The sequence below is a fragment of the Chlorocebus sabaeus genome, chromosome X (genome assembly GCF_047675955.1).
Source record: "Chlorocebus sabaeus isolate Y175 chromosome X, mChlSab1.0.hap1, whole genome shotgun sequence".
Classification (NCBI taxonomy): Eukaryota; Metazoa; Chordata; class Mammalia; order Primates; family Cercopithecidae; genus Chlorocebus; species Chlorocebus sabaeus.
This window is the reverse complement of record NC_132933.1, coordinates 80,980,808-81,052,431: the sequence shown is the minus strand read 5'-3', so window position 1 is coordinate 81,052,431 and position 71,624 is coordinate 80,980,808. Positions and strand designations below refer to the sequence as shown.

Here is a 71,624-nt window from a genome sequence, read left to right as displayed (position 1 = left end):
TTGACAGGTATAAGGTGATCAAGCCAGGTAACTACTATCCAGGTCATGAAACTGTACATTGCACCTTTAGAGAATTGCGGTCTGAGTGTCTTTCTCTGAAGGAAGCCAAATACGCATGCTACGTACTGTGTGATTCCACTTATATGACATTCTGGAAAAGGCAAAATTCTAGGAACAGAAAACAGATTGGTAGTTGCCAGGGTCTGAGGGTTAAGACCAGGAGTTCACTACCAGAGGGCGTGGGGGAACTTGGGGGGGATGGCGATGCTCTGTATCTATATATATTGTGCTGGTGTTTTTACAGCCATATGCATTTGCAAGATCTCATAGACCTCTAAGTAAGTTATAGCCCAACAGTCCCGACTTTTTAGGAAAAACATAATATCAGCAATACATCTCGAATGGATAATGATATTTAGTCAATACTTTTGTGACTACAAAGAGCGTGTTTCTCTCACTGAATCTGTTAATGTGGAGAATTGTACCACTGTATTTTCTGAAGGGAAATTAAATTTGTATTTCTGGGATGAAGCCGATATTAGTCATGCCATATTAGGTATTTTCCTTTTCATATCCTGTAGGCTTTTGTGTGCTAAGATTCTGGTTCTGATTTTTACTTCTATGTCATGAGCCTGTGATTGATCTGCAATATTTCCCTAGGTGTCCTTGCAGGATTTGGTATCGAGGTTATGCCAAGCTCATACAGTGAGTGGAGGATTGTTCCTCCTTTTTTTTTTTTTTTTTTTTTTTTTTTTTTTTTTTTTTGAGACGTAGTCTCGTTCTGTTGCCCAGGCTGGAGTGCTGCAGTGGCATGATCTTGGCTCACTGCAAGCTCTGCCTCCCAGGTTCACACCATTCTCCTGCCTCAGCCTCCCAAGTAGCTGTGACTAAAGGCGCCTGCCACCACATCCAGCTAATTTTTTTTTTTTTTTTTTTTTTTTTTTTTGTATTTTTAGTAGAGACGGGATTTCACCTTGTTAGCCAGGATGGTCTCGATCTCCCAACCTCGTGATCCACTCGCCTCAGCCTCCCAAAGTGCTGGGATTACAGGCGTGAGCCACTGCGCCTGGCCCCTCCCTTTCAATTCTGCAGGAGTTTGTGTCAAATGGAAGATATGTATTCCTAGGATGTTTGTCAGGATGTGGTGCGGAATCCTGGAGTTTTTTAGTGGAAAGCCTGTGACTACTGATATCTTTCTGTAACGATTCTGGAACGGTTCAGGTTGGCTGTGCCTTCTTGTGTCAGTCTTGGCGGGTTTTGTTTCCTAGCGACTAGTTACCTTTTGCTTTGTTTTCAAACTGACTGGAATAAAATGGTCCAAAATATCCCCCTTCATCCCAGATTGCATTTGTTAAAATTAGGGAGCCATGGGAGAGTTGCACAGAAAGCTCAAGGAGCACCCATACATGTATTCTTCGACTGGATCCTCTAGTTGTTACCATTTTCTCACATTTGCTTCATCCCTCCCTCCATCTTGCACTCCCGTCTTTCTCTGAGCGTGTGCGCGTGCTTCTATTTTTCAATGTTTTGTGGAATCGTTTGAGACCCATTGAATCAGTTAGATCCATTTGATTTTAGCATTTATATTCATGAGAGTTGGTGGTCGGTCATTTCTTGCTTGCTTGCTTCTTTTATACAGTCTTTGGCTGGTTTTGTTATCATGGTAATCCTGGGCTCATAAAATGTGTTGACAAGTAGTCTTTACTGTTGTATTTTTGGGAAGAGATATTGTAGAATTGGTATTAATTCTTCTTTGAATGTTTGGTGGAATTTGCCAGTGAAATCATTTGGGCTGGAATATCTTTTTTGGAAGGTATTTTACTATGAATCCATTTCTTTTTAATACATAAATCTTTTGTAGAGATAGGGTCTCACTATGTTGCCCAGGCTGGTCTCAGTCTTCTGGGTTCAGGTGATCCTGCCAGCTTGGTCTCCCAAAGTTCAATGTATTTATAAGACCATTCAAATTATTTTATATTGGGTGGGTCTTGATAATTCGTCTCTTTAAAAGAATTAGTCAATTTCATGTAAGTTCCTGAATTGAGTTTTTTTGTGGTATTAGGTTGGTGCAGAAGTTTTTGCTATTAAGAGTAATGGCAAAAACCGCAATTACTTTTGCACCAATTTAATACCATCTCTCCCTCTTTTGGGCCATTGTTAGTATGTGTCTTAGTCTGTTTTGGTTGCTGTAACAGATTATCTGAGACTGAATAATTTAAAAATAAAAGAGGTTGACTTAGCTCATTATCCAGCAAGCTGGGAAGTAGGAGGAGCATGGCACCAGTAACTGCTCAGCTTCTGGTGACAGTCACCTCCTAGGCCAAAACATAGTGGAAAAGGCCAAAGGGGAAGCAGACACATGCAAAGAGGGAAAACCCGAGGAGCATGCTGGTTTAATAACAAACCTACCTCATGGGCACTAATCCAGTCTCACCAGAGCCAGTACTCACTCACTACCTCGAGAATGGCAGCAGCTGTTCATGAGGGATCTATCTCCATGACCCAAACACATCCCACAAGGCCCCACCTCCCAACACCACCACACTGGGGATCCAATTTCCACATGAGATTTGACGGGGACAGACCAATCATATCCAAACCAATCATATCCAAACCATAGCAGTATATTTCTAAATTTCCAGGATCTGGAAAGATCCCAATAAGATGAATTTTTTTATAATATTCATTTTCCTGTGCACTTAATGTGTAATAAAGAATTTGCCTGGATTTTGTCCCTGAGTGCTAGGAGATAACCTCCAATCCCTTGCAATATCCTGTGTGATGGGCGTGTCTTTGTCATTCCTGGTAGGCCCCATGGACTACACTTCATGGTTTATGCTAATGAGGTGAATCATGGGAGGCCCCTAGATAGTTTATGCAATGAGATGACTCTGAATAGAGGCTGGCCATACTAGAAAGACCAACCACATGACTAGAGGGTTGGGTCATTGAACTACGCGATATCAGCCCAGTCACCAGAGAGATGGAGGGAGACTGTAGATTGAGTTAAACCAGATGACCAACTAACAGATGGCCAACACAGAGGTTTTATCTGAATTGTCTAGTCTGCCATTACCAGGAGGAGAAGACATTGGGTTTATTCTAATCTCAGTGATCACTCCTCAATCTTATTTACTGGTTCCTCATCTTCTCTCAAAATTATCTCTTTGGGGATGGGGAGATGTTGCAGATGTTCTCTATTTTGATTTGGATGGCGGTTACATGGGTGTATAACCATGTTAAAATTGTACACTTAAGTTTCTGTGGTTTGCTGTATGTATGTTATATCTCAATTATTAAAAGACATCATGTAAAAGTGGAAATACATGGTACAAGCTGGAAGAAGATGTTTATCCTGCATACAATTGACAAACGATTGATTATCAAGAATATATTTTGAGAACTCCTAGAAATCAGTAAGAAAGACAAACAACCCAGTATGATAATAGACAAAAATCATGAACAGGAATTCCTTAGAAGAAGGAACTTATGTGGCCAATAAACACATGAAGATATGCTCAGCTCATCAGTAGTCGGGGAAATGCTAAATATGACTACAAAATAAATCTTATACCCATTTGATTGGCAAAGATTAAGAAACCTGGCAACATCAAAGGTTACAGAGGATGCAGAGCAGTGGGATCTCATATACTTTGCAACATGTTGGGAATATAAATGAACACAACCAGTTTGGAAAACCATGTGACATCAATATATAAAGTAGATCATTGACAACTCAGCGACTCCTATCAATGTCCACTGGACAAGAATTTCACAGCAGCACTGGCCACAGTAGCAAAAACCTGAGAGCTACGCAAATGATCACAAACAAGAGAATGTGTAGATCAACTATGGTATATGCACACCATGATATACTATGTAGCAAGGCAAATGGGTGAACTGCACGTTTATGCTCAACAACAGATCAATGTTGGTATAAGTATGTAAAAATGCAGTTACCACAAGACTACATGCAGTATGACAACCTTTTCATAAAATTCAAAATCAAGCAAAACCGAAGAGTATAATTGCCAGGCACAGCGGCTCACGCCTATAATCCCAGCACTTTGGGAGGCAGATGTGGGTGGAGTGGTTGAGTCCAGGAATAGGAGACCAGCCCGCGCAACATGGCTAAACTCCTCTCTACAAATAATTAGCCAGGCATCACGGCACGCGTTTGTGCTCCCAGGTACTTGGGAGGCTGAGGTGGGAGAATCACCTGAGCTGGGAAGGTTGAGGCTGCAGCGAGCCAAAATCATAAGAGAGAGAGAGTGTGTGTGTGTGTGTATGTGTGTGTGTGTGTGTGCGTGTGTACTTATTTGCAATAAAAATCAAAGAAATACCAAGTATCCAATTCAGGTTAGGGTTGCTTCCAGTGGGAGTGAAGAGGGTCAGGAGGATGCAGTGAGGGGGAGCTCAGAGGTGGATGTAGGTTACTGGTAATAGTCTAGTTTTTGGACTGAGTAATAGGTAAATGGGGGAACACTGCATTATAAAATAAACAAACAAATAGGGCCTGACATCAATCATGAGTAGCATGTTATGAAACCAGGAGTATTATTAACTCAATTCTATATAGCCTAAGTCTCCTCCAAAAATCAAATGCTGCATTGGATTACTTAGACCCGGGTCTGAAATATTTGTTCTTCCCTCCTTCCAGTCTACACAGATGCTCCCCCAGCTCTTTGGTCAGGCCAGGAAGCATTCGAGTGTGATCTCTCTCTCTTTGTATATATTTGAGCAGGAGGCACTAGGGCAGGGCTGCATGTCTTGCATCTGGCAGATGTTTAACCCAGATGTTAGCTGGGACAGAAAGAATCCCCCAGGACCCTGGAATAAACTGGGTCCCAATGATCAATACAAGTTCTACTCAGTGAATGTAGATTACAGCAAACTGAAAAAAAAATGTCCAGACTTCTAAATTAAATGTTTCCCTACAAAACAATTTAGAATGAAGGTCTTCCAGAGGCCCTTTGCACAATTTTCCCCTAAACTAGGAGATATTTCTCCTCTAAGTGCACTAAAATCATGTTAGTGTATCGTGTTGGGTTTTAACACTGATTAGTAAATATGTTTACCCATTTATTATGAAGAACATGACAAAGGATACAGACGAACAGCCAGATGAGAGAGATGCATAGGGCACAGTATGTGGGAAGGGGCATGGAGCTTCCATGACCTCTCCAGGTGCACCTCCCTCCAGTAACTTCCACGTGTTCAGCTATCCGGAAGTTCTCTTCTCTCCAAATTCTTACAAATAGAGAGCCCCCGGGCTCAGTCCTTGGTCTGATTCTTTCCTTTTACTATACTCTTGTCATAGCTGATAGAAGATCCTGGTTTTAATACCACCTGTATCAGAAACAAGACAAACATGCCCCCTTTCACCACTTCAATGCAACATAGTACTGGAAATTTTAGCCAAAAAATTTGGGCAAGAGAAAACAATTAAAAGCACACAAATCAGAGAATAAAAAGTTTCTGGGCACGGCAGCTCATACCTGTTATCCTAACATTTGGGAGGCTGAGGACGGTGAATCGCATGAGGCCAGGAGTTCGAGACCAGCCTGGGCAACATGGCGAAACCCTGCCTCTACCAAAAATACAAAAGTTAGCCGGGTGTGGTGGCATGCGACAACTGGGCGTAGTCCCAGTTACCTGGGGGGCTGAGGCATGAGAATCGCTTGAACCCAGGAAGTCGAGGCTTCAGTGAGCCAAGATCCCATCACTGCGCTCCAGCCTGGGTGACAAAGAGAGAACCTATCCCAAAATGCAAAAGAAAAAAAAACAAGAATTTAAATTATCTCTGTCTGCGGACGACAACGACATGATTTTATATATCTAAAATCTTAAAATATTTTACAAAAAACCTTAAAATTCAAATAATTTTAAGGAAAGTTGCAAAATACAAAGTCAACATACACAAATCAGTGGCATTTCCATACGCTAATAACAAGCTATCTGAAAAAGAAATCAAGAAAACAATCCCATTCACAGTAGCTCTCAAAAATAATGTAAACTACTTAGGAATAAATTCAACCAAGGAGTTGAAAGATCTGTACACTGGAAACTATAAAACACTGATGAAAGAAGTTGAGGAAGCCACAGATAAATGGAAAGCTATCCAACGATTATGGATTGGAAGAATCAATATTGTTAAAATGTCCATACTACTCAAAGCAATCAACAGACTCACTGCAATCCCTATCAAAATTCCGATGCTATTTTTACACACATAGAAAAAGCAATCCTGAAATTTGCAGAGAACCACAAAAGACTCCAGTTACCCAAAGCAATCTTGAGCAAAAAGAACAAAGCTGGAGGAATCACAACCTGATCTCAAAATATAATATAAGCTAGAGTAATCAAAACAGCATGGTACTGGCATTAAAACAGACAACTGGAACAATACAATAGACTAGAAAAAATCCATGCACTTAGGGCTAAGTGATTTTCAACAAAGATGCTAAGAACACACAATGTGGAAAGGATTGTCTCTTCAATAAATGGTCTTGGGAAAACGGAGTATCCACATGCAGAAGAATAAAATGGGACCCTTGTCTCATATACAAAATCAAGGCAAAATGGACTCCGGATTTAATCGTAAGATCTGAAGCTGTAAAACTGCCAGAAGAAAACATAGGGAGAAACATCCATGGCATTGACCTGGGCAATAATTTTTCCTCTATGACCCCAAAAGCATGAGCAACCAAAGAAAGAATAGAGAAATGGAATTACGTCAAACTGAAAAGCTTCTCCACAACAAAGGAAACGATCAACAGAGTGAAGAGGCAACCTACAGAGTGGGAGAAAATATTCACAAACTATACATCTGATAGGGAGTTAATATCCAAAATACATAAGAAACTCAACTCAATAACAAGAATACAAATCACCTGAAAATAAAATATGCAAAGGATCTGAATAGACATTTCTCCAAAGAAGACATACAAATGGCCAACAGTTGTATGAAAATGCTCAACATCACTTATCATCAGGGAAATGTCACAATGAGCTATCACTTCACACCTGGTAAAATGGCTATTATCAGAAAGATAAAAGAGAACAAGCGTTGACGAGGATGTGAAGAAAAGGGAACCCTCATACACTGTGGTGGGAATGGAAATTAGTACAGCCACTGTGCAAAACAGTATGGAGACTTCTCAAAACACTAAAAAGAGAACTATCCAGCAATCCCACTACCGGGTATTTATCCAAAAGAGAGGAAATTGGTATACCAAAGGGATACCTACACCCGCATACTTATTGCAGCACTCAACACAGTAGCCAAGATACGAAATCAACCTAAGTGACCATCAGTGGATGAATGGATAAAGAAAATGTGGCATATATATACACAGGGAATATGATTCAGCCACAAAAAGAATGCAATCCTTTCATTTGCAGCAACGTGGATGGACCCGGTGGTCATTATGTTAGGTGAAATAAGCCAGGCACAGAAAGACAAATACCGTACGTTCTCACTCATATGTGGGAGGTAAAAAAGTTGATCTCATAGAGGTAGAGAATAGAGCGATAGATCGGAGAGGCTGGGAAGGATGTGTGGATTGGAGGACGAGGGGTTGGGAAGAAGAGAGGTTGGTTAATAGGTACAAACATATGGTTAAAAGGAAGGAATAAGTTCTAGGCCGGGTATGGTGGCTGATGACTGTAATCCCAGCACTTTGAGAGGTCGAGGCGGGTAGATCGCATGAGCTCAGGAGTTCCAGACCAGCCTGGACAGTGTAGTGAAACCCAGTCTCTACAAAAAAAAGAAAAAAAGAAAAAAACAAAAAAACAATTAGCCAGGTACGGTGGGACGTACCAGTCATCCCAGCTACTCGGGAGGCTGAGGTGGAAGGACCGCTTAAGCCCAGGAGGTTGAGGCTGCAGTGACTTGTGATTGCACCGCTGCACTCCAGCCTGGGACAACAGAGTGAGACCCAGTCTCAAAAAATACAAAGACAGAATAAACTCTAATGTTCAACAGCAGAGTTGGATGACTACAGTTAACAGCAATGTATTGTATATTTCAAAATAGCCAGAAGAGAGGACTTGAAATGTTCCCAGTACATAGGAATGAAAAGTATTCCAGGTGATGGTTACCTCAGATATCCTGAATTGATCATTATACATTCTATGCACGTGACAGAATATCACAGGTACACCATAAATATGTGCAAATATGTATCCATTAAAAATTTAAAAATATAAATAGTACTATCATTTGATTCGGTAATCTCACTACTGGATATGTGGCCAAAGGAAATGAAATCAGTATGTTGAAAATGTCTGCACTCGCATATTCATTGCAGCACTGTTCACAAGAGCCAAGATGTGAAATCAACCCAAGAGCCCATCAGATGGATGAATGGATAAAGCACATGTGTATATGTACACACAGTAGAATAGTATTGAGACTTAAAAAAAAAAAAAAGAAATCCTGTCATTTGTGGCAACATGAGTGAATCTGTAATATATTATGTCGAGTGAAATAAGCCAGGCACAGCAAGACACATACTGTATGATCTCACTGGGATGTGGAATCTTAAAAAATCAAATTTTTTAGAAACAGAGAATAGAATGGTGGTTACCAGGGTCTGGGGCTGGGGAGGATTGGGGAGATCCTGGTAAGGATCTGGTAAGGATATTGATAAGGATACAAAACTTCATTTAGACAAGAAGTCTAAGTTCAAGAGATCTATTCTAAACGTGGTGACTACAGTTAATAATAACAAATACTTGAAAATTGCTAAGAAGGTAGATAGATTTTAGGTGTTCTCACCACAAAAGATGAAAGGTATGTGAGTTCATCCATATTGTAGTTAGCCTAATGTACCCATTGCACAATGTATACCTATTTCAAAACATCATGTTGTGCACTATAAATGTATACAATTGTGTCAATAAAAATAAACAAAAATAAAATCCAAAGAAATGAAATAAATTCCATTTGTTCAATAAAACGGATCCGATACTGGTGAAGATGTGCAGAAACTGGAACCTTTGTGCACTGTTGGTGGGAATGTAAAATGGCACATCTGCTGTGGAATAGGGTATGGCGGTTACTCAGAAAACTGAAAATAGAATTACCATATGATCCAGTAATTCCATTCTGTGTCTATAGCCAAAAGAATAGAAGTCAGAGTCTCAAAGTGATGTCTGTACACCCCTGCTCACAGCAGCATTATTCATGAGAGCCAAGAGATGGAAGCAACCCAAGTGTCCACGGATGGATCAATACAGAAACTAAATATGGTCCGTTATTATTTGGCCCTTACAATGAATTATGATTTTGCCCATAAAAGGATGGAATTCTGATAAATGCTACAATGTGGATAAAACTTTAGGACATTATGCTATATAATGAGTCAGTCACAAAAGGACAAACACTACATGATTCCACCTGTATAAGGGATCTAATATTTCCAAACTCAGAAACAGAAGGTAGAATGGTGGTTTCCAGAGGCTGGGGGTCAGGGGAAAACAAGGAATTGTTTAACGGGTATACATTTCAGTTTTGCAGTTGAAGACATTCTGGAGATTGGCAGCACAGAAATGCGAATATATTTAACACTACCGAACTGAACACTGAAAAACGCTTAAGATGGTAAATTCTATGTTCTGTGTGTCTTAACATAACTCAATAGAAAAGTGGTGTAATTTCTATCTCTGGAACGGGTCCTGGAAAAAAAATATCGAAACTATGATGACTCCCATAGGTACTTTTTCAACCCAGAGCCAGACCTTTGTCTACTCAGCATCTCCACTTGGATACCTAACACACATCTCAGATTTAAACATCCGAAACCAAACTCCTGACATTAAACACAAGAAGCAAGAAACATGAACATACTTTCTGATTCCACTACTATAAAAGTACGTAACAGTCAACACCAAACCATATTATTAGTATTTCTTGAATTTAACTTTTATTTTAAATTCAGGGGTACATGTACAGGTTTGTTACATAGGTAAACTTGTGTCGTGGGGGTTTCTTGTAGAAATTATTTCGTCACCCAGTGATTAAGCCTAGTACCCATTCGTTATTTTCCTGGTCCTCTCCCTCCTCCCACCCTCTACTGTCTGATAGGCTCCGGTGTGTGTTGTTCCCCTCTTTGTGTCCCTGTGTTCTCGTCATTTAGCTCCCACTTATAAGTGGGAACATGCGGTATTTGGTTTTCTGTTCCTGCATTAGTTTGCTGAGGACAATGGCCTCCAGATCCAGCCACGTTCCTGCAAAGGACCTAACCTCATTCTTTTTATAGCTGCATAATATTCCACAGTGTATATGTACCACATTTTCTTTATCCAGTCTACCATTGCTGGGCATTTAGCTTGACTCCATGCCTTTGCTATTGTGAATAGTGCTGCAATGAACATACACGTGCACGTGTCTTGATAATAGAATGATTTACATTCCTTTGGGTATATGCCCAGTAATGAGATTGCTGGGCCGAATGGGACTTCTGTCTTTAGGTCTTCGAGGAATCACCACACTGTCTTCCACAATGGTTGAAGTAATTTACACTCTCACCAACAGTGCATAAGTGTTCCTTTTTTCTCTGCAACCTCGCCAGTATCCGTTATTTTTTCACGTTGTAATAATAGCCTTTCTGACTGGCGTGAGATGGTATCTCACTGCGGTTTTGATTTGCATTTCTCTAATGGTCAGTGATGTTGAGCTTTCTTTCATGGGATTGTTGGCCGCATCTACGTCTTCTTTTGAAAAGTGTCTGTTCATGTCCTCTGTCCACTTTTTAATGGGGTTGCTTGGTATTTTTCTTGCTGGATATTAGACTTGGTCAGATCCATAGTTTGCAAAAATTTTCTCCCATTCTGTAGGTTGTCTGTTCACTCTGTTGACAGTTTCCTTTAGTGTGCAGAAGCTCTTTAGCTTAATTAGACCCCATTTGTCAATTTTTGCTTTTGTTGTAATTGCTCTTGGTGTCTTCGTCATGAAATCTTTGCTCGTTCCTACGTCCCGAATGTGATTGCCTAGGTTGTCTTCCAGGGATTTTCTAGTTTGGGGTTTTACCTTTAAGTCTTTAATCCATGTTGAGTTAATTTTTGTATACGGCGTGATATAGTTTGGCTGTATCCCCACCCAAATCTCCTCTTGAATTGTAGCTCCCATAATCCCCACGTGTTGTGGGAGGGATCCGGTGGGAGGTAATTGAATCATGGGGGTGGACTTTCCCCATGCTGTTCTCCTGATAGCGAGTAAGTTTCACGAGATCTCATGGTTTTACAAAGGGCAGTTCCCCTGCACATGCTCTCTTTCCTGCCGCTGTGGAACACGCACCTCCGCTCTTCCTTCGCCTTCTGCCATGATTGTGAGGCCTCCCAAGGCATGTGGAACTGTGAGTTCATTAAACTTCTTCTCTTTATAGATTACCCAGTCTCAGGTATGTCTTTATTAGCAGCAAGAGAACTGACTAGTACCTGGTGTAAGAAAGGGGTCCAGTTGCAATCTTCCGTGTATGGCTAGCCAGTTATCACAGCACCCTTTGCTGAATAGAGAATACTTTCCCCATTGCTTGCTTTTGTCAGGTTTGTCAAATATCAGATAGTTGTAGGTGTGCGGCCTTATTTCTGGGTTCTCTATTCTGTTCCATTGGACTCCGTGTCTGCTTTTGTACCAGTACCATGCTGTTTGGGTTACTGTGGGCCCGTGGTATATTTTGAAGTCGGGTAGCATGATGCCTCCGGCTTTGTTCTTTTTCACTTAGGACTGCCTTGGCCATCCAGGCTCTTTTTCAGTTTCATATGAATTTTAAAATAGTTTTTCTAGTTCTGTGAAGAATGTCGATGATAACTTACTAGGAATCGCACTGAATCTGCAAATTGCTTTGGGCGGTATGGCCACTTTAATAATACTGATCTTCCTATCCAAGAGCATGAATGTTTTTCCATTTGTTTGTGACATGTCTGATTTCCTTGAGCAGTGTTTTGTAGTTCTTCTTGCAGAGACCTTTCACCTCCCTGGTGTGGAGTATTCCTGGGTATCTTGTGTGTGTGTGTGTGTGTGTGTGCACGCGTGTGTGGCAATTATGAATGGGACTGTGTTCCTGATTTGGCTTTCCGCTTGACTATTGTTGGCATATAGGAATGTTAGCGATTTTTCACATTGATTTGGTATCCTGAGACTTTGCTGAAGTTGTTGATCAGCTTAAGGAGCTTTGGGGGCTGAGACTGTGGGGTCTTCTAGATTTAGGAACATGTCGTCTGCAAGCATACTGTACTATTAAAAGAATGTAATATAGGACGTGGGACCAAAAATTATAGAGAAAACTGAGGAAAGAATGATCACAAAAGTAAATGTGTCGGTTTCCTCTTGAAGGAGGAATGAGGCTGAGATGAGGCAGAGACACCCCAGGAGCTTTGGGGAATGTTGGCGGTGTTCTCCTCTGTGACATGGGGGCGTTTCTGTAGAGGTGCCCTTGATAATCACTATTAAACAACACACACATATTGTGAAGTTATCTCTGTGTACATTGCATTTCAACATAAAGAGGGTCAAACTTGCTAATAACAAATAACATGCATTTGTAGTTAAATACTTCTCACAATCCACAGACCTGGAAATGACTGCTTAGTTTTCTGTACATGTAGTTTTCCAGTTTTAAGAATGTCCTACAAATGGAATCACACATTATGTAGCAATTCATATTTGGTGTCTTCAGCACAATGAAATACATATGAGACCTGTAGAACTGCAGCGTACTCTTTCTTGACCTCAGTATTCAATACGTGTTTTCATCACTTCACAACAGTTCATTCACAGTCGACTGGTTTTCTAAACTTGAATATATGTATAGTCTGCTTTATAAATATCATGTGATATTTAACGTTACGTAATTTGTTATATCTTGGTAATGGACTTTTCTTAAAAACAGATAGTATACCTAGGAATACCCAGTACACTTCCATTGTGGAAAAAAAAAAAAAAGGAATTCCATCATATGAATATACCACAATTAACTGACACAAACTATGAAGGTAAAAATTTGTGTTGTTTCCCCTTAGTGTTGTTGCCTTAATTTCTTTACCTCAGGTCCTAGGTCCTCTACCCCTGAGAATAAGTGGATGGGGAGGTGACAAATCTCCCGTGAGAAAAACGTAGCAAGTGCATGGGGTTCCAGCACAAAATCACAAATTCTGAATGAAAACTTACCACCCAAATATAAAATATTTACCAAAACATCAAAATTAATATCACAATTATGTAAGCATCATTCCTATGATGTTCAGTGAAATCTATGAGAATTTGAAATCAAGCTATCACTATCAATAAACTGATATTAGTACTCGCAAGGAGGTCTGCTATAAATAGAGAAAATAAAATGTTGGTTATCCTTCTGGTTATAAAATACTTACCTGTTAAAGCAAGGTTACTTCCCTTAGCACTGGTTTTTCTCGGCTTATGGTGGCAAGCACCACACAGAAAGAAAACATCACAATCTATGCACACAGTTTAAAAAATGATTATCAAGTGCACCTGTACGGAAACGTTCCCCTAGGTCCCAGAGGAGAACACCGCCAGCATCCCCCAAAGCCTCCTGGGGTGGCCCTGCCTGAGCTCAGCCCCACTCCTACTGCAAGGGGTAACCAACATCCTGACTTTTCTGACTGTCCTTTCCCTGCTCTTCTCCATGGTTTTATACCCTAAGTATGCGTTCTTCAACAAGGTAGGTTAGTGTTGCCTGTCATTTGAAGTTATAGGAATGGAATCATTAAACATGTCCGTGTTGTCCCTTGCTTCTTTCACTCGATGTTATGTTTGTAAGATTCGCGCCTATTATTCCATGGAGGAGTACTTTGTACTTTGTACTTTTCCGTTGCTGAAATAGTATTCCATTGTATAAACATACCGCAATGTATTCATTCCATCCCATGAAAGTTGCGATTTTCACGGTTTCCCATGTTTGGAACTGGATGATCACAAAAACACTACTCCTAAACCCTTGTCGGCACAAGTAAAGGAGTCCTGAGAGGGACGTGTAGGCTGCTAAAAGCATATATTTAAAAGACGATCACAGACAATTAACGAGAAAATGTTCAAAAAAGAAGCCCAACATAAGACCAAGGAAAGTAGAAGGCAGTCATCAAGGTAAAAGCAAAAATCAGTGAAAGCGGAAACAAGCGTAAGAATCACAAAACTACAAGTTGGGTGTTTGGAAGAGGAATGAAATTGGTAAAACTCTTGTGAGACTGGTCAAGAAAACAAGGGAGAAGGGCACCGCTATCAGGAAAGAAAAGGGAGAAATAACCACAAATGATGTTACGTCCGTTCTCGTGTTGCTATATCGAAATACCCAAGACCGAGTCATTTATAAAGAGAAGAGCTCATGGTCCTGCAGGCTGTATGGGAAGCGTAGCGGCTTCTGCTCCTGGGAGGACTCAGGAAGCTTGCAATCATGGCGGAAGGTGAAACAGAAGCAGGTACATGTTACATGGTAGGAGCAGGAGTAAGGAAGAGAAGGGAGAGGTGTCACACACTTTTAATCGACCAGACTCATGAGAACTCGCAACCATGAGGACAGTACCAAGTGGATGCTCCTAAACCATTCCTGAGAAATCCAGCCCCATGATCCAGTCACCTCCGACCAGGCCCCACCTCCAACATTAGAAGTCACAGTTTGACATGAGACTTGCTGGGGACACAGATCCAAATCACATGATATGCAGACATCCAAAAGATAGAAAGAGGATATTGTGGGGGAACTGGATATTCACACAGAGTGCCCATGCAGTAACAGCACGTAGCTAATTAAATACAAAGAGAAGATGGCACTTTCACAATGGAGTAATCTGGAAAAACGCCCTGGCCACATGGTCAAGATGAACATCACCAGTCATAAGAGAAGCCTACATGGAGAATCTGCCGATATCATGCACCGAGAGGGACAGCACGTCTGCTATGCAGTAGCCTTGCCAAAAATGTTAAACCTACCTGAATCTAATCACAAGGAAGCCATTAGACAAACCCAAGTTCAAGGGCTTCCTGACAACAGCTGCGGTGATTTAAAGCACACTTTAAACATTGCTCTAAAGCACACTTTAAAGGACACTGAAGTGAGTTGACAGGCCGGGAACCATGGCTCACGCCTGTAATCCCAACACTTTGGGAGACCTAGGTGGGCGGATGGCTTGAGCTCAGGAGTTCCAGACCAGTCTGGACAACACGGCGAAAACTCGTCTCTACAAAAAATATGTTAAAAATTAGCCGGGCATGGTGGCACTCGCCTGTAGTCCAAGCTACTCAGGAGGCTGAGGCAGGAGGATGGCTTGAGCCTGGAGGTCAAGGCTGCACTTAGCCGGGTTTGCGACCCTGCAAGCCAGCCTGGGCGACAGAGGGAGATTCTGTCTCAAAAGAGACTTGACTACTAAATGCAAAGCATGGTGTTTGGTTGGAAAGAGAATTTTGTTAGAAAGCAGCTATGAGAGATACTATGGGACCATGGGGACAATCGAAAATGTTTCATGTGATCATACAGTAGAAAATTGTGTGGTCTCAATGTTACATTTCCTGAGTGTCATGATGGCATTAAGGTTTTGTGGGAGACCATGCTTCCTCGTGGGCGATACATGCTGCAGGATTTACGGATGATGGATCTAAATGATTCAAACGGATCTCAAATGATATCACAAGAGAATTTAAAAAAAAAACATACAAGCACGCGCACACACTCAGAAAAAGACAGGGGTGCGGGATGGGGGGAGGGATGAAGCAAATGTGAGAAAATGGTAACTAATGAAGGATCCAGTAGAAGAATGTATGTATGGGTGCTCCTTTGGCTTTCTGTGCAACTCCTCTGTGGCTTCCTAATTTTAACAAATGCAGTCTGAGATGAATGGGGATATTCTGGACCATTTTATTCCAGTCAGTCTGAAAACAAAGCAAAACGTAACCAGTGGCTAGGAAACAAAATCTGCCAAAACTAACACAAGAAGGAACAGCCAACCTGAACCATTCCAGAATCATTACAGAAAGATATCGGTAGTCAAAGGCTTTCCATTAATAAACTCCAGGATTCCCCACCACATTCTGAAAAACATCCTGGGAATACATATCTTCCATTTGACACAAACTCATGCAGAAGACTGAAAGGGTCCTCCACTCACTGTATGAGCTTGGCATAACCTCGATACCAAATCCTGCAAGGACACCTAGAGAAATATTGCAGATCGACCACAGGCTCATGACATAGAAGTAAAAATCAGAACCAGAACCTTAGCACATGGAAGCCTACAGGATACAAAAAGGAAAATACCTATTATGGCATGACTACTATTGGCTTCATCCCAGAAATACAAACTTAATTTCCCTTCAGAAAATACAGTGGCATAATTCTCCACATTAACAGATTTAGGAAGAGAAACATGCTCTTCGTAGTCACAAAAGGTATTGACTAAATGTCAGTTTCCATTCGAGATGTATTGCTGACAATTTTTTTTTCTTTTTCTTTTCCTTTTTTTTTTTTTTTTTTTTTTTTGAGACGGGGTCTCGCTCTGTCGCCCAGGCTGGAGTGCAGTGGCGCGATCTCGGCTCACTGCAAGCTCCGCCTCCTGGGTTCACGCCATTCTCCTGCCTCAGCCTTCCCAGTAGCTGGGACTACAGGCGCCCGCCACCACGCCCGGCTAATTTTTTCGTATTTTTAGTAGAGACGGGGTTTCACCATGTTAACCAGGTTGTTCTCGATCTCCTGACCTCGTCATCTGCCTGCCTCGGGCTCCCAAAGTGCTAGGATTACAGGCATGAGCCATCGCGCCTGGCCGACAATTTTTTTTTTCTAAAAAGTCAGGACTATTGGGCTATAACTTACTCAGAGTTCTATGAGATCTTGTAAATGCATATGGCTGTAAAAACACCAGCACAATATATATAGATACAGAGCATGGGCATCCCCCCCAGGTTCCCTCACGCCCTCTTGTAGTGAACTCCTCGTCTTAACCCTCAGACCCTGGCAACCACCAATCTGTTTTCTGTTCCTAGAATTTCGCCTTTTCCAGAATGTCATATAAGTGGAATCACACAGTACGTAGCATGCGTATTTGGCTTCCTTCAGAGAAAGACACTCAGACCGCAATTCTCTAAAGGTGCAATGTACAGTTTCATGACCTGGGTAGTAGTTACCTGGCTTGATCACCTTATAACTGTCAAATGGCCAGCTTCTGAGTTGTCTCCGCGTGTGTGTGTGTGTGTGTGCGCGCACGTGTGTGCACACGTGCGTGTAAGAGAGTGTATGAGTGTGTAGGGGGTTGTTTCAAAAATGTAATTTTACATGTAACTGCCTCTAACTTTTCTATCTTGATGATGGGTATTAATTGGCAATTATTAATGCTTTAAGAGAAAGTGACTGATTATTGGAAAAGTCAGCAGACTAATTTCCTCTGCAGTGTGCAAAGTGGGAAGTAGTGATCGGGTTGGGGCAAACAGGAGGGCTCCAAAACCCTGCCAACCTCCTATTCCTCGCTCTGCATGGTAGTGACCTGGACTTCAACGCTGCACAACCACATAGGCGCCATTCACACTGGATCACGAGAACAGGGCACCCTGGACTCTCACAGATAGGGTTTGCACGGCCACCCTGGCGGCCACAGCCTACACGGCCGTACCTGGCAAACACAAGTGTTGGCCTCATCCTTCGAGGAAAGGGATGATGAGAAAATCTCTAGGGGAAAAGGAGGAGTTCTTGGCCTGGAGGCTGAGGACAGACGTGCATGAGGTTGTCTGAGTTCACCCAGGAGTGTGTTCCAGGCGGGCTAAAGTTCATGGCTGTTACTCACCACGACCACCATGATCCTATGATTGCCATCTCACGTCCCCGTGTGCGGTGCCCTGGGCCTCCGCCACACCCTGGAAGGCCACCCTTGGGGACTGTGGCTGGCGGGCGCGCTAGGAGACTTGCACACCTTCATCCCTAGCTGGAGTCTGAAGAGGAGACGCTCTTTTCTGCCAACAGAGAAAGAAGTCTCATGTGGAAATGTACCTGTGGCAGCTCTGGCACCGGGTGTAGGTGGGATTCTGCTCAGGGCTCCGCCACTGTGGCTGCATCAAGGGCAGGCACGCAGCTCGCCAGACCTCCAGAGCTCATCTGAGCTGAGTGGCAGGACAAGACAGGAGGGGATCTAAGGCCCTCCAGGCTGGACCCCACATTCCTCTTGGTGGGAGAGGAGGCTTGAGGGAAAAGCAAAAGGGGGTCACTGAATGAGGGGAGGGGCTCAACCTCCTCCTCTCCAGTGGGGCCCAGGTGGATTCCTCTAATCTGAGGAGCCTCGGATTCTGCACTTACATCCCCTAGAACCAGAAGACCCCACCCGACCATGCGGTGTACCATGGGCCTAGGTGGTCTGAATATGGAACCGAGGTGGTGTGCTGGGAGGCGGGACCGGCAAAAGCCAGCCACTGAGGGATGGATTCACGCCTTCCACGACTCCGTCCAGGGGCTTCTCCCCTTCCACACCATGTCGACCATGGCCCATGCCCCCTGGGGCAGTGACCGTGGCTGGAGTTCTGCCCCCACCAGAACCTGCCTAGATGTCTCCGGTGGCAAAAACCCAAGCTGGAGAGCCCCTGACACATGTCTTCCCCCAGACACCAGCCCACTGTGTTGTCCCCCCCAAGAAACCACCCCGTGTCAGGGTCAAAGCCTTGGCCTCAGGAGTCAAGCCCATCCTCTCCGGTGAGGGGTTAGATTCGGATGGGGTAGGTCCCCACCAGCGTTGGCTTCCAAGTCTGAGGTCTGTGATTGACCCACCACGTGCGTGGTGGTCCCCCTCGTTGAGCTCACACCATGAGCCTGGCAGGGAGATACCGTGAGGGTAGGGGGAAAGGCAGATACCGAGCCCAACCAGCTGTCCCAGGGCAGTCCCTCTTTCCCACTTTCCACCCTCTCTGTGCGTATCTTGCCCGTGTCTTGGTTTGCGGGCGTTGTGGCGCCCTCCCACAGGAGCTCCCCACTTCCTAGATGAGGCACCAACCAGCAACTCTGAGGTATTATCACTGCACCCACACACGGGAGTGCTGAGACATCCCATCCATCCCGCAGAGGATCGGGAGCCTACTGTGGCACCTCCAGCATTCTGAGAGCCCCGACACCCGTCCCAGTGTTTGGAGACGTCCCCTTCGTCCCACTCCACGCCCTCCTAGGTGTGAGAATTGAACAACACCTCTTGCGAAAGGTAAATCCCAGCCCTGCTATTGGGAATTCGATCCTTCACAGATCCCTCACCAGTGTTTCCACTCCGTGAATCAGTCCATTCTTGCTCAAGGGAGAGCACCCACAGTTAATTTGATTCCCAAGGAGGTGCTAGCAGGGGCATACTCACGCGTGGGCGTGCGCACGCAGACACACACACACACACACACGCTAACCTTGAATGGTATCTGCATTTCCATTCTTTTCGTCTGTTCGCAACACGCAGTCTCTTGGCAATGGGAGCAGGCAGAACCTACACACACCTCCTCAATGGAACTAGAATCTGTGCCCGATCTGGGGCCTGCCCAGCCCAGGATGCCGGCTGAAGGAACGAGGCGATCTCAACTGTCAGGGAGGGTGAAGGCAGAAGAGAGAGCTCGAGGAAATCTCCTGTGACCTCAGGAGGCAGTCTGGAAGACTGACCAAGGACACGAAAATATTACGTCCATGAAAACCTGCAGCCTTGGGGGTGGCGAAATGGTATTTCACAGGGACCATCGAAGACCAGCCAGGCCTAGCATCCACACTTGCCCTGGAAAGCAGCTGGCCATTTTCAAATCAAGGGTATGGAGCTCACCGGCTGCAGAAGGAGCTGCTGGCCACCTATAGAACGACAAGGATATGGACGCCACCTTCTGTGTAGGTGCCTGCGAGCAGTTTCCACCAGGTTGGTCCACAGGCGCTGGAACAGACTCAGTGCCCCCACCTCCAACCAAGAGACTATCTTGCCCTTTTCTTCCGCACTCCATGTACCTTCCCTTTGACTCAGCCACCCACCGGGATGTGGCTTCTGCCTCCACATGGCTGCTGAAAGTAAAGAGGGAGACCTAACGGGATTTGGTAACTGAGGTTCAAAGGTGAGGACTAAGATGAACTGAGAATGTCACGCAGGTTACTGGCCCAGATGATCTGACCGTGTGCATGGTGGCACTGGAGGGAAATAATGGCTCCAGAAAGAGGACTGGGCTCCGTCGTGTTCCTCAACAGCACGGAAACCACCATGCAGGAAAGGCCACCGGCGTCAAGCCACAGGGGAGAGCAAGGACGCTCATGATGGAAAGGACGGTGACAGGACAAACAGGGACGGTGAACTGCAGGAGTAAAGGTGAGATAGACAGGGGTTCTCAAAGGAGGCCAGCAGTTCCTGCTGAAGGGGAGACAGAATAGCACTGAAGAAGGGGACCTGAGAGACCCCAAAGTGGGAGGAGAAGAGGAGGGACCATGAGCAAGGCGTATAGGATAAAGGCAGGAAATGCTGCTGTGGCTGGGCAGTGTCCCCACAGCACCTAGACCCAGGGCACTATGGTGAGCCCGAGTGCAGGGCTGCTGCTCAGAGGCTGGCCCAGATGCTCTGCAGGGAGAGGGCCCACCACAGAGCGCCAGGGGAACTGTTCTTCCAGCGCAAGGGAAGGGAGCAACACCCGGCACACCCCAGCACTCCCAACAATCACAGAGAGGGCAGACCGCAGACCACAGAATATGAGAACGACTTTATTTCAAACTGCTTTGAACTGCCTTGGGAAGTATGCAAATGCAGTGGAAGAGCAGAAGCCCTGGCTAAGGAGGATAAGGAGGAAACTTGCTTGGCTGCAGCCACGGATGCTGGCTCCAACCTGTGAAACAGAGCAGGCTCAGGGACGGGCCCCCAGCCAGGGCCAGCACATAGCCCTCCTAAGCTGTAGGGACTGTGGGAAGGGGCACGGTATGTGCAACACTCACTTCAAAGGTCCTGGAACTTGTCACTGAAGAACTGCATGGCCGCTGAAACAGAGAGGCAGAACCAGGCACTCCAGACCCAGGGAAACAGAAACCCACCCCCTGCCCCCGTGGGGAATCACCTAGCCCTGCAACCAGAAACCCCTCCAGCCCTGGTACTGACTCACCCACCCGTCACCTGAATTAAATGTGGAAATGCCTTCTGAGCGGGAAAGTGGTTCTCAGGTGCTGGGCCATCCCAGAACCATTCATTCAGAACGTGTTTCAAAGACAGATAAGCCAGCCAGCAAGCAAAAACCGTACAAGCCGTATCAGGCAGCAGTCAAAGGGAAAACACATGTGGTATCTCTAACTCTCCTAAGAGAAGGAGAGTTCTGGGACTCGTGGACTAAGTGTACACGGAGTTCAGACGACACACTGCTGTCTGTGCACGCCCCTAGCTGGAAAGGCACAGAAGGCTCCAGGGCCGGGCTTTCCTTCGTGCTCTTCCCCAAAGGAAAGTCAGTCCCAGTGACGCCGCCTGTACCTACAGCCCACCCCCGCCCCCCATGCCTGCAGAAAGACACCGCTGTCCATCCCTGTCTAGCCCGGGCTCCATCATACCTAGTTGCTGTGTAAGGTCCTCAATTTCCCTCTGCAGCTGGATGCACTAGACCGGCAGACACCGGAGGAAGAGAAATGGTTAGTCAATTCTGGCCTCCTCTCTCCTCGTCTTCCCTGTCTCCTTCAGCCCTGACGGCCCCCATAGCCTGCAGCCCAGTGGCGAGGTGGGTTGGCATGAAACCCTCCATGTAAAAGAGGCACCCTCTCTCTGTGGGGAGCAGAAGATGGTGATAGGGCAGGGTGGGGGGGACACAGAAATCAGTTTAACCTGGACACGGATCCCACTGTCTAACATGGACCTCTATTTCTAGGAGCCACACGAAGCATTACCCGAGGACAACCCTGGGCTCCCGGGGGCCGGCGGGGGCCTGCTGCCATTCTCCAGGGCTGGGGCCCAGCACGCCTCTCCCACTGGGACCGACCTCCAGGTCCTCCCAGTTGTCAGCCGACCCTTCGGCAACGGCGCCTTCTGGGGACGGCTGTCCCTGGACGCTGGGCGGCGGCACGATGGCGGCTGGTTCGTCAGCCAGGGAGGGTGAGTAGTCCACAACGTCCCCTTGGTCGTCGACGGGGGTGCCAGGCCGGCCTTCCCGGCCCCAGAGCACCACCTTTCCCTGCTCTATCAATTCGCTCTCAGACTCGAAGCTGAAAACCTTGTGATCTGTGAACCCGCTCTGGCCCTCGAGGCTGCCTGGTGCCCCAAATCGAGGCCGTGGCCCTGGCCCCGTGGGGCTCTGGGGCTGGCCACGCAGGAGTCAGCCTGCTCGCCACCCTCCAGGTCGAAACCAGCCCCACAAACGGATACCTTGTCGCGGGAGCTCATGGTGCCAGTCCGGGCAGCCTGGGCTGTGGGGAGACGGTCGTCCTGGTAACGGCGGAAGGGGAGAGCCGAGTCCAGCCAAGCCCAGCGGACTGGGCCACGCAACAGGAACAGTGAGGCCTTCGGGACACCGCCACCCTCATCCCAGGCGGAAGTAGGAGATGTCCCCGACAGCGGGTGGCTTCCGCACGCGCACTTGACGCCAGTGCCATGACTTCTCATTGGTCCCCCTCTACCAACCAGCATGCCCTCTGGGCTTTAACCAATCGGAACACAGACTCTTGGTTTGCCCCGATGCTGGTCATTTGGGTGTCTGCCCTCTGGTCTTGTCTTGGGGCCAGGGTGCACTGGAGCTCTCGATCCACCTCCTTCTTGCTCTCCTGCCGCCTCGGGCCAGGAACCTACTTTGCAATGAGACCTCCTCTGTGCACCGGGTGCTTCACGTGCAGCACAACATTTACTCTCCCAAGCTGATGAGCTGGGGGAAGCTCTCCCCTTAATCCCCGCCTTACAGATGGGTCACTGGGGCTCAGAGATGTGGCTCTCCTTGGAAAGTAGATGCCCGGCCAGAGGCGGAAGGACAGAAAGAAAGAGGTGATCAAGAGCTACAGTGCCCCCTGGCCCCAAGACCCAACCAGAGTGCAGCCACCCAGTCAAATGACGGGCGTCGAGGCAAACCAAGAGCCTGTGTCCCGATTGGTTAAAGCTCAGGCACCTCGCCCCACAAAGGGCCCGCTGGTTGGCAGACGGGGACCAATGAGAAGGCTCGGTGCTGGCGTCAAGGGCGCGAGGAAGCCACTGGCTGCCGGGGACATCTGGTACTTCCGCCTGGGGTGAGGGTGGCGGTGTCCCGAAAGCCTCACTGTTTCTGTCGCGTGGCCTGCTCAGCTGGGCTTGGCTGGGCTCAGCTCTCTCCTCCAGCCGTTACCAGGACGACCGTCTCCCCACAGCCGAGGCTGCCGGGACTGGCGCCATGAGCTCCCCCGAAAAGGTATCCGTTTGTGGGGCCGGTTTCGACCTGGAGGGTGGCGAGCAGGCTGGCTCCCACACGGCCAGCCCCGGAGCCCCAGGGGACCACAGCCACGGCCTCAATTTGGGGGTGCAGGGCAGCAGCGATGGCGAGGGAGACAGCGGGTTCACAGATCCGGAGGGCTTCGGCTTTGAGTCTGAAAGCAAATTGATAGAGCAAGGAAGGGTGGTGCTCTGGGGCCGGGAAGGACGGCCAGGCACCCCGATCGATGACCAAGCGGACGTTGTGGACTACTCATTCTACCTGGCTGAAGAACCAGCCGCCATCGTGCCGCCACCCAGCGTCCAGGGACAGCCGTCCCCAGAAGGCGCCGCTGCCGAAGGGTCGGCTGACAATTGGGCGGACCTGGAGGTCGGTCCCAGTGGGAGAGACGCGCTGGGCCCCAGCCCCAGAAAACGGCAGCAGGCCTCTGCCGACCGTCTCCACCTCTGTGGTCCTGGGCCAGTGCGGGCCTGGAACAACCCGGAAAGGGGCTCGAAGAGCAGATGGGGCCTCCGCGTGGATCCCCAGCAGCCCTCTGCGAAAGGCCCCACCAGGATGTCTACCCAAGACTCTGATTCCGCAGATGAGAGCAGCGACTTACCACTGATGAGGGTGGGCATTCGCCGCAACGAAGGAAGCCAGGCCAAGCCCGGCAGCCCCAAGAAGCCAGCAGACACATCCAGACACGCAGGCTTCCACTGCAAGGAGAGTTACCTGCCCGTGCCGGGCCGTTTCCTGACGTCTGCTCCCCGCGGACTCACTGCAGTCGTGGAGAGGCTGGCTGTGGGAGAGCTGGAGGACTCTCCCCAGAAGAAAAGGCAGAGCAGGGCCTGGGGAAAGGTGGAGGCCAGGCCCAGCTGCTCAGGAGCTGCCACTGCAGGGGCCCTGCCCCAGGGCCTTTCAAGGAGGAAGATGGCCCAGGAGAAGAAGTCCCCAGGAGGTGCCTCTCAACTGGCTCCGGGGAGAGCCTTTCCTGGCTGCGGAAAGAGACTCTCAGTCACTCCCCCGGAGCCGGCCACTTTCCCGCCATTCTCCGGTGTGCGGCCACACGGGATGTCCGAGAAACCACAAAAGCCTAAGCACAGCAGCCCTGGGAAGAAACCTGCAGGAAGGAAGATCAGGGAGTCCCAGGTTGCGGCCAGAGAAGATAATGACCCAAATCGAGATGAGGTCCCAAAGGCCAAAGTAAGTAGGCCCTTCTCGCCCTCCTCTCCCTCTTTACCCTCCTCCCCCCACACCTCCTCTCTTCCAGCACACCCCTGTTCACCCATGTCCCCTTGTCCCTTGCTCGAGGGTTGTCGTCGGGAGCCTAGGGACACTAGAATGCCCAATGGGGGTCTTCATCATAGGGGCACACGTTAAAGGGGGCACTTCTTGTGTGATGGCCATGCCTCTGGACACTGCAGGAGTCCTGCCTCCGCCTGCAGAGAGGAGCTGGGATGGAAGGCAGGGCTGGCAGCTGGTTTGGATCGGGTGATGCCTTAAAGTGTGGGCTGCAAAGCTGGGGTGTCTAGGATCATCAACTTCCTGATTCCTCCTTTCCTAGCTGTTGCCCGACCCACCTGGCAGGCGGCCCGGGCTATCTCAGTATCCCCAGTGTTTTCCCTGGCTGGGCTCTGCCTCCTGGCCTGGGGCTGACTGAGGGAGAAAGTGCTAATGAGATTAGGCTCCGGAGTCTCCACCTTACCACAACCCCTTCCCACATGTACTCACTGCCTGCCCCCACCGCCAGCCCGACTCAGAAATTTCTGTTTTAGCTTCCCACACACAGGTCAGGGCTGCCTCGCCTGTCCATGCGTCGTGGAGAACTCAGCAGAGGTGACCCCAACATCAGAGCTCCCCAAGTTCCGGGAACTTCAGAGCCCTCGGCCTACAGCCTGGGAGGCCTCCTGCCCAGACGCCATGCACCCTCCGGTGAGTCTTGCGGGTTTGATAGGGGTGGAGGGGAGAGGGGTCAGGAGGGAAACCTCTGGCTCTGTAGCTTATGGGGGCTCAGCCTTGCTCCCACACTTCCCTGCCCACCCAGGCAGCTGTCCCACGGGAAATGGGGTGTCGACAGGGCTGGCTTTAAGCCACATCGTCCTCTCTGAGTGGGGTTTGTGTGGTGGGGGGCGATTTGGAGCAGTGCCCCAAACTCCAACTCTGGAAGGAGACTTTCGGCGGTACAGAGCCCTTTTCTGTGAAGTCCTGCTCAGCCACACTGGCCCTCCCAGGGCCTGGCTGTGGCTGCCGCGCTGCTGGAGTCCAACCCAGAGTCACAACGCTAGGGGACTACAGGTGCAGATGGGCTCACACTGGGGAACAGTGAAGGCAGTCCCAGAGCGGGGTTGGAGTTGCTGGGCAGAGCAGGGGCAATGTGTTGCCAGCAGAGGGTGATGCTGCCTCACTTTAGACCCTGCTAGGCCTTTTCCACCTCACTGGGAGGCTTGGAAGCTGGATTTTGTGTTTTCTTTCAGGTGACCAGCAGCCGCCTGTCCATCCCCCAAGACCAGAAAGGCAGCAGCAGGCCCCGGGAGCCCAGGACTGTCCTCGGGTAATGCTTTGTGTGGCTCCTAGAAATAGAGGTCCACACTGGATGGTGGGATCCGTGTCCAGGTTAAACTGATTTCTGCGTCCGCCGCCCCCCCCCCCGCCCCCACCGCCACACGTCTCCACTTTCTGCACCCCACGGAGAGAGGGTGCCTCCTTTCCATTGAGGGTTCTGTGCCAACCCACGTCGCCACTGGGCTGCAGGCTATGGGGGCTGCAGGGAGGCTGGGGAGAGAGGAGGCCAGAGTTGACTAACCATTTATCTTCCCCCGGTGTCTGCTGGTCTAGTGCATCTGGCTGCAGAGGGAAATTGATGAACTTACACAGCAGCTAGGTAGGGATGGACAGCGGTGTCTTTCTGCAGGTGTGGGGGGCGGGGGTGGGCTACAGGTACAGGCGGCGTCACTGGGACTGACTTTCCTCTGGGGAGGAGAATCAAGCCGACCTGGGCCTTCTGTGCGTTTTCAGCTAGGGGTGTGCACAGATAACAATGTGTCATCTGAACTCCGTGTACACTTTGTCCACGAGTCCCAGAACTCTCCTTCTCTTAGGACGGTTAGAGATACTGCCAGTGTTTCCCCTTTACCTACTGCCTGGTACCACTTGTATGGTGTTTGCTTGCTGGCTGGCTTATCTGTCTTTGAAACCTGTTCTAAACGGTACTGGGATGACCCAGCACCTGAGAACCACTTTCCCGCTTAGAAGGCATTTCCACATTTAAACCAGGTGATGGGTGGGTGAGTCAGTCCCAGGGTTGGTGGGGTTTCTGGTTGCAGGACTAGGAAGTTCCCCACCGGGGCATGGGGTGGGTTTCTGCTTCCCTGGGTCTGGAGTGCCCGGTTCTGCCTCTCTGTTTCAGCGGCCATGCAGTTCCTCGCTGACAAGATCCAGGAGCTTTGAAGTGAGTGTTGCACACACCATGCCCCTTCCCACAATCCCGGTAGCTTAGGAGGGCTGTGGGCTGGCCCTGGCTGGGGGCCCGTCCCTGAGCCTGCTCTGTTTCACAGGTTGGAGCCAGCATATTTCTACAAGACAAACAGCTGCCACCTTTGGAGCTCCGGAGCTGCCTGTTAAGCCAGGGCTTCCTCTCTTCCACCGCATTTGCCCCCTTCCCAATGCAGTTCAAAGCAATTTGAAATAAAGTTGTTCTCATATTCTGTGGCCTGTGGTCTGCCCTCTCTGCGATTGTTGGGAGTGTTGGGGGTTGCAGGGTGTTGCCCGGTTCATTGGCGCTTGAAGAACTGTTCCTCTGGGCCCTGCGGAGCACCTGGGCCGGCCCCTGAGCAGCATCCCTGCAGTCGGGCTCACCATAGTACCCTGGGTCTAGGTGCTGTGGGGGCCCTGCCCAGCCACAGCAGCATTTCCTGCCTTTCTCCTACACGCCTTGCTCATGGTCCCTCCTCTTCTCCTCCCACTTTGGGTTCTCACAGGTCCCCTTCTTCAGTGCTATTCTCCTTCCCCTTCAGCAGGACCTGATGGCCTCCTTCCAGAACCCCTGTCTCTCTCACCTTTCCTCCTGCGGTTCACTGTTTCTGTTCTGCCCTCTCACCATCCTTTCCATCGTGAGCATCGTTGCTGTCCTCCGTGGCTTGATGCCGGTGGCCTTTCCTGCATGGTTATTTCCATGCTGTTGAGGAACACGACGGAGCTCATCCTCCTCGCCGCCCCTCAGGGACCCAGTTCTCTTTCTTGAGCTGTTATGTCCCTCCGGTGCCACCATGCACAGGGTCAGGTCATCTGGGGCAAAAACCCGCTTGGCATCCTCAGTTCCTCTTAGGCCTCACCTTTGAACCTTAGTTACCAAATTCTGTCAGATCTCCTCCTTAGCTTCAGTAGCCAGGTGGAGACAGAAACCACATCCTGGTGGGAAGCTGAGCCAAAGGGACGATATATGGAGTGCGGAAGAAAAGGGCAAGATAGTCTCTTGGTTGGAGGCAGGGGCACTGAGTCTGTTCTGGTGCCTGCAGGCCAACCTGGTGGAAACTGCCTGCCGGTAGCTACGCGGAAGGCGGCTTCCACATCCTTGGTGTCCATTCGCAGCCAACAGCCCCTTCTGCAGCCGGTGGGCTCCATACCATTGATTTGAAAATGGCTAGCTGGTTTCCAGGGCAAGTGTGGATGCTAGGCCTGGCTGCTCTTTGATGGTCCCCGTGAAATACCATGTCACCACCCCCAAGGCCAATAGGTTTTTGTGGACGTGATGCTTCTGTGTCCCTGGTCAGTCTTCCCAACCACCTCTCGAGGCCACAGGAGATTTCCTCAAGCTCCCTGTTTTGCCTTCACCCTCCATGACGGTTGGGATTGCCTCCTTCCCTCAGCCAGAATCCTGGGCTGGACAGGTCCCAGATTTGGGCACAGATTCCGATTCCAGTGAGGAGGTATGTGTAGGTTCTGCCAGCTCCCATTGCCAAGAGACAGGGTGTTGAACAAAGACAGGAGAAATACAGATACCATTCAAGGTTAGCGTGTGTATGTGTGTGTATGTGTGTGTGCATGCACCTGCAAGCACCCGCGTGGGAATCAAATTAATCGCGGGTGCTCTCTGTTGAGGGAGAATGGGCTGATTCACGGAGTGGAAGAAGTGGTGAAGGATCCGTGAAGGATTGAATTCGCTAAAGCAGGGCAGGGATCCACCTTTCACAAGAGGTGTTCAATCTAACACCTAGGAGGGCGTGGAGTGGGACGAAGGAGACATCTCCAAACACAGGGATGGGTGTTGGGGCCCTCATAATGCTGGAGGTGCCACAGTAGGCTGCTGATCCTCCGTGGGACAGACGGGATGTCTCAGCACTCCTGTGTGTGGGTGCATTGAGAATACCTCAGAGTCGCTGGTTGGCGCCTCATCTAGGAAGTGGGGAGCTCCTGTGGGAGGGTGCCATGACACCCGCTAACCAAGACATGGGCAGGACGCCCACAGAGAGGACGGAAAGCGGGTAGGAGGGACTGCCCTGGGACAGCTGGTTGGGCTCAGTATCTGCCTTCCACCATACTCCCTCTGTGTCTCCCTGTGGGCCCGCCACCACACCCAGCTAATTTTTTGTATTTTTTAGTAGAGACAGGGTTTCACCATGTTAACCAGGATGGTCTCAATCTCCTGGCCTCGTGATCCACCTGCTTTAAAGTGTGCTTTAAACCAGTGCAGTCGTTGTCAGGAAGCCCTTGAACGTAGGTTTGTCGAATGGCTTCCTTGTAATTAGACTCAGGTAGGTTTAACATTTTTGGCAGGACTACTGCATAGCAGACGTGCTGTCCTTCTCAGGGCATAACATCAGCAGATTTTCCATGTCGGTTTGTCTCATGACTGGTGATGTTCATCTTGACCATGTGGTCAGGGCGCTGTTCCAGATTACTCCATTGTGAAAGTGCCATCTTCTCTTTGTATTTAATTAGCTATGTGCTGTTACTGCATGGGCACTCTGTGTGAATATCCAGTTCCCCCACAATATCCTTTTTCTATATTTTGGATGTCTGCATATGATATGGCTTGGAACCGTGTCCCCACCAAGTCTCGGGTCAGCCTGTAACTTCTAATGTTGGAGGTGGGACCTGGTGGGAGGTGACTGGATCACAGGGCTGGATTTCTCAGGAATGGTTTAGGAGCATCCACTTGGTACTGTCCTCGTGGTCGTGAGTGAGTTGTCATAAGTCTGCTCATTTAAAAGTGTGTGACACCTCCCCCTGTTCTCTCTCTCTTGCTCCTGCTCGTATCATGTAACATGTACCTGCTCCTGTTTTGTCTTCTGCCATGATTGCAAGTTTCTTGAGTCCTCCCAGAAGCAGAAGCCTCTACGCTCCCCATACAGCCTGCAGAACCATGAGCTTTTCTCTATATAAATGACTCGGTCTTGGGTATTTCGATACAGCAACACGAGAACAGACGTAACATCGTCTGTGGTTATCGCTCCCTTTTCTTTCCTGATAGCGGTGCCCTTCTCCCTTGTTTTTTGACCAGTCTGACAAGAGTTGTACCAATTTCATTCCTCTTCCAACCACCCAGCTTCTGGTTTTGTGATCTTTATGCTGGTTTCCGCTTTCACTGATTTCTGCTTTTACCTTGATGACTTCCTTCTACTTTCCTTGGTCTTCCTTCTACTTTCCTCAGTGGTTCACCACTGAGGCTATGTGAATAGATTCTGTCAGAGAAACAGCTGCAGTAGCAGCAGTTGCTAATGTAACAATAGCTGAGACTAAAAAGGCAATTAAAGTGGCCAGGAATTTTTTTTTTTTTTTTTTTTTTTGAGTATTAGACAGTGCTTTTCTAAATAGTTGCAGGGTGGAATCTCCTTCCCAGCTCTGGGTTAAATTTACAGGGCAGCCACAATTCTGTTCACCATTTTAAGATCATGACATAGGTTATATTCAACTGTGTAACGTTTCGATGAGACAAGCATGTAGCATACCAACTACTGGAAGAGACTTTAATACTATAAAAGGATTGATTCTGCTTTATGTTAGGAACACCTTGCCCAAACAAAAGTATATAAGGGTGCATAGTGCAAATCAGGACTGTGTCCGTAACATTATCATGCAAAGAGAGGGTATAGTTACCACTGCCAGTAATATACTCACCATGTGAAAGAACCTGTTCAAAAAAAGGAAATCCTAATCTCCAAATTTGGGTATGAGCAGGGCTTAAACTTGTTTCCCTCTCAGTTGTAACATTGGTCCTGAAAGCCCATACTCTGACTAGGTAATAGAACTATTGGAGGGACTCCCAAATCCAATAGTCTGATGTGCAGATATAAGATTACCCCATCTTATGGGGTAAGATGGGGACCCCAATCAAGTAAGGTGCCATTATGAAACAGAGGCCCTTGACGTGGCACAGGCTGTCTGCATGGCGACCACTGGACGGCCTCAAACTTTTATCGCCAGTCCCTACTTGGAGGGCATATAGGAAGATCAGGTACTTGCATAGCTTCATTAGAGACCTCAGTAAGATTAGTGGCAATAGTAGAAATAAAGGTCAAGATTGCTAGCTTAGCATCCCTTTTAGGCTGATAGTAAAGATACTCCTGAGGGATGAGAGTAACACACTTATCATGTACTGTTGTGGAAAAACAAAGAGGGGGATTACTAGACAATAAAATCAAGGAGTAATTAAGTTGAATCCATCCCAAATTTTCAGTTACACGGTAAGACAGGGGCATCCATCGGCCTCCTGCCCAAGAAGTATCATTAGATGACAAAGGCGGGTCAGCATCCCACCATGTAATAACATTAAAAACAGGGGGATTTAGAACCTGACTCCAATAAACACGTTCTTGAACTGATCCCACTTGGCAAAGGACAAGAATTACTCACTACGCCAACATCCATGTCTGTCTTACTTTCTCAGAAGTTTCCCCAGTTACCGCCAGATGCGTAAGAAACCAATTCTCTGCAGTTGCAGGGGCTTCCACGGTGGCAAGCCAGATAGATGCTTGTTGATCCAATTTCTTTAGCTATCCCAGGTAATGTCAGGTGCCTTCCGAGTCATCAACATCATTGTTGGTTGGTTCTCCAACGACTGGTCCTGTTCTCTAGAAGAGAGCCCCATATTCCTCCCCCACCCCCTTTTAAAAATTAAGATATACTTTAAGACTTTGATGAGCTCCTTTGACAATGGCCTGACTACAACCTACAGAATGGGAGAAAATGTTTGCAATCTACTCATCTGACAAAGGGCTAATATCCAGAACCTATGAAGAGCTCAAACAAATTTACAAGAAAAAAAACCCCATCAAAAAGTGGGCAAAGGATATGAACAGACACTTCTCAAAAGAAGACATTTATGCAGACAACAGACACATGAAAAAATGCTCATCATCACTAGCCATCGGAGAAATGCAAATCAAAACCACAATGAGATACCATCTCACACCAGTTAGAATAGTGATCATCAAAAAGTCAGGAAACAACAGGTGCTGGAGAGGATGTTGAGAAATAGGAACACTTTTACACCGTTGGTGGGACTGTAAACTAGTTCAACCATTGTGGAAGACAGTTTGGCGATTCCTCAAGGACCTAGAACTAGAAATACCACTTGACCCAGCCATCCCATTACTGGTATATACCCAAAGGATTATAAATCATGCTGCTATAAAGACACATGCACATGTATGTTTATTGCGGCACTATTCACAATAGCGAAGACTTGGAACCAACCCAAATGTCCATCAATGACACACTGGATTAAGAAAATGTGGCACATATACACCATGGAATACTATGCAGCCATAAAAAAGGATGAGTTCACATCCTTTGTAGGGACATGGATGCAGCTGGAAATCATTCTCGGCAAACTATCGCAAGAACAGAAAACCAAACACCGCATGTTCTCACTCATAGGTGGGAATTGAACAATGAGAATACTTGGACACAGGAGGAGGAACATCACACACCAGGGCCTGTTGTGGGGTGGGGGAGGGGGAAGGATAGCATTAGGAGATATACCTAATGTAAATGATAAGTTAATGGGTGCAGCACACCAACATGACACATGTGTACATATGTAACAAACGCGCACATTGTGCACATGTACCTTGGAACATAAAGTATAATAATAAAAAAAGAAAAGCAATGGTTTGACTGGTCGAGTTATAAGGAATATCAGTTTTGTGTTGCATGTGCCAAAGTTGCAATGCATATGTAAATCGAGCACTAAGATAGGTAGGTCCATTATTAGTTTTTATAGTGTGTGGAAGACTTAGAGTTACAATAGATTTAAACAAATGAGCGATTGCATTTTTCGTTTTTTCTCCTGTCTGGGAGGTAGCATGTATTAGGCCTGTATATGTGTCCACGGTAACACGGAGAAATTTAAAACGTCCAAAGGGTGGCTACCGAGTAACATTAGTCTGCCAGATAGCATTAGGCACCAGACCTCGTAGGTTGGCACCAAGCCCTAAGGAAAAAGGGGAAAGAGAATGCGGTTGGCAACTAGTACAAGTTTTAATAATCATGCGAGCTTGAGTAAGAGTCAAATGAAGCTGTTCTTTAAGACTGCGGGCATTCTGATGAAAAAACAACATGATCAGCTTGAGCCTGCAAAAAAGCAGGAGAATTTGCAAACCACATCTGTGGTCGTACCAGAGCATCAGCTCGAGCATTCCCTTCTGATAAGGACCAGGTAGTCCAGAATGAGAGCAAGTATGTGTGATGTAAAGAGGGTGATGACAGGCACAGAGGAGCTCTTGCGCTGCAAGACACAAGGCTAATAGGGGTTTAGTAGTAATGCCCTTCACATGTGCAAGATCTAAATGAGTAATACTATACACCAAATAAGCGAAATCACTAACTATATTCATGTCTTGGTGAGGAAAAGTTTGTAAGGCCAATATCAGGGCACCTAATTCTGCCTGTTGCATAGTTTTTAAAATGCTCCTGGATTTTGTGCTGCTAGTTCTGCATGGCATCTTGCTACACTACAGCTGCTTTTTCAGTTTTGGGTTTGTTTTTTTTTTTTTTTTTTTTAAATCATCTGTAAAGACAGTGGTGGCATGAAGTAAAGGCTCAGAGACAATAGATAGAAATTTAACAGGTACAGTTCGTAAAAAGTTCAGGAGCTAAGAGGCTGGTAAATGAAAGCTGATATTACCAATAAAGTCCGCCATTGCTACTTGCCAACCAAGATCACAAACTAAGAGAATGTGAGTTTGTTCCTTGCTTAAAGGTAGGAAAAGAGTAGCAGGCTCTTATCCTGACAGCTGAACGCAACGTTAGGGGCGTCCCTTTATGAGAAGAGAAGCTATTATGTCTGTAGTCTTTTGTGTATGTTTAGAGGGATTATGAGACAGGTACATAATATGTAAAATACCGAAATGGCAAAAGATAAAGCGTACCTGTTAAACTAAGGCATGGAAAGGATGGATATTTTAAGTAATTTTTACTATATTTTGGCCCTTGAAAGTCATTAGAATGTGACTGCAAGTCAGCAGGATAATAAACCTGCATTGAGTTAGCTTAAGTGTATAAAAAAAAAAAAAAAGAAAAGAAAAAAAATACTTTTTAAAATATCTTTTGGTGTTCGCCACTTTCCTGCATCAGCCTTTAGCTGGAATGTCTTAGAAGTGAGCTTGGGAAAGTAGGGCTGTGGCTGGTTTCTTTTTATTCATTGTGGGCTCCTTAGGCAGCTTCTCTTTTTAATAGCCTGCCACTTGTTGCTGTCCTTACTCTGAGAGGAAGGAAGGAAGACTACAAGTGGCAGTAAGAGGCCAGAGAATGACCCAGTGGTAAAATGTGTGTGGAAACACGGAGGCTGGAGGCAAGAGGGTAACAGGCTTGGAGAAAAACACTCCCCTTATCTTCCAGGCCACCTATGCCTGCAGCCAACCCTGTTAGTTAAGGTACTGAAAATATACTGGGCTTTTTATTATTTTTACCACCCCCAAGCAGAGAGGCTCAGGGGAGGAGCAGACATGCAGCACAGGGTCTGCTTTGAAGTTTCTTAGCCACGGTGTTTTTAAACATTTTATTAAAAAGCAAAACAAACATTCCTTACCGCTGCGTCTATCTTCTGAAGATGACAGCAGCTGGCAGAGCTCGTCCACCTCAGCCTAGTTAGCATTTAATATATGACTATGGGAGAGCACCCCTTATTAGTGGGCTCCTCCTCCAGGGCTCTGTACTCCAGGTTGCTCCACACTCCTTTGCCCACCTTAGGCTAGTAAGGTCGGGGTGCACATGGACTGTTTCTTAGCCCTTTCCCTAGGGGGCCAGGAAAGACAAGAAATTGCTTGTCAACTGAGACACGTGAGAGGTGTCAGGGAAGGGCAGAAGTAGGAAAAGCAGCAGCACAGTGAGCAGCAGGCCACTTCCTGGGCACAGTTCCCAAGGCAAGTGACCATGGTGAGGAGGATCCTCAGGACTGGGCTGGAGCTGCCTGCAGCCACCTGGGGAATCGGTCTGTGCCTTTTGGCCTTCCCTCCGTCACCACAAACCCAGAAAGGAACAATCTGCCCAGACTGCCAGTGACCAAATGGGCACTCCATGGCATCTTAGCAACTCTCCTGCCCCAGGCCTCTGTGGGCAGCAAGAAAGCTAGAGCTATCTGGGATAAAACGCAGGAGGCAGCATGCAACTTCCCCTTATACTCCAGCGAAACAGAAGAAAGACAAGGCCAGAAAGGCTGATGCTGGAAGTAGGAAATGAGAACTTGCATATTAGGAAGACAATCATAATCAGTCACTTTCTTTCCCTCCTGGAGGCACCCCTCCACAGGGAAGTTAGTCGAGGAGACGCAGCCACCACCCGATCATACAGATGTTCGCTGACTGGGGGTCTTATCTAAGAACCCTCCCTTGGGCGGCCTCCAATCTCCTCAAGAGGGACGGGAGGCGCTGTTGTTTGAATGGGGCCAACAAATGCAGGTCCCTTTAAGGGTGGAGGAAAGAAGGGCAATGACTTTTCTACAGGGGGAGGAAAAGGCTCTGGTCCATCCTTATCCTCACTAAATATATATATATCCTCCTTATGCCCTACAGAAGGAAATGAAGTAGAGAGAGGAGCACCCCCACCTCCCAACCCCAACCACTGTTCTGGTTCCTGTTTGTCCTCACTAGAAAAAAAAAACTCTTCCTTATTCCCCATAGAAGGGAATGAAGTGGGGAGAGGAATCTCTCCCTTTAAATCTTCTGAATTCTTTTCAGGTGGAGATAATGGGTGGTCTAACCACAATCTGGCAGATAAAGAGGATACAAGGCAGAGCCTACCAGCGCCCGGGTGGTCAAAATAGTAACATTAGTAAAATGAGCTTGCTTATAACCTCTTTTCAGGCAGCGACCTACCTGCTCCCATAGCCCTAAATCTAAGGTTCCTTGATCAGGAAACCAAGGGCATTTCTGCCTAATTAAAACCACAAGCTTGTGTAGAGCTCCAGGCTCTGCAGTGCACTGGATAGCCTTAAGTAGGTGTTGCACTGTTTTAAAAAATACTTTCTGTTCTTTGGTCATTTCCGGACCCATGATAACCCAACCCCGATAGTTTCCGCATGGGTCCCGTCCTCCTGATGGGAGTCAGGACTGTCACTTACCAGGATTCCCCGAAAAGTGAGGAGCTCTCCTCCTTCACGCATAACTTCAACGCGATCACGTCGGGGGCACCACTTGCAGAGCTTATAGCTTGCAGTGAACGCCAAGAATGAGTTCTCAGACAATTCCAGCTGAGCAGGACCAGGGGCAGCTCTTCTCAGAGAGTCCGCCCCAGCATCTGTCCGCCAAGTATTTATTGAAAGGGCTTGTTAAACCACAAACGTCCACTAGATGGCTTTTATGAGGTCTGGTCGTGAGACACCTGTGGCCTTGTAAAAGCACTCAAACCGCATTCTCGGGAGGCTGTTTTCAGCGTTCCTTATCACACCACACACTCCACTGCCCGTCCTGTTTTCAGGGTCAAGGAGTTTCATTCTCATGCACAAACAACATACACACAATGCCTCAGTATGTTTCCATGCCCCGACCTCAAACGCCTTGTACATAAGCTTGAATATGTTGTCGTGCACCCCCCACACCCACTCCAGAGACAGAAATCACACCACTTTTCTATTGAGTTATGTTAAAATACACGGAACATAAAATTTACCATCTTAAGCGTTTTACAGTTTTCAGCTCAGTAGTGTTAAGTATATTCGCATTGCTGTGCAGCCAATCTCCAGCATGTCTTCAAGTGCAAAACTGAAATGTATACCCGGTAAACAACTCCTCATTTTCCCCTGCCCCCGAGCCCCTGGAAACCACCACTCTACCTTCCGTTTCTGAGTTTGAATATTTTAGATCCCGTATATAGGTGGAATCATGTAGTATTTGTCCTTTTGTGACTGTCTCATTTCATAGCATAAGGTCCGGGTAATTCCATTTTTAGTTTTCTGAGTAACCGCCACACGGTTTTCCACAGCAGCTGTGCCATTTTACATTCCCACCAACAGTGCACAAAGGTTCCAGTTTCTGCACATCTTCACCAGGATCACATCAGTTTTATTGGACAAATGGAATTTATTTCATTTCTTTGTATTTTATTTCTGTTTATTTTTATTTTTTATTTTTTTTGAGACGGAGTCTCGCTCTGTCGCCCAGGCTGGAGTGCAGTGGCCGGATCTCAGCTCACTGCAAGCTCCGCCTCCCGGGTTCACGCCATTCTCCTGCCTCAGCCTCCCGAGTAGCTGGGACTATAGGCACCCGCCACCTCGCCCAGCTAGTTTTTTGTATTTTTTAGTAGAGACGGAGTTTCACCGTGTTAGACAGGATGATCTCGATCTCCTGACCTCGTGATCTACCCGTCTCGGCCTCCCAAAGTGCTGGGATTACAGGCTTGAGCCACCGCGCCCGGCCTCTGTTTATTTTTAATGACACAATCGTATACATTTATAGTGTAAAACATGATGTTTTGAAATAGTTATACGTTGTGCAATGGCTAAATTAGGCTAACTACAATATGGATGAACTCACATACCTTTCATCTTTTGTGGTGAGAACACTTAAAATCTACCCTCTTAACAATTTTTCAAGTATACATTATTAACTATAGTCCCATGTTTACAATAGATCTCTTGAACTTAGACTTCTTGTCTAAATGAAGTTTTGTATCCTTTGACCAATATCTCCCCAATCCTTCCCAGCCCCTGACCCTGGTAACCACCATTCTATTCTCTGTTTCTAAAAAGTTTGATTTTTTAAGATTCCACATCCCAGTGAGATTATACAGTATTTGTCTTGCTGTGCCTGGCTTATTTCACTCGACATCATGTATTCCAGATTCACTCATGTTGTCACAAATGACAGGATTTCCTTTTTTTTTTTAAAAAAAAAAAACAAAAAAACGCTCAATACCATTCTACTATGTGTACATACACACATGTGCTTTATCCGTTCAACCATCTCATGGGCTCTTAGGTTGACTTCACGTCTTGGCTCTTGTGAACAGTGCTGCAATGAATATGCGAGTGCAGATATTTTTGACATACTCATTTCATTTTCTTTGGCCGTATATCCAGTAGTGGGATTACTAAATCAAATGATAGTGCTATGGATACTTTTTTTAATTTTAATTTTAATGGATACATAATATCTGCACATATTAATGCTGTGCGTGTGATATTGTGTCACGTGCATAGGATGTGTAAAGATCAAGTCAGGATATGTGGGGTAACCATCACCTGGAATATTTTTCATTCCTAGTATTGGAGATATTTCCAGGCCTCTCTTCTGGCTATTTTGAAATATACAATACATTGCTGTTAACTGTAGTCATCCGACTCTGCTGTTGAACATTAGAGATTATTCCTTTTTTTTTTTTTTTTTGAGACAGGCTCTCACTCTGTCGCCCCAGACTGGAGTGCAGCAGCGTGATCACAGCTCACTGCAGCCTCAGCCTCCTGGGCTTAAGTGATCCTCCCACCTCAGCTTCCCGAGTACCTGGGAGGCTGCCAGGCACATGCTGCCATGCAGGGCTAATTTTTTTTTTTTTTTCCCTAGAGACAGGGTTTCACTATACTGTCCAGGCTGGTCTGGAACTCCTGAGCTCATGCGATCTGCCAGCCTCGGCATCCCAAACTGTTGAACTGTTGGGATTACAGGTGTTAGCCACCATGCCCAGCCTAGAACTTATTCCTTTTTAACTGTATGTTTATACCTATTAACCAACTTCTCTTCTTCCCAACGCCCCTTCCCCCAATCCACACACATTTCCCAGCTTCTCATATCTATCACTATTCTCTGCCTCTGTGAGACCAACATTTTTACCTCCCACATATGAGTGAGAACATAAGGTATTTGTCTATCTGTGTCTGGCTTATTTCACCTAACATAATGACCTCCAGTTCCATCCAGGTTGCTGCAAATGAAAGGATTTCATTCTTTTTGTGGCTGAATCGTATTCCCTGTGTATATATACCACATTTTCTTCATCCATTCATCCACCGATGGACACTTAGGTTGATTCCATATCTTGGCTATTGTGATGAGTGCTGCAATAAGTATGGGGGTGTAAGTATCTCTTTGATATACCGATTTCCTTTCTTTTGGATAAATGCCCAGTAGTGGGATTGCTGGATACTTCTATTTTTAGTGTTTTGAAAAGTCTCCATACTGTTTTGCACGGTGGCTGTACTAATTTCCATTCCCACCAACAGTGTATAAGGGTTCTCTTTTCTTCACATCCTCGCCAACACTTGTTCTCTTTTATCTTTCTGATAATAGCCATTTTAACAGGTGTGAAGTCATAGCTCATTGTGACATTTCCCTGATGATAAGTGATGTTGAACATTTCTTTTTTTGTTTGTTTGAGACGGAGTCTCGCTCTGTCACCCAGGCTGGAGTGCAGTGGTGTGATCTCCACTCACTGCAAGCTCCGCCTCCCAGGTTCACGCCATTCTCCTGCCTCAGCCTCCCATGTAGCTGGGACTACAGGCTCCTGCCACCGCGCCTGGCTAATTTTTTTTTGTATTTTTAGTAGAGACGGGGTTTCACCATGTTAGCCAGGATGGCCTCAACTTCCTGACCTCGTGATCCGCCCGTCTCGGCCTCCCAAAGTGCTGGGATTACAGGCGTGAGCCACCGCGCCCGGCCCCGATGTTGAGCATTGTCATACAACTGTTGGCCATTTGTATGTCTTCTTCAGAGAAATATCTATTTAGATCCTTTGCACATTTTAAAATCAGGTGATTTGTTTTCTTGTTATTGAGTTGAGTTCTTTATATATTTTGGATACTAACTCCTTATCAGATGTATAGTTTGTGAATATTTTCTCCCATTCTGTAGGTTGCCTCTTCACTCTGTTGATCATTCCCTTTGTTGTGCAGAAGCCTTTCAGTTTGACGTAATCCCATTTCTCTATTTTTTCTTTGGTTGCTCATGCTTTTGGGGTCATAGCGCAAAAGTGATTGCCCAGGTCAATGCCATGGATGTTTCTCCCTATGTTTTCTTCTGGTAGTTTTACAGTTTCAGGTCTTATATTTAAATCCGGAGTCCAATTTGCCTAGATTTTTGTGTATGATCTGAGACAAGGGTCCCATTTCATTCTTCTGCATGTGGATATTTCCATTTTCCCAAGACCATTTATTGAAGAGACAGTCCTTTCCACATTGTGTGTTCTTGGCATCTTTGTTGAAAATCACTTGACCATAAATGCAAGAATTCTTTCTAGTCTATTATATTGGTCCATGTGTCTGTTTGTATGCCAGTACCATGCTGTTTTGATTACTCTAACGTTTATTATGTTTTGAGATCAGGTCGTGATTCCTTCAGCTTTGTTCGTTTTGCTCAAGATTGCTTTGGGTAACTGGAGTCTCTTGTGGTTTGCTGCGAATTTTAGGATTGCTTTTTCTATATATGTAAAACTAGCATTGGAATTTTGATAGGGATTGCATTGAATCTGTTAATTGCTTTGAGGAGTATGGACATTTTAACAGCATTGATTCTTCCAATCCCTGATCATGGGTTAGCTTTCCATTTATTTGCAGTTTCCTCAATTGCTTTCATCAATGTTTTATAGTTTTCAGTGTACACATCTTTTACCTCCTTGATTGAATTTATTCCCAAGTATTTTATGTTATTTTTGAGAACTCTTTTAAATGGAATTGTTTTCTTGATTTATTTTCAGATACTTTGTTATTAATGTACAGAAGTGCTACTGTATATGTTGATTTTGTTTTTTGTAAAATATTTTAAGACTTCATATATGTACGATCATGTTATCTGCAGAGAGAGGTAATTTAATTTCTTATTTTTTTTCTTTTCTTTTTTGAGATAGAGTCTCATTTTGTCACCTAGGCTGGAGTGCAGTGGTGCGATCTCAGCTCACTGCAGCCTCGACTTCCTGGGTTTGAGCGATTCTCATGCCTCAGGCCCAGATGTAGTTGGGTGCCACCAGGCCCGGCTAGCTTTTGTATTTTTGGTAGAGACAGGGGTTCGCCATGTTGCCCAGGCTGGTCTCAAACTCCTGGCCTCGTGTGATCCACCTGCCTTGGTCTCCCAAAATGTTAAGATTACAAGCGTGAGCCCAGCAAACTTGTTACGTTCTGTTTTGTGTGCCTTTCATTTTTTTCTCTTGCCTAAGATTTTTGACTAAATGTTGCAGTACTACGTTGCATAGCAGTGGTGAAAGGGGACATCTTTGTCTTGTTCCTGATGTAGGTAGTACTGAAACCAGCGTCTTCCATCAGCTGTGGCAAGAATGTAGTTAAAGAAAAGAATCAGACCAAAAATTGAGGCCCGGGGCTCTATATTTTTAAGAATTTGGGGGGAAGGGAGCTTCCAGATAGCTGAACACATGGAAGTTCCTAGAGGGAAGTGCACCTGGAGAGGTCATAGAAGCTCCATACCCCTTCCCACATACTGTGCCCTATGCATCTCTCTCATCTGGCTGTTCGTCTGTATCCTTTGCCATGTTCTTCATAATAAATGGGTAACATGTTTATGAATCAGTGATAAAACCCAACACGATACGCTAACATGATTTTGTGCACTTACAGGAGGAATATTTCCTAGTTAAGTAGGAAATTGTGCAAAAGGCCTCTGGAAGACCTTCATTCTAAACTGTTTTGTAGGGAAACATTCCATTTAGAAGTCTGGACATTCTTTCTTCGGTTTGCTGTATTCTGCATTTGCTGAGGAGAACTCGTATTGATCATCAGGACCCCGTTTATTCCAGGGTTCTGGGGGATTCTTCCTGTCCCAACTATTTTTGGGGTTAAACAGTGTCAGATGCAAGACATGCAGCCCTGCTCTAGTGCCTCCTGCTCAAATAGATACAAAAAGAGATGTCGAACTCAAATGCTTTCCGGCCTGACCAAAGAGCTGGGGGAGCATGTGTGAAGCCTGGAAGGAGAGAAGAACAAATATTTCAGGCCTGGGTCTAAGTAGGTCAACGCAGCATTTGATTTTTGGAGGAGACTTTGGTAATATAGAATTGAGTTAATCATAATCCTTATTTCATAACATGCTACCCGTGATTGATATGAGGCCCTATTTGTTTATTTTAAAATGCGATGTGCCCCCATTTACCTATTACCCAATCCAAGAACTAGACTATTAGTAGAAACCTGTATATCTGCCTCTGAGCTCCCCTCACCGTAACCTCCTGAATCCCTTCACTTCCACCGGAGGCAACCCCAGCCTGAATTGTGTACTTGGCATTCCTTTCATTTTTATTGAAAATAAGTATATATATGAAACAATACACTCTTTTTGTTTGTTTGTTTTTGAGACAGGGTCTCACTCTGATCGTTCAGTCTGGAGTACAGCAGCATGATTTTGGCTCACTGCAGGTTCGACCTCCCTGGCTCAGGTGATCCTCCCACCTCAGCCTCGCGAGTACCTGGGAGTACAAGTGCACACTGTGACATCTGGCTAATTTTTAGGAGACACGGGGTTTAGCCATGTTGCACAGGCTGGTCTCAAACTCCTGGACTCAAGCACTCCGCCCACCTCTGCCTCCCAATGTGCTGGGATTACAGGCATGAGCCACTGCGCTCGGCCATTATACTCTTCAGTTTTGCTTGATTTTGAACTTTATGACAAGGGTGTCACACGGTATGTAGTCCTGTGGGAATTACTATTTTCATACTTATATTAACATTATCCACTGTTGAGTATAGAACTGCAGTTCACCCATTTGCCTTGCTACATAGTATATCATGGTGTGCCTATACCACAGTTTAGGCATTCTCTTGTTCATGAGCATTTGCACTGGTCCCAGGTTATTGCTACTGTGGCCAATGCTGCTGTGAAATTCTTGTCCAGAGGACATTGATAGGAATTGCTGAGTTGTCAATGATCTACTTTATATATTGATGCCACATTGTTTTCCAAACTTATTGTGTTCATTTATATTCCCAACATGTTTCAAGCTGTATGAGATCCCACTGCTCTGCGTTATCTCTAACCTTTGATGTTGCTAGGTTTCTTATTCTTTGCCAATCAAATGGGTACAATATTTATCTTGAGGTCATGTTTAGCATCTCCCTGACTACTGATGAGCTGAGCATATCTTCATGTGTTTATTGGCTGCATAGGTTCCTTCCTCTATGGAATTTCTATTCAGGATTTTTGCCTATTTTCTTACTGGGCTGTTTGTCTTATTGATTTCTACAAGTTCTAAAAACATATTCTTGATACCAATCTTTTGTCAATTGTATATAGGATAAATATCTTCTTCCAGCTTAGACCATATATTTCCACTTTTATATGACATCTTTTAAAAATTGAGGCATTGCATACATACAACAAATCACAGAAATGTAAGTATACAATTTTATCACAGTTATACCCCCATGTAACCACCATCCAGATCAAAATATAGAACATTTCCAACATCTTCCCGTCCCCAAAAAGAGAATTTTGAGAGAAGATGAGGAACCAGTAAAGACTGAGGAGTGATCACTGAGATGGGAATAAACCCAATGTCTTCTCCTCCTGGTAATGGCAGATGAGATAATTCAGATAAACCCTCTGTGTTGGCCATCTGTTAGTTGGTCATCTGGTTTAACTCGATCTACAGCCTCCCTCCCTCTCTCTGGTGACTGGGCTGGTATCACATGGTTCAATGCCCCAACCCTCTAGCCATATGGTTGGACTTTCTGGTATGGCCAGCCTCCAGTCTGAGTCATCTCATTACGTGAACTATTTAGGGGCCTCCCATGATTCACCTCATTAGCATAAACCATGAAGTGTGGTCCTTGGGACTCATCAGGAATGACACTATCACTCAGGAAATTGCAAGGGATTAGAGGTTATCTCCCAGGACTCAGGGACAAAGTCCAGGCAAATTCTTTATTACACATGAAGGGCACAGAAAAATGAACATTATAAAAAAAACTTTGTCTTATTGAGATCTTTCCAGATCCTGGGAATACAGAAATACACTGCTATGGTTTGGATATGATTGGTCTGTGCCCGCCAAAACTCATGTGGAAATTGGATCCCTCAGCGTGATGGTGTTGGGAGGTGGGGCCTTGTGGGAGGTGTTTAGATCAAGGAGACAGATCCCTCATGAACAGCTGCTGCCATTCTCGAGGTAGTGAGTGAGTACTGGCTCTGGTGAGACCGGATTAGTGCCCATAACGGTGAGTTTGTTATAAAGCCAGCATGCCCCTCGGGTTTTCCCTCTTCGCATGTGTCTGCTTCCCCTTTGGCCTTTTCCACTGTGTTTTGGCCTAGGAGATGACTGTTACCAGAAGCTGAGCAGTTACTGGTGCCATGCTCCTCCTACTTCCCAGCTTGCTGAATCATGAGCTAAATCAACCTCTTTTATTTTTAGATTATTCAGTCTCAGGTATTCTGTTACAGCAACACAAAACAGACTAAGACACATACTAACAATGGCCCAAAAGAGGGACAGATGGTATAATGTTGGTGCAAAAGTCATTGCGGTTTTTGTCGTTACTTTTAATAGCAAAAACTTCTACAGCAACCCAATACCACAAACAACTCAATTCAAGAACTTACATGAAATGGACTAAATGTTTTAAAGGCACGAATTATCAAGACTCACCCAATATGAAATAACTTGAATAGTCCTATAAAGACATTGAACTTTGGGAGGCCAAGCTGGGAGAATCGCCTGAGCCCAGAAGACTGAGACCAGCCTGGGCAACAAAGTGAGACCCTAGTTCTACAAAAAATGTATATATAAAAAGAAATGGAATTCATAGTAAAATACCTTCCAAAGAAGATATTCCAACCCAGATGGTTTCACTGGCAAATTCCACCAAACATTCAAAGAAGATTTAATACCAATTCTACAATATCTCTTCCCAAAAATAGAACAGTAAAGACTACTTGTCAACACATTTTATGAGGCCAGGATTACCCTGATACCAAAACCAGTCAAAGACTGTATAAAAGAAGCAAGCAAGCAAGAAACAACAGACCACCAACTCTTATGAACATAAATGCAAAAATCGTCACAAAATATTAGCAAATTGAATCCAGCAATGTCTAAAATATGTATGTATATAGTTCAACCATGTGAAGCCTATCCCAGGAATGCAGGGCTTGTTGAATGTTAAAAACAAACAATAAATTTATTCCATTATATTCATGGTCAATAAAAGAAAGAAATACATGATCATATGAATTGACGTAGAAAAAGCCTTTGGCAAAATTCAACATCCATTCAAGACATCAACTCTCAGTAAACTAAGAACAGAAAAGACCTTCCTCAGCTTGATAAAGGGAATCTTTATCAAGAAAACCCACAGCTAATACCATAGTTAATAGTGAACACCTGAACGTTTTCCTCCTAAGTTCATGAACAATACAAGGATGTCTACTCTTGCCACTTCTATTCAACATCGTACTTAGAAGTCCTTCCTATTTTAATAATTCAAGAAATAGAATTAAAAGACTTTCAGATAGGAAAAGAAGAAATCAAACTGCCTGGTATTCACATATGACATTATTATCTATGCCTAGAATTCCATGGAATCTACAAAAAATTTCCTAGAACTCATAAGCGGGTTTACTAAAGGTAAAGCATATTAGCTCAATACACAAAAATAAATTGTATTTCTATATAAAGTAAGTATAGAAATAGAAACAAAACATTTAAAAACCAGTGACATTTACCATAACTGCAAAAATGAAATACCTAGGCATGAATCAAAGAAATTCTATGTTCTGAAAATTACACAATGCTAATGAAAGAAATCCAGGAAGGCCTAAATGAATGTAATACACATGAGTGTACTGTGTTTATAAACGGAAACACTCAACAAATAAATGAGTTCTCCGTGAGTTGATCTATATATTTAACGCAATACAATTAAAATGATAGTAGGATTTTTTGTAGACATACACAACATGATTCTAAAATTATACTAAAAATCAAAAGAACTAAAATCATTAAAACAATTTTTGGCAGTGTGCAGTAGCTCACACCTCTAATCCCAGCACTTTGGGAGGTCGAGGCGGGTTGATCATGAGGTCAAGAGATCGAGACCATCCTGGCCAACATGGTGAAACCCTGTATCTACTAAAAATACAAAAATTAGCTGGGTGTGATGGTGCGTGTCTGTAGTCCCAGCTACTTGGGAGACTGAGGCAGGAGAATTGCTTGGACCCGGGAGGTGGAGATTGCAGTGAGCTGAGATCATGCCACTGTACTCCAGCCTGGATGACAGAGCAAGACTCCACCTCAAAAAAAAAAAAAAAAAAAAAAAAAAAGTTAAAAAGCATAAAGTTGAAGGAATCACTTTACTTACCTTTTTTTTTTAGACGGAGTCTCATTCTGTTCCCAGGCTGGAGTGCAGTGACACAATCATGGCTCACTGTAGCCTTTAACTCCGGGACCTAAATGATCTTCTCGCCTCAACCGGCTGAGTAGCTGGGACTTCAGGTGTGCACCACCACACCTGACTAATATATCTATTTTTTTGTAGAGATGGAGTCTCACTATGTTTCCCAGGCCTCACTATGTTGCCCAGGCTGATCTTGAACTCCTGAGCTTAAGTGGTCCTCCTGCTTTGGCCTCCCAAACCTGACTTCTAAGACTCAGGAGAATACTACACTGAATACAACAAGGGTGTTATTAGCAGTGGGGTAGATATAAGTCAGCAGAAAAGAGAGAGATTCCAGAAATAGACCTTAGAGGTATTGCCAATAAATTTTTAAATTTATTTTTTGAGGAGTTTTCATAACATTAACCTTTCAGAATGAACAGTCCAGCAGCATTCAGTATTTTCTTTTTTTTTTTTTTTTGAGACGGAGTCTCGCTCTGTCGCCCAGGCTGGAGTGCAGTGGCCAGATCTCAGCTCACTGCAAGCTCCGCCTCCCGATTTCACGCCATTCTCCTGCCTCAGCCTCCCGAGTAGCTGAGACTACAGGAGCCCACCACCTCGCCCGGCTAGTTTTTTGTATTTTTTAGTAGAGATGGGGTTTCACCGTGTTAGCCAGGATGGTCTCGATCTCCTGACCTCGTGATCTGCCCGTCTCGGCCTCCTAAAGTGCTGGGATTACAGGCTTGAGCCACCGCGCCCGGCCAGCATTCAGTATTTTCATAATGTTGTGCAAGTACTGCCTCTATCTAGTTTGGAACATTTTCATCACTTCCACAGAAATTTGCATACTCATTAAGAAACTACTTCCCATCCTCTTCTTCCTGGACTCAGGCACCCACTAAGTTAGTTTCTGTCTTTATGGGTTTACCTATTCTGGATATTTCATGTGAATAAAATCACACAATATGTGACCTTCGTGTCTCTCTCACTCTTTTTTTTTTTTTTTCCTTGAGACACGGTCTCTCTCTGTCACTCAGGTTGGAGTGCAGTGGTGGAAACGAGGCTCACTGCAGCCTCGACCTCCTGGGCTCAGGGATCCTCCCACCTCAGCCTCCCGAGTAGCTGGGACTACAGGCATGCACCACCATGTCTGGCTAATTTTTTGTATTTATTGTAGAGACAGGATTTCACCAGGTTGCCCAGTTGGTCTTGAACTCTTGGCCTCAAGTGATCCACCCATCTTGTCCTCCCAAAGTGCTAGGATTACAGGCGTGAGCCACTGCACCCGGCCTTGGCTTCTTTCCTTAGCATGATGTTTTCAAGGCCCATCCACATTGTAGCATCTATTAGTATTTCATTCCTTTTTATGGCTGAATAACATATCAGTGTACGCATAGACCACAGATAGTTTATCCATTCATCGGTTGATGGGTATTTGGATTATTCTCAACTTTTGACTTTTGAAATAATGCTGCTATGAACATGCATGTGCAAGTATGTCTTTGAGCACCTGATTTCAGTTCTTTTGACTATATACCCAGGAGTGTAATGCTCAAGTCACATGGTAATCATATGTTTAAATTTTTAGGAATCACCAAAATGTTTTCCACAGTGGCCGAATTATTTTACGTTCTCATCAGCCGTGTATGAAGGTTCTAATTTCTCCACATCCTATTCAACAATTCCTGTTTTCCATCTTGAAAAAAGTATTGCCATTCTAGTAGATGTGAAACAGTACCTTATTGTTTTGATTTGCATGTTCCTAATAGCTAATCATGTTGAGTATCTTTACATGCATTTCTTGTCTATTTGCATATCTTCACTGGAGGTATGTCTATTCAAATCCTTTCCTTATTTCAAAAATGGGTTTGCCTTTTCTTGATGGTTTTTTGTAAGTTTTAATATATTCCAGATGTTACATGATCAGATATATAATTGGCAAAAGATTTTCTCTCATTCTGTTACCTTTTCACTTTCTTGATAATGTCCACTGATCCACAAAAGTTTTCAATTTCAGTGAAGTCCCATTTATCATCTTTAGTTTTGTTGCCTGTGCTTTGGGTGTCATATTCTAAGAATCCAATGCCAAATACAAAGACATGATTTACCCCTGTGTTTTGTTCTAAAAGTATTAATTTTAACTCTTACATTTATGTTTTTGATTCATTTTGAGTTAGTTTTTGTATATGGTATATGGTATGAAGTAGGGGTCCAACTTCATTCTTTGGCATGTAGATAACCAGTTATCCTAGCACCATTTCTTTAAGAAACAATTCTTTCCCCATGAATGGCCTTGGCGCTTTTGTTGTAAATCAATTTAGCATAGGCTGACCCCCACGGACTCAGGCTCCAGGCTTGCCCTTCCAGTCCCAGGCTCCAGGTCACCAGTGCACACTGCCTTCAGCTCCACCTCAGTGCTGGTCCAGTCCCCATAGACTCAGGCTCCAGGGCCACCTCATCACCAGGCAGTCCCTGGTTGTCCCAGGCTCCAGACTGGCCCCATGGCCGGGCCGCTCCCTCAGCCCTAGACTCTGGGTGCACCCATGAACCAAGCCTCCAGGCCTGCATTGGGGCAAAGCTAGCCTCATAGCCCTAGGCTCTGGGCTGGCACCCATGGAATGAGTCGCCAGGCCTGCCATGGGGCCAGGCTGGCCCTGCAGCCTCAGACTCCAGGCCAGCCTCCAGAGCCCCAGACTCCAGGCTGGCACATGCAGATATCACCTGCAGACCGGTCTCTACAGCCCCAGATTTCAGGCCTGGACTTGTGGACCCAGCTTCCAGATCTTCCCCAGTGTCAGCACAATCCCTACTGACCCTGGACCTGGTCTGCTTCAATGATAGGCCGGCTTCTATAGTTTCAGACTTCAGGCTGGCACGCATAGACCTAGCCTCTGTATCCATTCCAGCTCCAGGCTGACCCCTGTGACCTCAAGCACCAGGCCAGCACCTGCAAAGCCAGCTTCCAGGCCAGCCCCCAAGAATTAAAGTCTCCACACTTGTCCAGTGCTACACTAATGCCCTTGGCCTCAGACCCCAGGCTGGCCCTCTCAGACTCAGGCTCCAGGCCCACCCCAGGCGCCAGACAGCCCAAGAGCAAGTCTGACCCACATGGCCTCGGGCTTCAGGCCCACCCCAGGGCAAGACTGGCCCCCATAGCCAGATTGGTCCCCATGGCACTAAGACCCAGGCCCAAATCCATGAACTCAGGTTCCAGGTCCACCCTACCTGCTCACCAAGCCAGCTTTCCCAAGAAATCCAGCAGCAAACCCATCCACGCACCATGCCAGATGGTCTTCCCAGAATCTCTGGATGGACCGAACCGTGAAGGGCTTTTCCAGCCAGAAGCAGTCATCAAACACTGGAGTAAGTCCCTACTTCTTTTTTGTTTTTCTTTCTTTTTTTTTTTTTTTTAAACGGATTTTCGCTATTGTTGCTCCAGCTGGAGTGCAATGGCACAATCTCAGCTCACTGTAATCTCCGCCTCCCGGGTTCAAGTGATTCTCCTGCTTCAGACTCCTGAGTAGCTGGGATTACAGGTGCCCACCACCACGTCCAGCTAACTTTTTGTATTTTTAGTAGAGACGGGGTTTCACCATGTTGGCCAGGCTGGTCTCAAACTCCTCACCTCAAGTGATCTGCCCACCTCTGCCTCCCAAAGTGCTGGGATTACAGGTATGAACCACCGCGCCCGGCCCAAGTCCCTGCTTCTTTAAATGTACAGACGCCAATGCACAGCCACAAAGGTCACAATCAATCAGGGAAGCATGACACTACCAAAGGAACAAAGTAATGCTTCACTGACTAACCCTAAAGAAGCAGAGATTTAGAAACTTCCTAAGAAGGAATTAAAAATCATCTTCCTGAAGTAGTTCACTGCATTACAAGGAATGCTAGAGGGAATTCTTCAAGCTGAGAGAAAACGATCTGGTTTTTGAGTTTCTTTGTTCTTTGGGTTTTGTTTTTTTGTTTGTTTCTTTGTTTGTTTTGAGACAGGGTCTCACTCTATCGCCTGGGCTAGAGTGCAGTGGTGTGATCGTGGTTCACTGCAAACTTGACTTCCCAGGCTCAAGCAAACCTCCTACATGAGCCTCCCAAAAAACTGGGATTGCAAACCTGCACTGCCACGCCCAACTAATTTTGTTTTTCTTTGTATTTTTGTGGAGACAGTGTTTCACTATGTTGCTCAGGCTGATCTGGAACTCCTCAGCTCAAGTGATCAGCCTGCCTCAGCCTCCCCAAGTGCTGGGACTACAGGCGTGAGCCATTGCACCCGGTCAAGAAAAGGATGTTAATTGGTAATATGAAAATATGAAAAAAGAAAATTCATGGGTAAAGTAAGTACATGTTCAAACCCAGAATGCTCTTATCATAATGGTGATGTGTAAATCACTTGTATCTTTAGTATGAAGGTTAAAAGACAAAACTATTTGTAAAAGTATAGCTACAAAAATGTGTTAAGGGATACGGAATATAAAAAAGATGTAAATAGTGACATCAAAATTATAAAATATAAGGGGAGTTAGGGAGCATAATTGTAGTTTTTGTGTGTAATCAAAATTAAGTTGTTATCAGCTCAGAATAGCCTGTTAAAACCATAAGATATTTTATGTAAGCCTCATGGTAATCATAAAACAGAAATCCATAGTAGATACATAAAAGATAAAAAGTGAAGAATCGCAGCATATCACTATTGAAAACCACTTGATCATGAAGGCAGACAGCAAAAGAGGAAAGGAACAAAGAATCCACAAAACAACCAGAAACAAAAAGCAAAGTGGCAACAGTAAGTCCTTACCTATCAAGAATTAACTTGAATGTTAATGGATTAAAATTCTCCAGTCAAAGACATAGCGAGGCTGAATGGGGAAAACAAGAACAAAAACAAACAAACAAACAAAAAATAAGACCAAAGCATATGATGCCTGTGAGAGACCCACTGCACCTTTAGGACACACACAGACTGAAAGTGAAGGGATGGAAAAACACATGTCATGCAAATAGGAAACAAAGGAGAGCCAGAGTCGACATATTTGTATGTGACAAAATAGACTTTAAGTCAAAAACTACAAAAAGAAACAAACAAGGTCATTATATGATGATAAAGGAGTCAATTCATCAAGAGGCTATAATAATTATAAACACAAATACATGCAACATTACAGCACCTAAATATTTAAAGCAAATAATTATACATCTGGAGAGAGAAATACACTGCAATACAACAGTAGGAGGAGACTTCACTATCCCACTGTCAACAATGGAAATTCAGAGAGAAAATTGATAAGGAAACGGTGGGTATGAACACTATAAAGCAAACGGACGTAACAGACGTATACAGAATGTTCCACCTAACAGCAGCAGAAGACACATTCTTCTCAAGTGCACACTGAACATTCTTCAGGACAAATTATATGTTAGGCCACAAAACAAGTCAACACATTTAAGGAGATTGAAATCATATCAAATATCTTTTCTGATCACAGTGTTATGAACTTAGAAATCAACAACAGGAGGAATTTCAGAAAATCCTCAAATACACATAAATGAAACAACATGTTCCCGAACAACAAATTGTTCAAAGAACAACTTAAAAGGGAAATTAAAAACTATCTTGAGACAAATGAAAATGGACTCACAGCATACCAAGACATGAGAAATGCAGGAAAAACACAGCCTTAAGGGGAAGTTTATAGCAATAATTGCTTACATCAAAAAACAAGAAAGATTTCAAGTAACAACCAAATGTTACACCTCAAAGAACTAGAAAAAGAAGAGAGTTTATGCCCAAAGATAGTAGAAGGAAGATAATAATAAACATCAGAACACAAATAAATAAAATGGGGACTTGGAAAACAATAGAAAATAGCCACAAATCTGGGATGGTTTTTTGAAAAGATCAACAAAATTGACAAATGTTTAGCTAGATTAAAGGAAAAAAAAGAAAGACTGACTAAAAGCAGAAATGAAAGCAGAGACATTACAACCAATGCCACAGAAATTAAAAGGATTATAAGAGACTATTATGAACAATTGTATGCCAACAAATAGGATAACCCAAAAGAAGTGAATAAATGTCTTTTATCCATACAACACACCAAGGCTGAATTATAAAGAAATAAAAAATCTGAACAGACAAAAAGTGGATGAGGAGATTGAATCAGTAGTGGAAAGTCACCCATCGAAGGAAAGCCCAGGAATTGATGGCTTTCTGTTGAATTCTACCAAACATTTAGAGAAGGAGTAAGATCAGTCCTTCTCAAACTCATCCAATAAACTGAAGAAGAAGGAATACTTCCAAACTCATTTTATAAGGCCAACATTACCCTAATACCAAAGCCAGATGAGGACACTACAAGAAAATTATAGGCCCATATGCCTGAGGAACATAGAAGCAAAAATCCTCAACAAAGTACTAGCAAATCAAATTTCCTAGCACATTAATTTTTTGCATGTTTTTCTGCTGCTTAATTAAAGGATTGCTCAGCATGACCCAGTGCCTATGGGACTTGCATTGAACTCAGTGCTGCCCTGTCACAGCAGAAAGCAAAACTGGTGTGAAGTCGGCTGATAACCGGCCCACAGAGGGAGCATTTAGACCAGCCCTAGCCAGAGGGGATTTACACATCACAGAGGTCGGAACTTGGGTTTTGGGAAGCCTCGCCACTGTGGGATCTGGGATTCTAAATAAACTTGAGAGGTGGTCTAGGCCACAAGGACTGCAACTCCTAGTGCTGTGCTCGGTTCAGAGTCAGAGAACATAGGGAACCCACCAGCTAGTGAGACACCAGCCAAGGTGGCTAAGGGAATGCATCCACCATGGCTCCCCTAGCCCCAGCAGCACAGCTCAGAGTTCCAGGAGAGACTCCTTCCTTCACTTGAGGAGAGGAGAGGGAAGCATAAAGAAGACTTTGTGTTGCATCTTGGATGTCAACATAGCCACAGTAGGATACAGCACTGGGCAGAGTCCTGAGGCCCCCATTTCAGGGTCTAGCTCGTGGATGACATCTCTAGACATGCCCTGGGCCAGAAGGGAATCTGCTGCCTTGAAGGGAAGGACTCAGCCCTGACAGGATCCATCACCTGCTGACTGAAGAGCCCTTGGGCCCTGAGCAACCTGTAATGATACTCAGGTAGTTTACCATGGGCCCTGAGTGAGACTCTGAGACATGCTGGCTTCAGGGGAGACCCAGCACATTCCTAGCTGCGGTGGCTATGGGCAGAGACAGTTTCTCCGGGAGAATAGCAGAGGGAAAAGTAAAGGGGACTTTGTCTTGCACCTTAGGTGCCAGCTTGACCACAGTGGGGCAGAGCAGCAAGTGAGCACTTGGGGTCTCTGAGTTCAGGTCCTGGTTCTTGCATGGGACTTTTGGACCTCCCGTGGGCCAGAGGAGAGCCCACTGCCCTGAAGGGTGAGTCCCAAGCCTAGCAGTATTCATCACAGATGACTGAGGAACACTTCAGTCTGAAGTGAACACAGGCAGTAGCCTGGCAATACTTGCTGTGGGCCTGCAGTGGAGGTGGCCACAGAGAGAGGCTTCTCTGTCTGTGGAAAGGGTAGGGAAGAGTGGGAAGGACTTTGTCTTGTGGGTTGAGTGGCAGCTTAGCTGCAATAGTGTAGAGCACAAGGTAGATTTCTAAGGTTTTTGACTCCAGTCCCTGGCTCCTGGAGGTCATCTCTGGACCCACCTGGGATCTGGGGGAACTCGCCATCCAGAAGAGGACTCAGGCCTGGCTGGCTTTGCCGCCTGCTAACTGTAGAGTCCTCCAGCCTTGAGTAAACATAGGCAATAGTCGGGTATTGGTTACAGCCAGGTAATGGGCGAGACCCAGTGCAGTGCTGGGTTCAGGTCTGACCCAGCAAGGCCCCAGTGGTGGTGGCCACAGGGGGGACTGTGTCACCCCACCTGCAGGTCCAGGTGTCTCGGCACAGAGAGAGAGCAAGAGCAAGAGAGAGCAAGATAGAATGAGAGCAAGAGCGATAGGTAGAAATGCCAGAGGCGAGGGGCAGAGACAGAGAGATAGAGAGAGAGAGAGAGAGAGAAAGAGAGAGAGAGAGAGAGAGAAAGAGAGAGAGAGAGAGATTGAGAGTTTGTTTGGGAGAAATAAGGGAAGAAAACAAGAGTCTCTATCTGATAATTCAGAGAATTCTTCTGGATCTTATCCAAGACCACCAAGGCAGTACTCTACAAGTCTGCAAGAGCCACAGTGTTACTGGGCTTGGGGTACCCCTAATGCAGATACAACTTAGATTACAACACCCAGCTCCCTTTGAATATCTGCAAAGCCTTCCGAAGAAAGATGGGTACAAACAAGCCCAGACTGCAAAGACTACAATGAATACCGAACTCTTCAATGCCCAGGCGCCGATGAACATCCATAAGCATCAAGACCATCCAGAAAAACGTGACCTCACCAAATGAGCTAAAGAAGACACCAGGGTTCAGTCCTGGAGAATAAAGATATGTGACCTTTGAGACAAGTAATTCAAAATAGCTGTTTTGAGGCAAGTGAAAGAAATTCAAAATAACACACAGAGGGAATTCAGAAATCTATCAGATAAATTTAACAATGATATTGAAGTAGTTAAAAGGAATCAAGCTGAAATTGTGAAGTTGAGGAATGCAGTTGGGAGGGTGGAGCAAGAAGTTGGAATGGAAACCTCCATTGATTGCTCCCCCTGCAGGAACACCAAATTTTAACAACGAACTACACACAGAAAAACACTGTGTAAAAAATTAATAACTATGAGAACTTTTCAAGACTTTGTACAATAAGACACAAAGAGAAACAACAAAAGTTTAAAAGTGGGCAGATGAAGTTAAAGTGTTGTTGAATTTTCATAAGTTATCTTTTCCCTTGTTTGTTTGTGTATACAATCAGTGCTAAGTTGTCATCAGTTTAAAATAATGGGTTATAAAATAGTATCTGGAAGCCTCATGGTAACCTCAAGTGGAAAAACATAAAATGAATACATAAAAGATAAAAAGCAATAAATTAAATTTTACCACCAGAGAAGATCATCTTCTGTAAAAGGAAGACAGGAGGAAAAGAAGAAGGAAAAGAAGATTACAAAACAACCAGAAAGGAAATAAATTGGAAGGAGCAAGTCCTTACTTATCGATAGTAACATTGAATGTAAATGAACTAAATTCTCCAATCAAATGACATAAAGTCGCTGAATAAATATTTTTAAAAGACCCAATGATCTGTTTCCTATAAGAAACACACATTGCCTATAAAGACAAACATAGAAAATAAAAAGAAGGAAAGAAATATTCCATGCCAATGGAAACCAAAAAAGAGAACCAGTAGCTATACTTAGGTCAGACAAGATAGATTTCAAGACAGAGAGTATAAGAAGAGATGAAGAAGGTCATTATATAGTGATAAAGTGGTCAATTGAGTAAGCGGATAAAATAATTGTAAATATATATGCACCCAACACTCGAGCACCCAGATATGTAAAACAAATATTACTAGAGCTAAAGAGAGTGATAGATTCCAATACAATAATAGCTGGAGACTTCAACTTCCCACTTTCAGCATTAAAGAGAACTTCCAGACAGGAAATCAACAAAGAAATATCAGTCTTAATCTGCACTATAGGGCAAATGGATGTAATAGATATTTACAAGACTTTTCATTCAACGGCTGCAGAATACACGTTCTTTTCCTCGGTACATGGATCATTCTTAAGGATACACCACGTGAGGTCACAAATCTTAAAACATTCCAAAAATTGCAATAACATCAGACATCTTCTCTGACCACAATGGAATAAAACTAGAGATCAATAACTACAGACATTTTGGAAACTATGCAAATACATGGAAATTAAACAGAATGCTCCTGAATGGCCAGTGGGTCAGGGGAGAAATTAAGGAGGAAATTTAAAAATTTCTTGAAACGAATGATGATGGAAACACAACATATCCAAACCTATGGGATATAGCAAAAGCAGTACTAAGAGAGAAGTCTATATCTAAAAGCACTTACATCAGAAAAGAACAAAAACTTCAAGAAGAACTAGTACTAATCCTACTCAAAGTTTTCTGAAAAACAGATGGGGCGGGAATATTTCCAAACTCATTCCACAAGGCCAGTAATACCCTGATACCAAAAGTCAGACAAACACACATTAAACAAGAAAAGAAAGAAAGAAAGCTACAGGCCAATTTCTCTCATGAATATTGATGCAAAAATCTTCAGCAAGTACTAGCAAATCAAATTCAAGAATACATTGATAATTTGACTTCTTTCTTTCTAATTTGGATGACTTTTATTTCTTTCTCTTGTCTGATTGTTCCAGGTAGGATTTCTAGTACCATGGTGAGCAAAAGTGGTGAACGTGGGCACCTTGTTGTGTTCCAAATCGTACAGGAAAGGCGTTCAGTCATCATCATGACCAAGTGGGATTTATCCCAGGGATCCAAGGACAGTTCAACATATGCAAATCAATGTGATACACCATATCAACAGAATGAAGGATAACAACCATATGATCATTTCAATTAATGCTGAAAAAAACCACTAGATAAAATTCAAAATTCCTTCATGGTGAAAGCCCTCACAAAACTGGGTGTAAAAGGAACATACAGACCCACAGCTAGTATCATACTGAATGGGGAAGAACTGAAAGCTGGGGAAAGGGAGAAGCTTGGAGTAGTTCAGTCCAAGTCTGAAAGTCTCAAAACCAGGGAAGCCGACAGTGCATTCAAATATCTTTTTTGGAGGGGCCCATTAATCATTTTTACCTCTCCCTCACCTCTCACTTACCTTTCCAGCCTCGGATAATTATCCTTCCACTTGTTTGCAGATGACACGATCTTGTATTTGCAAAACCTTAAGACTCCACCAATAAACTCTTCGAACTGATGAACAAATTCAGCACGTTGCAGGATAGAAAATCAACACACATAAATCTAGCATTTCTATATGCCAGCAGTGAACACTCCGAAAAAAAAATCAAGAATCTCCTTCACAACAGCTACAAATGAAATAAAATACCGAAAAAATTCATTATTTATTCCAGTCTTCTCTGTCTGGCTTGTCTGGAATTTTATGTTTGCTTAGAGATTCTTTGTAATTTACCTGTTGGATGTCTTATTTTTTTCTGCCAGGCCACTGACTCCTTTACAGCATTAGATGGTTCCTTAAGCCCAAGTCTGCCTCATCTCAAGCAAATGATCGGAGTGCTGCCCATCCAGAAAGGGGAAGGTCCCAGAAGTGATATCTTGGCAGTTTGGAAGATCTGGCTAAGGGTCCATGCCTAGGGGCCCGTGGAACATCCCACTAACAGTGTGGTGCTGCTGAACAGCCACTCTGATTTAGCATCTCCTCTGGCTGAGTTACAGAGCAGAGGTTCCAGGGCTGAGGATGATAGTTCTGCCTCCCTGTTTTGTCTCTGGCTGTCTTCAGGGACATTTCTCCCCTCAGGCACTCACGATGCTCCCCGTGGGTTGAGTCAGGAACAGTTCTCCTGCCAGGGAACCCAAGATGGTGTGGAAGCTGACCGTCACCTCAGTATCACTTCTTCCAGTGAAGAAACCATGGCTCAAGGGAAATTTTCTGCACAAGTGGTGCCAAGCAGATTCAGGGGGAGGGTGTTGCAGATATGGAAATCCAATTCTCTTATTGTTTGCTTGGAGTTTTTTCACTTATCTGTGGCCCTGGCAACTGACTCTTCATCATAGCTGAGTTCAGGGACATTGCAGGTGATAATCTTGGCATTATATATATATATGTATTTTTTTTTCTGTGAGGTGGAGTGAAGCGAGCTTGCACCTATGCCACCATTTCAAAGCCAGCAACCAAAACTTTTTACATTGTGGTTTTTTAAGATACTGTATTTTTAAAGTGCCATTATTTAAATTTCATTTAAATTAGGCAGATTGCATTATTCATTCCCACAAGCACAGAAACATAGTAACACTAGGAGATAGTTGAACACAGTTTACAGTTGACTGGCTACATTATATAAATGTGGTAAGCAATTTTTGTAGAGATAGTAGGTGTGTGATAATGTAATATTCTTTTCCAAGTTTGGACTACAGTCGAATAAGCTTTTTTTTTTTTTTTTTTTTTGAGATGGAGTCTCACTCTATCGCCCAGGCTGGAGCACAGTGGCCAGATCTCAGCTCACTGCAAGCTCCGCCTCCCAGGTTTACACCATTCTCCTGCCTCAGCCCCCCCGAGTAGCTGGGACTACAGGCGCCTGCCACCTCACCTGGCTAGTTTTTTGTATTTTTTTTTAGTAGAGACAGGGTTTCACCGTGTTAGCCAGGATGGTCTCGATCTCCTGACCTCATGATCCTCCCGCCTCGGCCTCCCAAAGTGCTGGGATTACAGGCTTGAGCCACCGCGCCCGGCCGATTTAAAAACATTTTTACTGAATAACATGATGGTTTTTTGTATAATGTATTTGGTTTTGTAAATACATATTTCCTGATGTGAGTTTTGTGAGAAACGCTATATCTTTTGTAAATCATATCCTCACAAAATTGGCATGAGCCAAATAGTAGTGTGTGGGTGATTTGCATTGTACAATAACTGTGAGACTTTTAGAATTATAAAAATATTTATTAACTTTTAGTGTGTTGTTTAAACAAGCTATTGGAACATACTGAAGATATGAGTAGGATTTTTCTGAGTATTTCAGATGTGTACTCGGGCTAGCTTTCTTGTCTTTTTCAAAACAAAATAGTGTCTTTTCTCTTAAAATCAGTAAATCTGTTTTCTTGTTACAAAGAAGTTTACAGTTTTGACTATTGTTAAGTGTACAGTTTAGTAGTGTTAACTACATCCCCATTGCTGTACAACCATCACCACTGTCTATCTCTACAAGTTGTTTCATCTTCCCAAATGGAAACTATGTACCCATGAAATAACGCCCCCCTCATTTCCTCTTCCCCCACTCAGATGCTGGCACACAGCATTCTACTTTCTGTCGATATGAATTTGATTACTCTAGGTACCTCATATAAATGGAATCATACAGTACTTTTATATTTTTTGCCTTTTGATCTATCCTATTCTCTGCAACCTTGTTGAATTTGTGCATTAATTTGTTCATTAACTTTAGTAATGGTTTTGTAGATTCTTTCGGATTTTCTATGTACAGAATTGTGTCGTTTGTGAATAGAGATAATTTTACATCTCTCTTTCTAGTTTGAGATGCTCTTTGATTTTTTTTTTCTTACCTAATTTCTCTAGGTAGAACTTTTTTCATTGTGGTAAAAAATAACATAAAACATATCATCTTAATCATTTTTAAGTGTACAGTACAGTAGTATTCCCTATATGAATCTTATTGTGCAACTGATCTCTAGAACTTTTTCATCCTCCGAAACTGAAACTCTACACCCAGTGAACAACTACACCCCTTTCCCCTGCTCTCCACAGCCTTTGGCAATCACCCTTTTACTTTTTGTTTCTAAGAGTTTGACTTTTTAAAGTACCTCATATAAGTATAATCATGCAATGTTTTTCTTTTTGTGACTGGCTTATTTCACTTACCATAATGTCCTGAAGTTTCATTCGTGTTGTATCATATGACAGGATTTTCCTTTTTAAAAGGCCAAATAATATTGCACTGGATGTATATGCTGCATTGTAAAAATCCATGCATCCATTCATGGAGAGTCAGGTTGTTTCTACCTCCAGGCTATTGTGAATAATACTGCCGTGAATGTGGGTGTGCAAATACATATTCAAGATCCTTTTTCAGGTCTTCTGGATATATACTCAGAAGTGGGATTGATGGGTCATATTTAAGTATTTCTATTTTTATATCTTGGAGAAAGTTTCATACTGTTTCTAATAGTGGGCACACCATTTCACATCCCCACTAGTGTACAAGGGTTCTAGTTTCTGGTTTGTTGTTGTTGTTGTTGTTGTTTTTTAATAGTGGTCACCCGAACAAGTGTGATGCGATATTGTGATTCTCATTTGTATTTCCCTGATGATCAGTATCTTAATCAGTTCAGGCTGCTATAACAAAGTACCATAGACCGGGTGGCTTAAAGAACAAATGTTTGTTTCCCACAGTTCTGCAGACTGGGAAGTTCAAGGTAAAGGTGCTGGCAGATTCGATGTCTGGTTACGGCCCTCTTCGTGATGCATGAGTAGCACCGGTCACACAGAGGAACTGCAAGCCTCTGTTCCACAGCAAGATCCAGCACCTGATACGAACATGGGCAGAGAGGCTCACAGTCAAGAAGCAGGGGCTTTAGGGTTGTTTCTGCTAGTGCTGTGAAAAGCACTATTCTCATTTTCCTAGGCACTCACCACATTGAATCTGTAACGGCTCTGGGTAGTACCTACCTGTTAACTGTCTTCCCGTCCATGAACACGGGATATGTCTGCATTTATTGGTCTTCTGCGTGTTTCATCAGTGTTTGATTGGTTTCAGTGTGCACACTTTTCACCTCCGTGGATAAACGTATTCCAAAGGGTTTTGTTCTTGCCCTGATATTCTAAATATGTTGGTTTCCTGGTGTCTTTTTCGTATACCTTATTGTTTCAGCATAGAAATGCGAGTGATTTTCACGTTGCTTTTGCACTCTGTAACTTTGCTTTGTTTATTGGTTTTGACTGTTTTTGGGTGCAGTGTACCTTAGTGTTTTCTCCATGTATGATCATGTCATCTGCAGGCAGAGATAATTGAGCTTCTTAGTTTCTAATTTGCTTCCTATTTTTCTTAGAATAGGTGATCAAATCGCAAGTGGCTGTGCCCACGAGGGTTGATTGGCACGTGGGTGTGGTGGTTTGGCACGTTGGAGTTTTTTATTTCTAAGAGTTTGTCCCACTCCATGCCCTCCTAGGTTTTAGAACTGAAAAACATCTGTTGTTTAAGGTAGATCCCAGCCCTGCTTTTGCGCACTGGAGCCTTCAGGGATCCTTCACCACTGCCTTCACTCTGTGAATCAGGCCTTTCTCCCTCAAGGGAGAGCACCCCTGATTAATTTGATTCCCAAGTTGGGGCATACAGGGGTGCCAGCCCGCACGCGCTCGTACACATGCACACACACACACACGGGACTCACAGCCACATGCCGATTTAATCATGTAGTGTAAAAAAAGGAATAAGAGGAGTCTAAATTGGAAAGTAAGAAGCTCAATTATCTCTGCTTGCAGATGACATGATTTCACATAGAGAACACCCTAATGTACACTGCACCAAAAAACGATCAAAACCAATAGACAAAGTCAGCAAACTTGCAGAATGGAAAAGCAACATGCGAAAATCACTGACTTTTCTATGCTCGAACAACAAAGTATCCGGAAAAGATACCCGGGAAACCAACATATTTAGAATACCAGGACAAGAACAAAACACTTTGTTTGGAACACACTTATCCAGGGAGGTGTAAGGTGTGCGTACTGAAACTGATCAAACACTAATGAAAGATACAGAAGACAAATAAATGGAGACACATCCCACGTTCATGGATGGAAGCATGGTCAACATGTCCGTGCTACCCCAAGCCATTACAGGTTCAGCACAGTGAGCTCCTAGGAAAACGACAATGGTGATTTTTGCAGCACTAGCAGAAACAACCCTAAACCCCTTGCTTCTTGTCTGTGGGCCTCCCTGACCGTGTTCCCATCGGGGCTGGCTCTTGGTGTGGAATGGAGGCTTGCAGCTCCTCTGTGCTCTGGGTGCTTTGCGTGCATCACGACATTTACTCTCCCAAGCTGATGAGCTGGGGGCAGCTTTCCCCTCCACCTCCACCTTACAAATGGGACACTGGGGCTCAGAGACATGGCTCTCACTGCCCAGCCAGAGGTGGCAGGACAGGAAGAAAGAGGTGGATGGAGAGCTCCAGTGGGCACTGGCCCGAAGACAGGACCCAAGCACACCCACTCAGTCAAACGACAGGCCTCCGGGCAATCCAAGAGTCTGTCTCATGATTGGGTAAATCCCAGAGGCCTCCCCCAACAAGGGGCATGCTGGCTGGTGGTGGGTGGACCGATGAGAAGGCGTGGGACGGTGAGAAGGCAAGGCGTAGGCCTCGAGGGTGCCCAGAAGCCACGCGTGGTCAGGGACATTGTGAGCAGACTTTGGTGAGGGCGGCAGTGGCCCAAAGGCCTCGCTGTTCCTGTCTCATGGCCCGCTTGGCTGGGTTTGGCTGGGCTTGGCTCTCCCCTCCCTCGGCTACCAGGACGACCGTCTCCCCACAGCCCAGGCTGTCTGGAATGCCGCCAGGAGCTCCCCTGATGAGGTGTCCGTTTGCGAGGCTTGTTTCCGCCCAGAGGGTGGCAAGCAGGCCGGCCGCCACACCGCCAGCCTCAGAGCCCCACGTGGCCAAGGCCACTGCCGATGCCTCCATTTGGGGAAGAAGCGCAGCTGTGAGGGCAAGGGCGGGTTTACAAATCCCGAGGGCTTCAGCTTCGAGCCTGAGAGGGAAATGATAGAGCAGGGAAGAGTGGTGCTCTGGGGCCAGGAAGGCCGATCTGGCACTCCGGTCCATGACAAAGGGGACAGTGTGGACTACTCGTCCTACCTGGCTGACGAACCTCTATCCTGCTCTGTCCTGCTGCCGCCTAGCGTCCAGGAACACCTGTGCCCAGAAGGCTCCGCTGCCTAAGGGTCCGCTGACATCCGCGTGGACCTGGAGGTCCGTTCCAGTGGGAGAGGCGCGCTGAGCCCCAGCCCGGGAGAATGGCAGCAGGACTCCGTCGGCCCTCTCCACCTCAGTAGCCCTGGGTCAGGACCAGCCTGGGAGAACCGGGAAAGGGGCTGGAAGAGCAGATTGAGCGTCCAAGCGGATCCCCGCGATCTGCGTGGAAGGCCCCACCAGGCTGTCTACCCACGACTCTGATTCCGCAGATGAGAGCAGCGGCTTACCTGTGATTACGGTGATCATTCGCACCAAGGAAGGAAGCCAGGCCAAGCCTAGAAGCCCCGAGAAGCCAGCAGACACTTGGCAGACGCCCAAGTATGCACCACAAGGAGAGTTACTTTCACATTCAAGGCCCTCTCCTGACCTCTGCTCCCTGCAGTCTCACCCCAGCCATGGAGAGGCCAGCCGTGGGAGAGCTGGACACGTCTTCCTTGAAGAAAATGCAGAGTATGGTATGGGGAAAGGTGGGGATCAGGCCCTACTGCTCAGGAGCTGCAGTTACAGGGCCCCTACCCCGGGGCCCTCTGGGAAGGAAGGTGACCCAGGAGAAGAAATCCCTAGGGGGTGCAACAAAACTGGCCCTGCTGGGAGCCTTTCCTGCCTGGGGGCAGAGACTCTCAGCAGTTCCACCTGATCCGGCCAGCTTCCCGCCAGTGTCTGGTGTGGGGCTCCTGGGGAACTCCGCAAGACCCAAGGAGCCCAAGCACAGCAGCCCTGGGAAGAAACCTCCAGGAAGGAAAACCAGGGAGTCCCAGGCTGCTACCAGAGAAGATAATGACCCAAATAGAGATGAGGTCCCAAGGGCCCAAGTAAGTAGGTTCTCTTCACGCTCTCCTCCTTTTCCTCCTTGCTCTCCTCCTCCTCTTTCTCCTCTGTCTTCCCCCACTCACCTCTCTTCCAGCACACACCTCTTTGCCCATGCCCTTTCTATCCCTTGCTCGATGGTTGTCATCAGGAGCCCAGGGACACTAGGATGCCAGATTGGGGTCCTCCTCTTAGGGGCACACATTAAAAGGAGCACTTTGTGTGTGCCAGGCCTGACTCTGGACACTCTGCAGTTGTCCTGCCCCCTCCCCCATAGAGGAGCTGGGATGGAAGGCAGGGCTGGCAGCTGGTTTGGTTTGGGGGACTCCTTAATGTGTGGGGTGCAAAACTTGGGCGTGTAGACTCATCAGCTTCCCAATTCCTCCTTCCCTAGCTGTTAAGCAAGCCCTCCTGTCTTGGGGCTGACTGAGGGAGAAAGTGCTAATGAGATTAGTCTGGAGTGTCCACCTTAACACAGCCCCTCCCCATGTGTACTCACCATCCACCCCTACTGCCAGCCCGACTCAGAAATTTCTGTTTTAGCTTCCCACACACAAGCCAGAGCTGATTTCCCTGTCTGTGTGTCATGGAGAATACAGCAGTGCTGACCCCAATATCAGAGCTCCCCAAGTTCAGGAACCTCACAGCACTTGGCCTTGAACCTGAGACACCTTGTGCCCAGACATCCTGCACCCTCCAGTGATCTTGAGGGTTTGATAGGGGTGGGGGGCGAAACCTCTGGCTCTGTCACCTCTGGGGCCTCAACCTTGTTCCCAGGCTTCCCTGCCCACCCGGGCAGCTGTCCCACAGGAAACAGGATGTCAACGGGGCTAGTCTGAAGCCACATTGTCCTCTCTGAGTGGGGTTTGTGTGGTGGCGGGGTGATTTGGAGCAGTGCCCCAAACTCCAACTCTGGAAGGAGACTTTCAGCGGTACAGAGCCCTTTTCTGTTAAGTCCTGCCCAGCCACACTGCCCCTCCCAGGGCCTGCCGGTGGCTGCCCCGCTGCTGGCGTCCAACACGGAGCCACAGTGATAGGGGCCACAGGTGAAGATGGGCTCACACTGGGTAACAGGGAAAACAGTCCCAGAGGGAGAGTTGGAGTTGCTGGGCAGAGCAGGGGCAACGTGTTGCCAGCAGAGGGTGATGCTGCCTCACCTTAGTCTCCTTCCAGAGCCCGGATCTCTCTCCTCTTTCCTCCTGGGGTTCATTGTCCTGGTTCTGCCCTGTCACTGTCCTTTCTGTTGAGCATCCTTGCTTTCCCCCGTGACTTGACGCCAGCAGTTTATTTCCGTGCTGTTGAGGAACACGATGGAGCTCATTCCCCCGCCCCCCCGCCCCACTGCTGCTCAAGGGCCCAGGCCCTTTCCACCTCATTGGGAGACTTGGAAGCTGGATTATGTGTTCTCTTTCAGGTGACTAGCAGCCACCTGTCCATCCCCCAAGACTGGAAAGGCAGCAGCAGCCCCCAGGAGCCCAGGGCTGTCCTTGAATAATGCTTTGTGTGGCTCCTAGAAATCCAGGTCCACACTAGATGGTGGGATTCATGTCCAGGTTAAACTGATTTTGGTGTACCCCCGACCTCTCCACCTTCCATACCCCATGGAAAGTGGGTGCCTCCTTTCCATCGAGGGTTCTGTGCCAGCCCACCTCACCACCATGCTGCAGGCTATGGGGGCTATAAGGGCTGAGGGAGAGAGGGAGGCCAGGGAGAGAGGAGGCCAGAGTTGACTAACCATTTATCTTCCTCCGGTGTCTGCTGGTCTAGTGCATCTGGCTGCAGAGGGAAATTGATGAACTTACACAGCAGCTAGGTATGACGGAGCCCTGGCTGGGGCAGGGATGGACAGCGGTGTCTTTCTGCAGGTGTGGGGGGCGGGGGTGGGCTGCAGGTACAGGTGGCGTCACTGGGACTGATTTCCTCTGGGGAAGAGAACCAAGCAGGCCTGACCCTGGAGCCTTCTGTGTCTTTCCAGCTAGGGGTGTGCACAGACAGCAACGTGTCATCTGAACTCTGTGTATGCTTTGTCCATGAGTCCCAGAACTCTCCTTCTCTTAGGACGGTTAGAGATACTGCATGTGTTTTCCTTTAACTCCCACCTGGTACGGCTTGTACGGTTTTTGCTTGCTGGCTGGCTTATCTGTCTTTGAAACACGTTCTGAATGAATGGTTCTGGGATGGCCCAACACCTGAGAACCACTTTCCCCCTTAGAAGGCATTTCCACGTTTAACTCAGGTGACAGGTGGGTGAGTCAGTCCCAGGGCTGGTGAGGTTCTGGGTTGCAGAGCTACGCAGTTCCCCACAGGGGGGAGGTGGGTTTCTGTTTCCCTGGGTCTGGAGTGCCCAGTTCTGCCTCTCTTGTTTCAGTGGCCATGCAGTTCTTCACTGACAAGCTCCAGGACCTTTGAAGTGAGTGTTGCACACACCATCCCCCTTCCCACAGTCCCGGTAGCTTAGGAGGGCTGTGGGCTGGCCCTGGCTGGGGGCCCGTCCCTGAGCCTGCTCTGTTTCACAGGTTGGAGCCAGCATTTTCCTACAAGACGAGCAGCTGCTACCTTTGGAGCCCTGGAGCTGCAGCCAAGCGGGTTCCCTCCGTATCCTCTTCAGCCAGGGCTTCCTCTCTTCTGCTGCATTTGTCCCCTTCCCAATGCAGTTCACAACAGTTTCAGATAAAGTCGTTCTCATACTCTATGGTTTGTTGTCTGCCCTCTCTGTGATTGTTGGGAGTGTTGAGGGGTGCGGGGTGCTACTCAGTTTCCTGGTGCTTGAAGAACAGTTCCCCTGGTGCTCTGTGGTGGGCCCTCTCCCTGCGGGGCGCCTGGGCCGACCTCTGAGCAGCAGCCCTGCACTCGGGCTCACCATAGTGCCCTGGGTCTAGGTGCTGTTGGGGCTCTGCCTGGCCACAGAAGTATTTCCTGCCTTTCCCCTATACACCTTGCTCATGGTCCCTCCTCTTCTCCTCCTACTTTGGGGTCTCACAGGTCCCCTTCTTCAGCGCTATTCTCCCTCCACTTCAGCAGGAACTGATGCCCTCCTTCCAGAATCCCGGTTTCTGTCTGTTTTCCTCCTGCGGTTCACTGTCCTTTCCTTCATGACCATCCTTGCTCTCCCCCATGGCTTGATGCTGGAGGTTATTTCATGCAGGAAATAACCTGCATGGTTGTTTCCATGCTGTTGAGGAACATGACGGAGCACATCCTCCCCTTCACGGGCCCAGTCCTCTTTCTGGAGCCATTATGTCCCTCAGGTGCCATCACACACACAGTCAGGTCATCTGGACCAGAAACCCTCTTGGCATACTCAGCTCCTCTCTTAGGCCTCACTTTTGAACCTCAGTTGCCAAATCCTGTCAGGACTCCTCCTTAGTTTCAGTAGCCAGGTGGAGGCAGAAGCCACATCCCGGTGGGTGGCCAAGCAAAAGGGAAGGTACAGGGAGCACAGAAGAAAAGGGAGGGGTGGACTCTTCGTTGGAGGTGGGGATGCTGATTCTGTTCTTATGCCTGTGGGCCAACTTGGTGGAAACTGCCCACCAGCAGCTACACAGAAAACGACTTCCACCTCCTTAGTGTGCTATAGGTGGCCAACAGCCCCTTCTGCAGCCAGTCGACTCCATACCCTTGATTTGAAAATGGCCAGCTGCTTCTAGGGCAAATGTGGATGCTAGGCCTGGCTGTTCTTTGAGGGTTTCCGTCAAATACCGTTCAATCGCCCCCAAGGCCGCAGGGTTTTGTGGACATGATATTTCCATGTTCCTGCTCAGTCTTCTAGATCGCCTCTTGAGGTCACACGAGATTTCCTTGAGCTCCCTGTTCTGCCTTCACCCTCCTTGACAACTGGGATCACCCGCTTCCTTCAGTTGGAATCCTGGGCTGGGCGGGCCCCAGACTCGGGCACAGATTCTGGTTCCAATGAGGAGGTGTGTGTAGGTTCTGCCAGCTCCCATCGTCAAGAGACTGGGCATTGAACAAACGAAGACAATAGAAATGCAGACACCATTCAAGGTTATTGTGTGTATGTGTGTGCGTGCCCCTGCATGCACCTGTTTGGGAATCAAATTAATCGGGGATGCTCTTCCTTGAGGGAGAAAGGGCTGATTGACAGAGTGGAGGCAGTGGTGAAGGATACCTGAAGGATGGAATGCACAAAAGTAGGGCTGGGATCCACTTTTTACAAGAGGTGTTGTTCAATTCTAACACCTAGGAGGGCGTGGAGTGGGACGAATGGGACGTCCCCAAACACAGGGACGAGTGTTGGGGCTCTCAGAATGCTGGAGGTGCCACAGTAGGCTCCTGATCTTCCACGGGATGGATGGGATGTCTCAGCACTCCTGTGTGTGGGAGCAGTGATAACACCTCAGTCGCTGGTTGGTACCTCATGTAGGAAGTGGAGAGCTCCCATGGGAGGGTGCCCTGATGCCAGCTAACAGAGACACGGGCAGGACGGACACAATGAGGGTGGAAAGCAAGAAAGAGGGACTCCCCTGGGACAGTTGGTCGGGCTCGGTAGCGCCTTCCCCCATACTCTCTCTGTGTATCCCTGCCAGGCCCGTGGTGTGAGCTCAGTGAGGGGCACCATCACGCATGTGGTGGACCAATCACAGGCCTCAGACCTGGAAACTAACGTTGGTGGGGACCTACCCCATCCGAATCCAACCCCTCTCCTAAGAGGGTTGGCTTGATTCCTTGGGCCAAGGCTTTGGCCCTGATGGTTGTTTCTTGTGGAGATAACACAGCGGGCTGGTGTCTGGGGAGGACCTGTGTCAGGAACTCTCCAGCTTGGGTTTTTGCCACCAGAGACATCTATGCAGGTTCTGAAAGGGTGAGAATTCCAGCTCCAGGCACTACCCCAGGTAGGGGGGCATGGGCCGTGGTCGACAGGGTGTGGAAGGGGAGAAGCCCGTGGATGGAGTCGTGGAAGGCGTGAACCCATTCCTCGGTGGTTGAATTTGCCAGCCCCGCCTCTCAGCACACCACATTTCCATATTCAGACCACCTCCCGCACAATAATGGAGCTGTAACATGTACAGTCCAGGCCATAGTTAGGGCGGAGCCTTCCGGTTCTGGGGGAAATAAGTGCAGAGTCTGAAGCTCCTCAGATTAGAGGAATCCATCTGGCCCCAGTGGAGAGGAGGAGGTCGAGCCCCTCCCTCATTCAGTGCATTCAGCACCCAGCTTTTGTTTTCCTTCAAGCCTCCTCTCCCACCAAGAAGAATGTGGGACCCAGCCTGGAAAGCCTTAGGCCCCCTGCTGCCTTGTCCTGCCACTTAGCTCAGAAGGGCACCGGAGGTTTGCCGAGCTGTGTGCTCACCCTTGATGCAGCCACAGTGGCAGAGCCCTGAGCAGAATCCCACCTACATCCGCTGCCAGGGCTGCCACAGGTACATTTCCATATAAGACCTCTTATTCTGTGGGCAGAAAAGAGCGTCTCTTCTTCAGAATCCTGCTAAGGCCAAAGGTGTGTGAGTCTCCTCATAATCCTGCCAGCCAGAGTCTGGAAGGGTGGCTGTCCAGGCTATGGCAGAGGCTCAGGGTCTTGCACTGTACTCGGAGATGTGAGATGGAAATCGTAGGATCATAGTGGTCATGATGAGTTACAGCCATGAACTTTAGTCCCCCTGGAACACACTCCTGGGTGAACTTGGACAACCATATGCCCATCTGTCCTCAGTCTCCATGCCAAGAACTTCTCCTTTCCCCCACACATTTTCTCATCATCCATTTCCTCAAAGGAGGAAGTCAACACTGGTGTTTAACAGGTACGGCCGCCTAGGCTGTGGCCGCCAGGGTGGCTGTGGAAACACTGTCTGTGGGATTCCAGGGTGCCCCATTCACATGATCCAGCCTGAATGGCGCCCATGTGGTTGTGCAATGTTGAAGTCCAGGTCACTACCACACAGAGCAAGGAACAGAAAGTTGGTAGGGTGTTGGAAGCATCCTATTTGCCCCACCCCGATCACTACTTCTCCCTTTGCACACCCCTCCAGAGGTAATCACTCTGCTGACTTTTCAAATAATCACTCACTTTCTTTTAAAGGATTAATAATTCCCAGTTAATAACCCTCATCAAGATATAAAAGTTAGAGGCAGTTAAATGTAAAATTATATTTTTGAAACATAATACACACATGTGCGTGCAAAAACACACACTCGCACACACACGCACACAGAGAGAGAACTCAGAAGGCAGTCATTTGATAAACAGTTATAAGGTGATCAAGCCAGGTAACTACTACCCAGGTCATGAAACTGTACATTGCACCTTTAGAGAATTGTGGTCTGAGTGTCTTTCTCTTAAAGAAACCAAATGCACATGATACGTACTGTGTGATTCCATTTATATGGCATTCTGGAAAAGGCAAAATTCTAGGAGCAGAAAACAGATTGGTGGTTGCCAGGGTCTGAGGGTTAAGACCAGGAGTTCACTACCAGAGGGCGTGACGGAACCTGGGGGGATGCCGATGCTCTATGTCTATATATAATATGCTGGTGTTTCCACAGCCGTATGCATTTACAAAATCCCATAGACCTCTGAGTAAGTTATAGCCCAATAGTCCTGACTTTTTAGGAAAAAAAATGTCAACAATATATCTCGAATGGATATTGACATTTAGTCAGTAGCCTTTGTGACTACGAAAGGCATGTTTCTCTCCCCAAATCTGTTAATGTGGAAAATTATACCACAGTGTTTTCTGAAGGGAAATTAAATTCGTATTTCTGGGATGAAGCCAATATTAGTCATGCCATGTTAGGTATTTTCCTTTTTATATCCTGTAGGCTTCCGTGTGCTAAGATTCTGTTTCTGATTTTTGTTTCTATGTCATGAGCCTGTGATTGATCTGCAATATTTCTCCAAGTGTCCTCGCAGGATTTGGTATCGAGGTTATGCCAAGCTCATACAGTGAGTGGGGGGTTGTTCTTTTCTTTCAATTTTTTTGCACAAGTTTGTGTCAAATGGAAGATTTGATGTTTCCTAAGATGTTTGCCAGAATGTGGTGGGGAATTCAGGAGTTTATTCCTGGAAAGCCTTTGACTACTGGTATCTTTCTGTAATGATTCTGGAACGGTACATGTTGCCTGTGCCTTCTTGTGTCAGTTTTGGAGGGTTTTGTTTCCTAGCGATTGGTGACCTTTGTCTTTGTTTTCAAACTGACTGGAATAAAATGGTCCATAATATACCCCTTCATCCTAGATTGCATTTATTTAAATTTTGGAGCCATGGAAGAGTTGCAGGGAAAGCGCAAGGAGCACTCATACGTGGATTATTCTACTGGATCCTCCAGTTGTTACCATTTTCTCACATTTGCTTCATCCCTCCCTCCAACCTGTCCCCTGTCTTTCTCTCTCTCTATGTGTGTGTGATTATGTTTTTCATAGTTTTGTAGAATCATTTGAGATTCATTTGAGTCATTAAGATCCATCATCCCTAAATATTGCAGCATGTATCACCTATGAGAAAGCATGGTCTCCCACAAAACCTTGATGCCATTATCACACTCAGGAAATGTAACATTGAGACCACACAATTTTCTACTGTATGATCACATGAGACATTTTCAATTGTCCCCACAGTCCCATAGTATCCCTCATAACTGCTTTCTAACAAAATTCTCTTACCAACAAAACATCATGCTTTGCATTTAGTTGTTGAGTCTCTTTTGAGACAGGGTCTCCCTCTGTTGCCCAGGCAGGTGTGCAGTGTCACAACCCCGGCTCACTGTAGCCTCGACCTCCAGTCAAAAGACATCCTACCGCCTCAGCTTCCAGAGTAGCTTGGACTACAGGCACATGCCACCATGCCCGGCTAATTTTTAACATATTTTTTGTAGAGACGAGTTTTCACCGTGTTGCCAAGGCTGGTATGCAACTCCTGAGCTCAAGTCATTCACCTGCCTAGGTCTCTCAAGGTGTTGAGATTACGGGCGTGAGCCATGGTTCCCAGCCTGTCAAGCCTCTTCAGTGTCCTTTAAAGCAATGTTTAAAGTGTGCTTTAAACCAGTGCAGTTGTTGTCAGGAAGCCCCTGAACTTGAGTTTGTCGAATGACTTTCTTGTGATTAGACTCAGGTAGGATTAACATTTTTGCATAGCAGACGTGCTGTTCTTCTTGGTGCCTGACATCAGCGG

The 71,624-nt window shown here is 46.1% G+C and overlaps 2 protein-coding genes and 1 pseudogene across 2 annotated transcripts; 2 read left to right on the top strand and 1 right to left on the bottom strand.

The window, feature by feature from the left end:
* Positions 1-19,696: 19,696 nt before the first annotated feature.
* Positions 19,697-22,563, bottom strand: LOC140710701 (uncharacterized). The gene is made up of 5 exons (XM_073013106.1): positions 22,327-22,563; positions 21,944-22,261; positions 21,522-21,567; positions 20,922-20,963; positions 19,697-20,815 (listed from the first exon to the last, which is right to left on the bottom strand). Exons 1-4 carry the CDS (start codon positions 22,561-22,563, stop codon positions 20,923-20,925), a joined length of 642 nt encoding a protein of 213 aa, XP_072869207.1. The 3' UTR covers positions 19,697-20,815; position 20,922.
* Positions 22,564-22,659: 96 nt separating this feature from the next.
* LOC119623745 (uncharacterized protein CXorf49) lies at positions 22,660-27,039 on the top strand. The gene is made up of 6 exons (XM_073013193.1): positions 22,660-24,538; positions 25,111-25,267; positions 25,810-25,886; positions 26,171-26,216; positions 26,742-26,783; positions 26,890-27,039. The coding sequence occupies exons 1-5, from the start codon at positions 23,315-23,317 to the stop codon at positions 26,780-26,782; spliced, it is 1,545 nt and encodes a 514-aa protein (XP_072869294.1). The 5' UTR covers positions 22,660-23,314; the 3' UTR covers position 26,783; positions 26,890-27,039.
* A 734-nt stretch (positions 27,040-27,773) lies between these two features.
* Positions 27,774-64,993, top strand: LOC119620955 (uncharacterized protein CXorf49-like; annotated as a pseudogene).
* The last annotated feature ends 6,631 nt before the right edge of the window (positions 64,994-71,624 follow it).

Excerpts from the sequence above, each read along its gene's own strand:
- LOC140710701 (XM_073013106.1), bottom strand. The coding sequence starts at position 22,563 with ATGAGAAGTCATGGCACTGGCGTCAAGTGCGCGTGCGGAAGCCACCCG. Across the intron at positions 21,568-21,943 it reads ACAACTGGGAGGACCTGGAG|TGCATCCAGCTGCAGAGGGA; the intron begins GTCGGTCCCAGT and ends CTGCCGGTCTAG. Across the intron at positions 20,964-21,521 it reads GGACCTTACACAGCAACTAG|CGGCCATGCAGTTCTTCAGT; the intron begins GTATGATGGAGC and ends TCTCTGTTTCAG.
- LOC119623745 (XM_073013193.1), top strand. The coding sequence starts at position 23,315 with ATGAGCTCCCCCGAAAAGGTATCCGTTTGTGGGGCCGGTTTCGACCTG. Across the intron at positions 24,539-25,110 it reads ATGAGGTCCCAAAGGCCAAA|CTTCCCACACACAGGTCAGG; the intron begins GTAAGTAGGCCC and ends TTTCTGTTTTAG. Across the intron at positions 25,268-25,809 it reads CAGACGCCATGCACCCTCCG|GTGACCAGCAGCCGCCTGTC; the intron begins GTGAGTCTTGCG and ends GTTTTCTTTCAG.